General features: G+C 37.2%; 2 protein-coding genes across 2 annotated transcripts; both read right to left on the reverse strand.

The window, feature by feature from the left end:
• Positions 1 to 12,363: 12,363 nt before the first annotated feature.
• Positions 12,364 to 12,936, reverse strand: LOC145613939 (uncharacterized). The gene has a single exon (XM_081668972.1). The coding sequence runs from the start codon at positions 12,934 to 12,936 to the stop codon at positions 12,364 to 12,366; it is 573 nt and encodes a 190-aa protein (XP_081525098.1).
• Positions 12,937 to 19,770: 6,834 nt separating this feature from the next.
• LOC145613940 (uncharacterized) lies at positions 19,771 to 28,318 on the reverse strand. The gene is made up of 10 exons (XM_081668973.1): positions 28,049 to 28,318; positions 27,203 to 27,413; positions 21,701 to 26,548; positions 21,186 to 21,246; positions 20,972 to 21,058; positions 20,838 to 20,891; positions 20,339 to 20,396; positions 20,185 to 20,229; positions 20,012 to 20,074; positions 19,771 to 19,905 (listed from the first exon to the last, which is right to left on the reverse strand). The coding sequence occupies exons 1-10, from the start codon at positions 28,316 to 28,318 to the stop codon at positions 19,771 to 19,773; spliced, it is 5,832 nt and encodes a 1,943-aa protein (XP_081525099.1).
• Between the last annotated feature and the right edge of the window lie 43,771 nt (positions 28,319 to 72,089).

The raw sequence follows: 72,089 nt of genomic DNA on the forward strand, positions 1-72,089 counted from the left end.
ATGCAATAATAAAATAGCAAAGACCCACTAATATTTGATTGTTTTTCTATCTTAAACTATGGCCCACCTCTTTTAACTGTATTTGATAGAGGACATGTATAACTTGTTGAAGGATATTAATTGTTTAATAGAGGATACATGCAGTTTTGTTGTAGGATATGTATTGCTTGTTATAGGATATGTAATCTTTGATAGAGGATATGTACAATTTATCTTTTGTAGAGGATACTACAATTTGTTAGAGGATCATCATATAACCAATAGAGGATATCGCGTCGTCTAGCCTATAGATGATATCATAGGCACAATTATAAATGATATCATATAGCCAATAGATGATATCATCCAGCCTATAGATGATATTATAAAGGACATCATAGACACAATTATAAACGATACTCCCTCCGTTTTTTTTAATACATTACTTGAATTTACACGGAGTTTTAGGAAAGTTATTTGCTTTAATTTTATATTGTGCAAGTAGGGCAAGTGGGTGATTAATTTATTTTGATAAAAGTACAATGTGCATCATGAAATAGATAGTATGTGAGAGAGATTGATTTTTATAATTATTTAAATGGGGACCATGAAAGAGAGAGAAATGATAAAACATTTTAGATGGGGTATTATAGAAGAGAGAGAAATAATAAAATATATTTTAAAGTTATCAAAGATAAAAATGATGCATTTAAAAAAAACACCCCAAAATGGAAACTGATGTATATATATATATATATATATATATATATATATATATATATATATATATATATATATATATATATATATATATATATATATATACAATAGAGGATATCATAAATACAATTATAAATGACACTCCCTCCGTTTTTAAATACTTGCTCCATTTCTCCATGCGCGGAGTTTTAGGAGAAATTGGAGAAAGTAATTAAATATGGAGGTAGTGGGGTTGGTGGAAGAATAAAAAATTGTAAAAAGCAAAAGTAATGGAGGAATTGGGGGAGAGATAATATGAAATTAATTAAATATGAAATTTGTTGGGTCCACTAGGTGAGAGAAATGATTTAAATATTGTAAAGGCTTTCCAAATAAGGAAATGGAGCAAGTATTTAAAAATGGCCGAAAAAGGAAAGTGGAGCAAGTATTTAAAAACAGAGGGAGTATCATGTAGCCAATAATGGATATCATCCAGTCTATAGATGATACCGATCATATACACAATAGATGATATTATCTAACTTATATTATAGAACAAATAGAGGATATCATCCAACTTATAGAAGATATCATATATACAATAGAGGATATTATCAAAACAATAAAAGATATCATCCAACTCATAGAAGTTGCTCGTATCATAAAAACAATCGAGGATATAAAAAAAAAATAGAGGAGATATCATCCATCATATATATAATATTATAGACACAATACATGATATCATCCAACTTATTATAGATGATATAATCTACACAATGTAATCCATTTTATTAAAATAATCAAAAGGTCAACAATGGTGGAACCACCATTGAAGGTCTCGTACTAATCTCATGGGTATAACATAACATGCTCATTTCTCGTATCTGCATTTGTTATCAAAATGCTCACAATTTAACATACAATCACATTGGACAATCAATTAAACAATTATACATCACACAAGAAAGCCCCAAATTGATTTTTTTGGGCATTTTTCAAAAAATCCAAGATCTCAAGCAATTATCAAGTTAATTCTAGCATAAATCATGGACAAATATAATCAACAATCTTTATTTTCTCTCTCCTCGCCATCCTCTCCAATTCAAGCATAAATCATGGACAAATAAAATGGAGGAATTTAGCGTTAAGGAGAGAGATCTAAAATAGGGGTGGGTTAAAGGTGAGGGACTGCGGGAGGAGAGAGAAAGTGAAGTGGTACACTCACTATGTCCAAATGTAATAGATTTTACGTGCCTAATATAATTTCATACATCCACACAAATTATCGATGCACTAATAAAAACCATACAGTCTTAACAATTTCTGTATGCCTAAAGAAAATAACATCGCAACACTCATCCTTGTTGTAAGCAAATATTTCTTGCACCGCGCGCATCACACGCGGGAGGATCAATACTAGTATTTTAAGAAAAATATAGAGTAGGATTGTAGGCTTCATTTGTAATACCCCGTATTTGTATACGTATTTTAATTTAAATAAGTATTTTGTAAAGTATTTTAATAATTCGAAATGAATTATTTATGGTATTTTACTTATTTATTTAATAATTTAAAAATACTTTATTTTATAATTTTAAAATATATTTTGGGGCATGTGATTTTATAAAAGGCAACTTTTAAAGTCAAAATCAAATTTTAGTTGGAATAGGAAAGAGACCATTAAGGGTAGGAAAGGAATTGTAAGAAGGAGGGTTTTGAGAGAGGGTATAAATACCCACCATATGAGCAAAATCAAACTTTGCCCAAAGTGGAGAATACACAAAAGTAACTTTTTCTATCTCTTTCTCCTCTTATTTTCTCTTTCTCTCTTTTATTTTCCCCTTCCCCTTTTTTTTAAAAAAACACCACATACACACCACCACTGGTGGCCGGCTACCACCACCACCACCACCACAACCGGCCACCGCCACCCGCCAGCACCCTCCCCTTTCTTCTCCTTTTCGTGCATTAATAAATAAAAAAAATTATTCTTTTTAATCCTAAACCTAATTATTAATTTTGGGTATTGTGATGATTTTTAGGAAAATTTGATAATTACCACCATCTATTGTTGTCAAAATTGAAAATACCACCTCAAGTTTTTTTTTTTTTTTTTTTTTTTTTTTTTTTAAAAAAAAAAAAAAAATTTTACTACCTAGTTTTTTCCAAAAGTTTTGAAAATCCCACCACTTTGTGAGATGACGTCATCATTGTGGGACCCACAATTTCGTTTTCCTTCTCTTTCCCACGATTTTTCCTATTCTTCTACTCCCTTCTTTCAATTTCATCTCTCAAATTTGATTTCAATTACACAAATTAAATTTCGCAAATTAGGTTATAATTTATACAATCTAACCTACAACGAACTAAATTGATTAGTTTAATTAGGGTTTGGGTAATCAATTTGAGAGTTTTGCTAAATTCGACAAATTAGAGTAATCAATTTGGGGTTTTGCTAAATTCGACAAAGGGTATGTTTGGCCAAGCTTTTGGAAAACAACTTCTGTTTCTTAGAAGTAGTTTTCCAGAAACTATTTCTAGAGAAACACTTGTTAGAAACAGAATTGTTTGGCCTAATAAATTTAGAAGTGATTCTTAGAAATAGAAACTATTTTTCCCTATTTGGCATGTACTAGTTTTTTTTATAATTTTGAAACAAAGTAAGCTAGTTGTTTATTTTTTAATTGAGGGATATACAATTAGTTTCTTATACATTATTGTTTATAAAAATTCAATTTAAAATTTTGAACAGTTCGTAAGTGTAATTTTTTTTTTTTTTTTTTGTAAGAATGTGGTCGGGCTTTTATTAAATCAAGTCAATTTGCGCCAAAGTGGAAATGCTTTGGGGAAAAGAACCGATACAAACATATTCATCACAATTGTACGTATTCCATCTAGCAATACAATGCGCAACCGTATTACAAGCTAGCCCTTCTCACATGAGATAAAATACAAGAATTGAAAAACATGCTATTTTTCCTAATGCCATCATAGATATGAAAGATCAGAGAGAAACCCACATTCCTTTGCTTTACTCCATTGATTACCAACTCTGCATCAGTCTCCAAATGTATGGTATTATATCCCAATCATCGCAATCAATATTTGAATTAATCATCTATAAATAGCACTATTGAATTCAACAAAGGAACCCTACAAGGCTACAATTTCAAACATATGCAAATCAAATTGAATCTTTAGAAAGACAAAGAGATGTTACTTGGACTGGATCAATGGAGAAGAGCTAGACAAAGAAAAGATTTAACGTAGCAGAGGAGGAAACACAAACCATGGTGGAGGACGCAACGACGAAGAGTGACGATGGTGGCGGTGATGATGACGTTGGATGAAGCATTGCTGATGAGTTTGGTTGGGTGGACAAAAAGCTGGCTTTGTTGGTCTTGGAGGACCAGATTGCGTATCGCCGGTGACGTTTCGCCGGTGGGGTTGGGTTTCTTGAGATGAGAGAGAGAGCTCAGACATGTTCATGAGAGAGGAGATGAGAGAGAAAATGGGTTTTTTCTTATTAGATAGGATATTGGAAGTCTTTTTGTAAAATATTGGGGGTGTTTTTGTCCAAATGAAAATTTCATTAAATGAGGAAAATGGCTCCCCGAGAAATAGCTAAGAGAAGCTCCAATTTGGTGCTTCTCATTCTACCCATCCTAGAAGCTATTTTGGGCTTCTTATAAAAGTGTTTCTATTTCTTAGATTTCCCTTGTTTGGCACAATTTCTGTTTCTTAGATTGAGAAACAGTTTCAGAAACTAGGCCAAACAGCTCCAAATTAGGGGTTTAGTCGTGGTATTTATTTGTTTAATTGTCCACTTATTCATTCAATTTTAACTTCATAAACCCTAAATTGTCCATTTTAGTAAAACCCCCCAATTAATTACCCAAACCTTAATTAATCTAATCAATTCACTTCGTTTTAGGTTAGATTGTAGAAATTATAACCTAATTTGCAAAATTTTTGTAAATGACATCAAATTTCAGAGAAGAAATTGAAAGAGGGGAGTAGAAGAAGGGGAAATCGAGGGAAGAATGAGGGAAAACGAAATTGTGGGTCCCACAATGACATCATCTCACAAAGTGGTGGGATTTTCAAAACTTTTGGAAAAAAGTAGGTGGTAAAATTCAAAAAAAAAAAAAAAAAAAAACTTGAGGTGGTATTTTCAATTTTGGCAACAATAGATGGTGGTAATTATCAAAATTTCCTGATTTTTATGATGTTTGATTATGAGTATAATGTAAATAAATTTTCAGATTTGGGTTTGAATTAAAAAGCCCCAAATTGAAAACGATAGGTTTCTAAATAATTGTATATTGATGGAATTTGTTATGGGTGGTTTAAATTATTGAAGTATGTGTTTTAAAACATATTTACAGCAAGTTTTGATAGTTTAATAAAGCTGAAAATTTTTTTAGTAAGCCATAATTGAGTTTCTTGAAGGGATTTTTGACTACCCATTAATTGGGAGTAATGTAAGGGGTTTTAAATTAAATTTCAGCTTGTTTTAAATAATTTATAAGTGAATTAAGGAGTGTGTATATTGCTGGAAATTTGTGTAGGGTAGATATTAATGTCTCTTTATAATTTTGGATTGTAGGAGATTTCCAAGTGAGTGATTTCGTGTAGTCGTGGCGATTTCGAGATCGTATTCAAGGTACGTTCACGTAATTGGTATTTATTTGATGATGTAGGTACATGCTAAGCTTTGAATAATTAATACCAAATAGTATATATCATGATAAATTTTGATTAGAATTTGTTATTTGGTTGATGTTGGTGATTGAATTATAAAGCATTGAATTATTTGTGATGAATTAGTGATTGGAAATAATTAATTTGGCATGTTGTATATGAACCACACTTTTATTATTGGCATGATAGTGATCATGTTTGATTAAACTGAATAATTAATTTGGTTTGACATATTGAAAAGAAATTTTTATTATGGTTCATATAATTTTTATTGATGCTATAAGCATGAGAAGGGAGCTATTTAAGTGTCTTTATACACGAGGAATAAATTATATTTTGGTTCCTTAGTGCACTTAAGGTGTATCTAACACCAACGGATAAGAATTGTGGCGCATTATGCGTTTAAGGTGTCTTTGACACCGAGATAGATTAAAAAGGGTTCAACATTAAATATTATGTGATCACTAATTATTCAAGAATTAAATTGGTATGTTTGATTGTTTGAATAATTATAATGATTGATTATGTTATGGCTTGAGAGTCATCAGCAACCCTAATAATATGTAAACAACGTAAAGTGAAAGAGATTATGCACCAAAACTTTTGGAACCTATATACCTTGTGTATGAACACATTGGGGGAGTTATGGGGTTTTATATTTAACCACAAGTTCTACTGGGAGTACATGACGCTTTATATTCCTTTTTATTATGCGCAGGAATTCCACCACTTACGAGTGGTTCTTTTATACTGGCATAGTTAACTCCCGTGTTAGTACCCTTTTATTAGGGCAGGTTAGGGGGGAAACCCGTTTGATGCATAATCAAGTTAAATAAATAAATTAGTTATTTATTTGAGGGTCATGTTGTATGTTGTATGCTTGTAAACAGGTGCAACAAGGTAAGTTGTGTGATGATAGGGGGAAAGCATGTTAGTGTGTTTGTTTACGCTTATGTACTCAGCATAACTGATTGTGTGTTTATATGTTTGTTTGGCCTTATCTTTACTTTGGCCCTACGACGACCCATTTCTAATGGGGAGTAGTGAGGAAAAGTAGAGAGGAGATTTTCAGGTGATGAAGCATATTCATGATGAGCATGAGTGAAGAGCAAAGCATGCTTAGTTTCCATAAGACATGATGTGGTTTATTGCTTTAATTATTATATTATATTATGCTTGTGAGACTAACGCAAAGGTTTATAAGTATTGTTCTGCTTTTATAAGGGACTACAATGGTTCCAAGTTGTAGGTTGACTTCGTTTCACTTTGGTTTGACTTAACTGCTCTTTTATAACTTTCGTTTGGTTGACTTTTTAAGTTGACTTGTTTTGAATGGTTTTAAAGATAGTCTTCCGCTATGTGTCTTTGATAATTGTGTTAGCCGTTTTCACGGTGTCGGTAATGTCTTAGATTGTCCTATTTTGAGTTTTAAAAAGAGCAAAACATGTATTTTTAAGGAAAGAAATTTCTAGAGTGTTACATCATTAAAATAAAACAAGTCAACAAATTTTTTAGGATATATAGTATAGTTGGTACAAGAGAAAAATAATAATAAAAAAAAAAAGTAGTGTAAGTGGGGATGGTAGGAATGAAATAATAAAATATTTGTAAAAGTGAGTTTGTAAAAGTGGGGTTAGTAGCAAAGATAATTAATAAAATAAATAATAGTGGGTAATTACCAAATAAGAAAATCTTGTAATTATTATGAAACAGTCATAAAAGGAAAGTGTTGCGACTATTATGAAATGGAGGGATGTAGTACCAAAAACATAGATCCTTCGGTTTTTATTAGATACATCATTTTTAAAATTGCGGACTCGTATTCAATTATTGGAGTAGAGAGTGATCAATAGAAAAAATAAAGAAGACCCATGTGATATGAGAGGGATAAAGAGAGGGATTGACTACAAGAGAGGGATGCATATTGGAGATTGCGCAAATGTAGAGTGAATTGAATTTTCAGAAATGAAGAGAGTAAGTTGTTATATAGATCAGATATTAATATAAGGTTTCATAATATCAATTTTTTTAATATTTTTTATCAACATTTAATCATACTCCCTATGTTTCAAAATAATCGTAACGTTTTGACCGACACACATGTCGATACACAACTTTGAACATTAATATATGTAATAATAAAAACTTAGTCTAATGAAATTATACATAAAGACTAATCAAAAAATATACTTCCTCCATTTTCTTTTAGATGCAACACACCATTTAGCGCAGTAATTAAAAAAAGTGGGGTTTACATGATATAATAAACTTTAAAATAGGATGAGTGGTTGTTAGGAGTGTAATTTAGTGGGCCATGTGCTTTAAATAAGGGAAATAGTATAATTTTTCCCTAAAGTAACTTTCCTTTTATAGTGTGTTGCAAGTATTGTGACTTTTCCTTTTTAGGGAAGTGTTGCAAGTTAAAGAAAACGGAGGAAGTGTTACATGGCAATACATGCATTTTATATATTAAATTTTTGATAGTGCAAAATTTAGAGTGCATTGACATATGTGCTAAATTTAAGTATGTCAACTAGTTTTTGCCCCTTGCAAATGCACGGATTCCTAATAATAAGACTTAAAATAATAAAAGTCAACTAAAATGGAGTTAGGGCCTGTTCACATTTACTGAACTGAGCTGAACTGAACTAATAAACTGAACTGAATTCTTTATGAGAGAAGAAAATTAGGAAGTGAACTGGACTAAATTGAGCTGAACTGAACTGAAATTAAGCCGAAGTGAACAGGTCGTTAGTTTAAATGAACTAACTTATATATAACATTTTGTTTCAAAATTTTAATTCATTTAATGTCTACCCTTAAAACTCTCTTCTTAGGTATATTTTTGTATAAATTATTGTAAGTTTTTTTAGTTGTAGGGAATAGTTCAAGCATCATAACCCTAAGCTTGAACCCCACTGTGATCATACACTTAAGTGTGGTGGTGTCCAAAAGGAAAGAATAGAGAGCAAAAGAGTCGCCAACAAGTTTTAGGAACTTGTAAACCATTCACGAGGTGAAGGTTACACCCCTTAACGATCCATGAGATCGTCAACGCCATAAGGTCTTGAACTAAATAGGGTTCGGGGATGAGGGTACGAATCCAATCTACAAAAGAAAGGACTCACCTTATAAAGTAGGCCTCTACTTTATTCTACTCGTATTCATGTGCGCTTTTTGACTAACATGCAATCAATAGGTTTAGCCCTAAACCTGTTTATCCATGTTGGTTGAATATTAATGCACAAATAAATCTATTATTGGCGATCACTTGAATTAAAATCATATTAGCCTAAACCAAATTATTAATTATCTTATTAAGCATGATTTCAAGTACAAATTCCCTTTAAACATGCATAAAAGGCGTGATCAAGCAATAACAACAATAAATAATATATCAAACAACATAATAATAATCATAATAACAACATTCAAAATCATGTTAATAATAAAGCTTAAATATAATAGCAAGATCCTAGGCATGATACTAACAATATTAATAACAAGGAAAAATTGCCCAAAATAATCCCACCTTCAGGCCATCCGCTGAAAATAATCCCATATTTGGATTATTTTTTAATAATCCGACCTTTATACTCAATTCACTCAGAATGGTCCCAAGTGACCTGTAACCGTTTGAATAGGTAATTTTTTTTTATTAAGTTTAATTTACACTTATCACTATGTGAATGGTCAAAAAAAAGTTTTAATTTTAATTTTGCTTTTAGAAATGATAATTAGTAATTAACAATAAGTTTTTTTCTTTAAAAAAAATTTAAAATAAAAAAAAAACTTAAACCAGATCTCAGCCCCACCGCAACCCCATCCACCTCCCTGCCACTAGTCCACTACCATCAACCCAGACGAGGCCCAGAGTCGGTATCCCCACCGCAACCAGACCCCAGCTCCTTCGCGTTGTTTGCCGACCCACCCCTACCCCTTTCCGTCGCCACTAAACCACCACAACCATCACCGAAATCAAGATGTGGGATGGGGATAGCGGCTGAAATCGACACATGGGAAGGGAATTGGGGTCGAAATCGGGGCATGGGGAAGGGGAAGTGGCCGGAAAAAAGGACGAGGGAGGTTGGGGTTAGGACGGAAAAGGGGATTTTAGGGTGGTTGGGGGTTTCAGGGTGAGGGGACCACGAGTCAGCGGTTCAGGGGGAGGGAGAGGGTGGACAGAGTTGTTGGTGGCCGACGGCGCTGACGCTAGAGTTGGGGTTGGTGGCTGGTGCTTTCGCGACGGAGGTTGGTGCTGTGACTGCTGTCGTAAGGGAAGGAGACAGTGGTTTTGTGATGGAGGGAGGTGGGGTGTTCAGGGGAGAGGATTCAGGGAACCGCCGGCGCCAGGGTTGGTGGTCTGGGTGACCGGAGCCACGGGGATGAGGTGTTAGGGGTGGCGGGGAAGGCTTGGGTTGGTGGTGGTTTTTAATTTTTTTTTTATTTAGTTTTTCTTAAAAAAAACATTTAACTTTTTTTAAAATTTATTTTATTTTAATTTTATTTTTTTGACAAATAACATGGCGACACGTGTCAAGTAACTTGTTATAACAGGTTACATGATCGGTTGGGACCATTTATAGCGAAGTGGGTATAAAGGTGGGATTATTTAAAAATAATCCTTAAGTGGATTATTTTCAGCGGACGGCCAAAAGGTCGGATTATTGCGGGCAATTTTTCCTAATAGCAAATCCTAGCATGTCACTAAACATTAAAGATCAAAGCTTTTAACCTAACATGGTACTAACATGATATTAGAAAGCATAAAAGGCACCCTATTCATGATTCTAGAAAGCAATAAGAACATCCTAACATGATACTAGGAATAAATCAAATCTAAACATGCTTTCTACATTGAAATAAAATAGGGAGTAAGTTAATTTACTTACTTTGAAGCCTCGTACCTCTTTCTAAAAACAAAATATACGCGTTAGTAAACTTCAATAAAATATTAAATCAAAGAATTAAATTAAATAATTAAAAGAAAGAGTTATAGAGTTTAGACTGGATTTGGGACCAAACCCTCAGAATACTATAAACCTTTCACGTCTAGGGCGCAGGCAACTTCGAACTTGGTTGTGAGTGCGGAATTGTGTTTGTAAAAAGCTAGTTTAGAAAAAAAGAGAAAGAAAGAAAGCATGGATTGCTCAAGAGAGAATAGAGAGATTAGGTGATTGTGAATGAATAAACACGGAGTTTCGGGACCCTATTTATAATAAAAATAGTCCGGAAAAGCATAGAATTTGATAAGGAATAAAACTACAAGCTGTCGCCGCAAAACCACTCTGTCGCGTGGCGGCAGACCTGTCGTTTGGCGACAGCCTGGTTTTCACGCGCTTTTCACGTGGAATCCAATCTTTAACCAAATTTGATCTATGGAATCCGTATAGAAGCTAAAATCGTATTTTAATAAAATAATACTATTTTATTCCAAATAAAACTCATCATAATATAATTACTAATTATAACTCTATTAGCATTTAAAAGAACCTTCCAGAGAATTCTAGAAGACTATAATTAATCCTAACAATTTTAGGAATAACAATCAATATTGGGCCCTCCTTTAGATCATTGGGCCGCATGTAAAGAACAAACCGAGCCCAGTTTAGTATTTTGGCCATAACATTCTCATTATTCATCGGAATTGGGCTTATAATATATCGTTGGAAAGCCCTTTGCAAGCCTCATCCAACTACACTATTATTGGACCCTTGTCACGGACCAAACTAAACTGGATTGGCTATTAATATAAAATAGAGTTGTTTTCAAAAACAGAAAGAAAGAATTTTAAAAACCAACCGCAACACTTGACTTTTCACACTATCACTTCATTCGATTATGGTTTGACACAAAAGGTATTCATCACTGGGTTTGGTTTCGGGGAGACACAAATGGGTGTCTATTTTAGTTAATTTATTAGTGGAAAATTCTATACATAGCCCTTCGAGCTACGTATAAGCATTAAATATATACAAGAAAATCATATAAAATTAGAAAATCATAAAAAATATGAACACTAATTACACTGATTTACGCGTGTTTTTTGTCATGAATTTCTTATTTAATACAATTTTCAAGCGTGTATTTAATGGTTATATATAGCCCAGAGGGCTACATATGACATTACCCAATTTTTTTCATGTTATTCTTTTAAGAAGAGAAAAATAGATAAAGTAAAAAGCTTTGGACGAGAAAATTTTTGTTGTGAATGCAACACATGTAATTTAAGGATAACTCTGGTGATTACTTTATTATATAGTATAAACTAGATTTAAGCCTGTGATGCATGGATCCCTGTAATTTAACATTTAATATTCAATTGTAATAACAAAAATATTAATACATAATATTACTATTTATTTAAGCTTAAACAATTAAGGTTCACAGTTATATAAACACGGTATATTTTGTAAATTTTTTGTTTAAACAACAAAATAAACCAATTGTTGAAGAAAAATAGAAAGAAAATAAAATGTAAAGCTAAATGTATTTGTTTAACCAACTTTTTTTTCAAATTATGTACACGGTGAAACATATGATCCCAGGTGATAAGTTGCATAATTAAATAAGCCCCCTTAATTAGTTTATTAACATCCTTGCAAAATTAACACGTATGACTGACCTCTTAATTAATATCACCGTTCATTGCATTCAAGAATTTCATGGTATTTGAATTCTAGGTGGACTGAAAAAATACTGAATTAAAGTGGTGATAAATTTAATTATTAGATATGATCAATTTTGTTAACGTACTTAATCTTTTAGTCCAACAAATGATAAAAAAAAAAAGAGAAAGGATGTATTTTAGTTTCAAAGATTTTTTTTCTTATTATTTGTATCTAATCCAAAACTGATTTTTTTAACAACTGATATTATTTTTAATCAAACGTGTTTTCATAATTTTTTATTGTATATTTTATTATAATCACTTTCCGTATTTCATTTTTTTTTTGAAGCAAAGCCCGAAGGCAAATCTCATTCATTCATAGGGAACTCATGCTCTAAAATAGGAACAATACAACTAGGAAAATTCGAAAACCAAATACGATAACTAGAGTCCCGTGGCAAGCAATGAGCAAGCTCATGAGCCACTTTATTTCCCTCCTTACGAACGAAACTCCATGACACATACTCCAATAAACTACTCACATGATATATATCATCCAAAATAAGGTGTAGGCTACTTCCCCCATGTTCTTGTGATTTAATTGCATTAATAAGGCACAGGCAATCGCTCTCCACAATCAGCCTACTCTGACCGAACTCCACCGCAACCTGCAGCCCCAATAGAACGGCTTTGGCCTCGGAAATTGCAGGTTCCCAACGATCCTCCACATTCCAAGCAGCAGCAAGCTTCACCCTACCACTCGCATCCCTCACCACTGCCCCAACAGAAGCACTAGACCCCTCCATCGAACCACCATCAACATTGAGCTTACACACATTCCCTCTAGGAGGTTGCCACTTCTGCTTAGCAATGCTGCCCCTACACACCTTCCCCTCCTCATCTTTACTCAGATCCTTCATTAGCTTCGTGACATATTCCATTGAAAGTATCGGGTTGCAAGCTTCCCTCTCGAAAATCCACCTATTTCTAGCCGTCCACACGGCCCAACAGGTTGTCATTAGCAGACCATGTAGCGAGCTCTATAGATTCTCCAATAATACCACAGCCCAATTCGCAAACGCACAACATCTCTCCCCAATTTCCAAGTTCATCTCACATTTATCCCAAATCATTCTTGCTATAGCACAATCACGAATACAATGCAATTCAGTCTCTTCCATAACACCACACACACTACACGTAGGGTCGCAGCTCTGAATGCGCCTATTGAGCTCTTTCGAGGTGGGCAAAGCACCTCTACAAGCACGCCAAAACAATATTTTGACCCTAGGCGTAGTAGTAGCATTCCAAATTTTATTCCAAAGAGACGAAGGACCTGACGTAGCAGCTACATTCTCAACCTCACACTCACCAAAAGCCGCTCGATATGTCGACCAGACCGAGTACTCTCCGTTCTTCTCCAAGTCCCAACAAAGAGTGTCCTCCGGCAACCTAATGCTCAGGGGAATGCTAAGAATTCTATCCCACTCAAAAGCAAGAAAGAGCTCCTTAATGAGTGGGATATTCCACGAACAAGGTAAAATAATCTTCCTAGATTGGGTATTCGGAATCCAAGGAGTGTCCCAAATCTGAATATTCAAGCCATCACCTACTCTCCATCTAATACCCCTATTTAACACCCACTTAACACCCCAAATTCCACGCCATGTATAACTTGGGTTATTTCCAAGCTCCGAAGATAAATAATCACCTCCTTCATAATACCGAGCCTTCAAAATTCGAGAAATCAAACTGTTCGAGTACTTCACCAACCTCCAAGCCTGCTTCTCGAGAAGAGCAGCATTAAGGTACTTATAATCTCAAAACCCCAATCCCCCCGCTGCCTTAGGAGCACACAATTTCTTCCGAGCAAGTCAATGTATCTTCCTCTCTCCCTTCTTTTGCCCCCACCAAAAATTAGAAACCAATGATCGCAACTCATCACATAACGAAGACGGGAATTTGAACACACTCATCGCGTAGGTCGGAATAGATTGGGCAACCGCCTTAATCAGGACCTCCCGACCCGCCTTAGATAGCATTCCCCCCTTCAACCCTTGTAGCCTCTTCCACAACTTTTCCCGAACCCCCCTAGTAATGACCCTTTTCGATCTTCCCACAACCGTTGGAAGACCAAGGTACTTATCATGAATGTCCACCATATTCACACCTAATAAATTTGCCAACTCCTCCCTTTTCTCCACCAAAACTCCTGTACTAAAAGACACCGTCGTCTTCCCCAAATTCACCATTTGTCCCGACGCCATCTCATAAGTATGTAGAATCTCTCGAATTTTGTTCACTTCCTCCACATTTGCTTTTGAAAAAAATAATACTATCATCTGCAAACAACAAATGTGAAATTCTCGGAGCAGTTGACGCCACCTTAATACCATGTAAACTTCCATCCTCCATCGCCTTATTCAGTAAGCCAGATAAAGCCTCCGCACACAAAATGAAAAGATAGGGGGATAGAGGATCACCTTGTCGTAAACCCCTACTAGGAGTAAACTCCCCCGAAGGTGCCCCATTTATGAGAACTGAGAACGAGACTGAAGAAACACAATGCATAATACGATCCACCCAGAACTCTGCAAACCCCATCTTTAACATTACCGCCTCTAAAAAACCCTACTCAACTCTGTCATAATCTTTAGCCATATCTAGCTTCAAGGCTAAAGACCCTCCAGAACCCGCAGAATTTTTCATGTGATGAAACACTTCAAAAGCAACTAAAATGTTATCTGTAATTAATCTCCCTGGAGTAAAGACGGTTAGCTAACACTTTAGTAATTAACTTGTACACCACATTACACAAACTTATCGGACGAAACTCAGACATTTTATCCGATGCCTTCTTTTTCGGAATCAAAACAATAAATGTTTTATTTATCTCTCTATGAATAACATCACCACGAAGCACACCTAACACAAGAGACAACACAACAGGACCAACAATATGCCAATAAGTTTGGAAAAATAAACGACACATACCATCCGGGCCCGGGGCTTTCAAAGGTTGCATTTGTATAAGTGCCTTAAGAACCTCCTCCTCCTTGAAATCTACACAAAGCACCTCATTCATATCATCGGTTACCCTTCTGTCAATACCCACTAGAGCTTCATCATAGTTCACCGTTGGAGCAGCCGAGAATAATTGTTGAAAATAGTTTACCGCAACACCAAAAACCCCTTCCGCATCATCATGCCGCACCCCTTCTTCAGTGTCTAGGTGAGAAATCGAATTTTTCTAGTGCCTTTGATTCGCTTTTCGGTGAAAGAAGCTGGTGTTACGGTCCCCAGCCACTAGCCAGAGAGCACGGGAGCGTTGATGCCAATAAATCTCCTCAACGTGAAGGAGCTCAGAGATCTCCTTAACCACCTTGCGTCTTTCTTTCACTTGGGCAGCAGACCAACCTCCCTATTTAGCTTGCTAAGTTTCTTGCGCTTCTTTTGAATTTCTCTAAACACCTTCCCAAATTCCTTATCACTCCAAGACTTCAAAAATTCAGCACATATAGCCAATCTTCCTCCACCGAATTACCACCCACGAGCCACGCCTCCTCGATCACCCCTTCACATTTATCACTCCCCGTTCAAACCTGCTCTAGGCGAAATAATTTTTCTTGCCTACGAGTTCCATTATTCCCTTCATCCAAGACAAGTCTCAAAGGAGCATGGTCCGACCACTCACGGTCTAAATTGTACAGCTTAGCTTCGGAGAAAATATCCTTCCAACTCTAAGTCACTAAGGCTCTATCTAAGCGACATTGCACATTATCCTCACCAACCGGCCCATTATCATAGGTAAACTTGTAGCCTTCTGCAACAACGTCACAGAAATTGCAAGCATCAATAGCGTCTCTGAAATTATTCATTTGCCACAAAGCTCTATCCCTCTTTCCTTTCTTCTCTGAGTCATAAAGAATTTCATTAAAATCCCCTATGCATACCCAAGCTTCATCTCTTTGTGTAGCCAGCTCACACAAAAGTTTCCAACAAAGGTATCGATTCTGCACTTCCGGCCACCCATAGAAACCAGTAAGTCTCCACCTAATCCCATTCGTGCTAAAATCAAGAAGAACATCAATATGGTGTGTCGACATCGATTGGAGCTCCACCTTAATCTCTCTCAGCCACAACAAAGCAACACCACCCGACCTCCCACTACTATCAACAGAAACACCATCATACCCAGGCAATTTAGCACGAATTTTTGTCATCTCCCCACTACTCAACTTCGTCTCCATCAGAAAAATAAGAGACGGGGCCTCCCTCCGTACTAAGTTCCGGAGGTTATCAACTACATAGGTGTTGCCCAGAACACTACAGTTGATGCTTAATATATCAAATCTAATTTTTTACTATTAATTGAACGTAAAATTAATTTTGAAGTTTGATAGCATTTTTTTAATATATACAAACTAAAATAATTTGTTTTTTTTTCCTCATATTAAGATAAAATTTCAAATATAAAAAGATAATATTTTATTTTTATAATTTATTTAAACTTTTAATTGTAATCCTACTTGGTGCTTTACAAAAAATAATCCCACGTGGCATAATCCTACACGCAACGCTCTTAAAACACTAAACCTACCTGGCGCTCTAAGATTATATTTTTAAAAAATCAAAATCCTACGTGACTCCAAAAACTCGAAAAAAACTCCCTTTTATATATACTAGTTTTGTGCCTGGGCAATGCCTAGATAGTTAAAAGTTTAGAATAAACTTTTTGAATTGAAAATTAGACACGGTCATATAATCCCTTTTAATAATGCAAGATATTTAGACATATTGAACTAAAATTATATTTTATTGAACTGAAATTGTTTTCATTGAACCGAAATATATTTTACCAAAACTAAAATTAATTATGTTTTCCTGATTAAAACTTATTTTCACAGAATCTCTATTATTTTTGTAAATAAATTAAATATATTATAAATAAATCTTATTTTAAATACTTTTTAAAAAGATATTTGTGATGGAAATCGTACAAGATATTTATTAAAAGTTATGTTTAATTTTGTATATATTAAATATTAAAAGTATATTGATAATAAAACTTTATACAACATTTTTATCTTACAAAATCTATCCAAAATTTGTTTACTTAACATCATATGTGTCATAATAATACTTATTAGTCGTTTACGTGGCGCGACACTTAGTGAAAAACTGGAATGATAATTGTCGTTGTTTCGTGGCCTGGCTGCGAGATCGGCAATTTTTAGCTTGAATGTTAAATTCGATCATATAACCCCTTTTGATAATGTAAAATTTTTAAACATACTATATCATATCGCTTACATTTATATAATAGTGTACTTTTTTAGTTTTATTTGTAAATAGATATAATGTTGTTATTAACTTGATATTTTTTAATTGCACTTAAATTATTTCTAATGAACTTAAAGTATTTTTACTTAACTAAAATTATTTTTTCTTATTAAAACTTAATTTTACCGATTTTTTAATTTTTTTTTATTAATATATATATTATAAATGAATCTTATTTTAAAGAATCTTATAAAATGAATTTTATGATGGAAATAGCACTGAGTTTTAAGATATTTATTAAAAGTTATGATTAATTTTGAATATATGAAATATTAGAAGTATATCAATAATAAAACATTATACAACATTTTTATCTTTAAAAAATTTATCATTCTATGTGTCACAATGATACTTATTTGTCGCATAATGGCTCAACACTTGGCGAAAAACTGAAATGTCAACTGTCGCTACCTCGTAATCTAGCTACGAAACTGGCTTTATATATTAGTGATATGATATGATATATTAGATTTTTCTTGAACAGATAAAGTACTTCGTTATTGGCAAAGGATGCAGATTTTTTTTTTTTTTTTTTTTTTTTTTTTTTTTTTGGTGGTGTTAAACTATATACTATAAGCATATTAAACAAAACCTTTGTTTTTTTTGATGTTTTTTCAATATATACATAGCTTTCCTCCAAATCATACGATGTTTCGCAAGTTGTTTTAGCTTCAAAGTTAATGTCATCATCAATGGTCTTAGATCATGTTGTTTAAGGGTATGATCTCATATCAAAAGAAAACTCTACCAATTAATGTAAAGTAACTCCAAGCAGAAAAAGTTCCCAACTATAGAATTTAGAAAAAGTTCCCAACTATAGAATTTACATTAATACAAAATACTCAAATGAACTATAATTACTAGATACATACATTAATCCAAAACATACTCTAGTCATTTGCCAACTACATTTCATCCTAGATACATACATCATGGTAATTTTTTTACATCCTCTAATACGTTAATACACCAAAATACTCCAATCAAACAGAAACCGAAAAGGTGCATTGATCTCTTAAAGCTCAAAAGCAAACTGTAAATGCTCCGTTTTCAGTTTTCTACAAGTCATTAAAACTACTTCAAAAGTGTTAAGCATGTACATTGGCACCTACAAAAAAATGTTGATGAAAGATTAGAGTACAGCCTGTATACAACTTTAACAACATTACAATTTCGTTAAAATAAAATAAACATTAAAAATCTGGAGTTGGGATGGAAGAGTATATAAACCAAAGGATCTGAGTACGTTTCAAAGAGTTGATGATATTATCAATCTTTACCGTGCTTAAGAATTTAAGTTGTGGTTTCTAGATAGGGAGTACATAGAACTAGAGTTCTGAAACGAGCAATAACAAGTTTCTAGTAGTCATTTTCCTAGTCTTAATACCACCCCATGAAAAATGGAATGAGTTATTGTTTTGTCATAATAGAATTTTTATACTTTATTTTTGAGGGAATTGTTAAAAATGAAAGAATTTACTTTACATTCCAAATCCAAATTTCCTACAAGTCTATTTTAATGACAAACTTCCTAACATCAATTTAGAATGGACTAAAAATCTAAAGTGATTACAAAGAACGAACTTCCTACCATTATTGTGAAACTGTGGAATTGAACTAACATTTTTCAAAAAGTTATACAAACTGAAAGAATTTATAATCTATTTTTCTTCAAAAATATCAGATGACCTTCTCTATGATGATGTAGATGATCAATAACCTTCAAAATCTTTATCAAGTATTATTAACATAACTAGTATGTGGTCCAAGGCTCCAAACAATGCCTCACATAGTCACATTAGTGTTTTGAATGTTATAATGTATTAATTGCATTCCAAAATTTAAACTACGACAGCTACTTAGTGAAAACAGCAAAACAGGGATACATATGAATTGAGTGAAATCATAATTAAAAGATTGGTAAAATGGAAAGGCTTCTAACTCATTTCTAGTAGGTCTTGAATTCAAACTCTATAATAACGGCTGTTTATTATGGAGTAACATAAATAAATGTTCATAATTGAATGAATGACATGATATATATTTCTAGTGCTTGAGAGGGGTGCCACGTGACATGTATATTTACTTTCATACCTTGCTCTAATGGAGGTCATCACACACTCCCCAAAAAAGGATGACCTTTGAAATCCATTTCAGCCTTCAAAAGTGAATCTAGTACGGAGATTTCTGGATGAAATAAGAGTGATCGCACATAGTGAGTTCCAGGGAAATCTGAGCTTTCTTTATATATAAAAGAATTGATGCAGAAATTGGTATATACTAGTGACTCATGACAAAAAAATCATAGCATTCTCCTTTAATCACATAGTTTAAATTCTAGTATCTTTTCCATAAATCAGAAATTAAGCAGAGAATACATGACTGATCTCAATTGTAACTTACCTTCAAACATGTGATCAGGAGAGGTTAAGCTACTCCCTTATCCTCACTGTTTCCCCATCCACACTATGATCGGTGGGTGACTCCTCCTCATCCACACTACGATCAGTAGGTGACTCCTTCACATCCACACTACGATTACATTGTGATTCCTTCATATGTGTCTCCTAATATTCATCCTTTCAATTAAGAAACTGTTTGACAATGTAATAATATAAATTGTAAATAATAAGTGAGCTACTAAAAGGGTATTACTGTTATCCTGTAGTATACTTGCACAGCTTTTTCATATTCAGCCTTTTTCTTCTCTGTGGCTATGATGTAGGGAGCCTTTTCCTGGATCAAAGTTCATAAAAGTTTTCAGAATTATATTTGGGCAAGTTATACATATATATCACATTCCATATATCAAATAAATTCGTGTAAAGTCTTATCCTTCAACTCACAAGATCAGACATGGTTTTCCACTTCTCTGAAGCGGCTTTGGGGACCTTACAACAAAACCAAACATAGAATAACAGATTAAAAGTAATTAAGAACTTAGAAAAACAGGATAGCATAGAGTTCCACGAAGATATAGATTCTATGAGAAATGCTTACATCACCAAATGACTTATTATTAGGGTGCTCCAGTTTGTATTGCTTCCTAAACTCCTCCCTTTGTGCAACAAAGAGAACACAATATGTTTAATCATTTATGTAGAACAACCCCGAAAAAGATAAAGAAACGAAGTAAGCAAACACTGAAGTTTAAGCTATACATGGGAAATATTATTTCTTTTGTGATACGATACACCAATTTGTTGAATGTAGACATCTTTTTTCAATCATTTCCAACAGTCCAACACAAAGTAACTACAAACATTGTGACAATTTGATGTTTAATAAGTATCACTTCTATCTCCTAAGCTCATATTCTTTATCACATATTAAGTACAGTTCTCAAATTTTTTTTACAGTTCTCAAAGAAAATCCACATACATCAACATAAATTGTTATTTGAACTCTAAGTTCATGCTCCTCATGATTTGGTGCAACTGTGCAACTTCCATGAGTAAAATTTTAATCAAATTCATAAAAGCTACTAAGTATATGATACCAAAAGGAATCCACATCAACACAAGCAATTTTAATGTTATTCTGAATATCTATACTGCAGATCAGAAATTATATAGACAGATAGATATAAAGATACATTTTTTTTTTTTGAGGGAAATATATAATGATACATACATGAATGTGAAAAAGGACGACGTAACAGGCCTCTTTGGCTTGATGGGAATAGGATCACGAGCTTCCTCTTCTATTCCAAATGACAACCTGTACAGCCAACAGGCCAGGCAGCAGAGTTACATGTCAGTGAAAGCAAAAAATAAAAGAATGAGAGACATAACATAGCACAATTTTATTATTTTTTTTTTTAATTTTTTTTTTTACAACCACTTACAATCTTTTTCCATCTGCTTTTGTGAAATTGGATTCTGGTGATCCTTCATTTTCAGCTGCCACTGCAGATAGACTCATATGTTAAAAATATGAAATGCAGGAATGACTTCCATCTCAGCAGTTGGGAAAAATACTTTTCTTCTCTACAAGTAGTAACAGCTATGCGATAACCTTACTTGTAGAACAACTAAAAAAAAAATACTACATATTCACTTCAATTACTGAAAATGCCCTTATGAGAGTTTATACTTTCCAGTATGTTAAATTGTCAATGCTCCTTGAAAGTAGAGGGGAGGAAAAGTAGCAGAGCAATGAACCATAGTGAATATGTGCACCCGAGTACTATAGTACTAAGGCCCTGTTCTGATTGATATATTTTATGAGAGAAGGAAATTAAGAACTGAACTGAAATGAAATGAAAATAATCTGAAGAGAACACACCCTTAGATTCACTTATTTACTATATGCTTTCTCACAACCAAAAACAAAAGAGCTAGCAATAGAGATGTCAAATACCTATGTCATTCAACTTTCTTCTCTTTACACTTTGAGGGACACTTGGGGTCACAGGAGCCAATAGCTCCTGCTGAGTTAAGGCCCGTTTCCCATGATCTGCAGCATACAAGCCTCCCACTAAAGGAAAAATTGTAGCAAGAAACTCTCCGTCTTCCGCTACAATCTCAATATTCTCTTTGGCAAGCAAATACTGAATTGAGTGCTCCTGAAACTCAAACAGAAAACCCATCTGGATAAGATTCCGCAGGTCATTTACAATGACAGCTCTCTCTTCCGGAAGCAATCCTTCTGCAATTTCTGTAGCAAAGGAACTCACGAACTCTGCAGTAGTCTTCTGGAATTCAGTAAATGTGCCATCGATGAATAACCGCTTGGATTTTTTATCCCAATGGACTAACTTAACAACTTCTCTCTCAAGGCATTTTTCAGCTGTCAGAAGCAATTTATAAGAGACTTGTACGTTATCATTGCTTCCAAAAACAGAGAGAGTAAGCAAAGAATTTACTGCTTCATGTCTACTCTTGGTGGATAAGTGAATCTTACAGGCAAGGAAGCCCAATATTATTTCAATCAGGCCTTTAACAATCACCTTCTTCTTCAGCTCTACTTCAGTACATAGAGCTGAAGATGGCATAATCTTAACACTGCATTTCACGCACTCAGAGATTTTTCTCACCCCAATCACATTGTAGACTGCACATAATTTAGGTGGGGAAACAGAAGAGAGCACATTTCCCCTAGGTAGCCACACATATAAAGGCGAGCCTTCGGAGCCAATGAACATCTTCTTAAGCAACAAATTATCTGGAATAACCACAAGTTCTCTGTTAACTAAGACGATGTTCCCATCTAGCAACGATGCAGGTACCTTGGCCAATTTCTTCTTAAGAGTATCCTCCATTTCCTGATTCCAGTTCTTGAGAATATAACTCCAAAAGAAGCAACATTCAGTTTCTAAGAGTGCAAGGGTCTCCCTAGCCTCCCAAAGGCTCCATAATTGCAAGTAGTGATTTGTTGAAGGACATTCCAAGACTCGAAAAGCAGAGTTGAAGAAGGGAAGCAACTCTTTTTCATAAAATCTATCCAAAGAATACAGAATAGGTGCAAAATGATGGGCTTTGTCATGAAGCACACACAGCTTAGAATCCACCCACATTCCCTCTGTAGATGATTCATTTGAAGGAATCCAAATCTGCAAACTTGCTGATTCCGGTGAAACAGGTTTCCAATTAAATTCCTTGAGAAAACGATATATCCGTTTGATGGGAGGAGTTTCGGAGAATAATGGAAGAGAGAGTGATAGAGCTAAGCAGACCTCTTCAAGATCGACCTTAACCCCAATTTTTTTAAGTGGATCAATATAAGCAGACATATCAGTTCCATAGTATTTATTATTTATGAAAGGAGCATCTGTCAGCTCAAGCAACTCATTCCAAGCAAACTGGAAAAGGAGAGTATCCTTTGGCAATTTATATCCACAGCTTGTCATTAGGAGCTCACTTTTCATCATGTTGTCAATGAAACTGTTAAGAAAAGAGGGACCATTTTCATCGGCCATCAAAATTTTCAAGCATTGTAGCAATGAAAGTGTGCCTTCAGCTGTCAAAAGTCCTTGTTCAATCGGCCTTTTCAGCCCTTTAGCAACAAATATAGCCCCTTCTTCTAAGCTACTCAATACACCCAGCATCTTCAGCTCTTCTTTAAAACCATATATTTCAATTCCGTAGAAAGAATCATCAATGAGAGGAAGATCCACAAAGAATGAAATAGATGCCCACTTTGAATTAAAAAGAATAGATTCTCCAGGCTTCTGGTGTCCATGTCGAGTTTTTAAAAACTCCTCCTTAATTAAGCATTCACACAAATCTGCTAAAATACAAGACTTAGTTTTCCTCAACTCTTTGATGCAATGCAACAGCTTAATGAAAAGATCGGGCGCAACAGATGATGACAAAAGGGACTTCAATTTACTAAGGACTATCTTCAATACATCTCCAAGATCAACGGCAACTCCAATGGCTTTAAGTTCATCCACATAAAATTGGATTCCTTCCCCATAGAAAGTTTCATCTATTATTGGAACTTTGACAATTTTCAGCAAACAGGCCCAGTCTGATTTATCAAGAATTGTGGCTGAAGGGCATCTAAAACCAAAGCTTGTTTTCAACCAAGGAGTACTGCTGACTTTCTGCCTAAATGGTGCAGCTGCAGACTTCATGTTTTTTAGGCATTTAAGTACAAAGTAACCACAGTCAGAAGTCTTGGATAAAGGGTTTTCTGGAAAAGAAAGATTCTCTGCAGCCAAGGAATACACCCCCAATCCAAATTCAAGACCTAGAAGCTTAAGTTCATCAAGATAAGAATGAAGTTTGCGCCCATAAAACTTCCCATCGACTACTTGTAAACTTGTTACCAAATGTGCAGCAGCTGCCTCTGAATCTGATTCAAATAACACAGAACCCCTAGGAGAGGCGTAGCATTTATAAGTTTTCAGCCATCTGGCATTACTCATAGTGTTTATCCATTGCTCATCTAGCATTTTTCTTTCCTTCAAGAAGCCAATGAATAGAAGAAGTGAGAACGCTTCCTCTCTTTTCATGGTAGTAGAAGACAAAAGCTTGAAACGATCCATGATAATCTTCTGCACCCCATTTATCCCACACTGAACACCAAGAAACATCAACTCATCTATATATAACCTGATCTGATCACCATAAAAATTTTCTTCCACGATGGAGAAACCACTTAGAACGTTTTTCATTAGTTCTAGTATTGCCTTTCCGCTTTCAGTAGGAATTGTGCAACTACTTGGACAGTCGACTCCAGTTTTTGTCTTCATCCACTTGCCAGAACGAATGCTTTCAATAAACTTTTCTGGCATGTTTTCACCTCTGGTTCGGTGAAATCTAATCCAGTCCAACAGCAAGAAAGCCTGCTCACTAGTCATTAGCGAAGATGCTACTTGAAGAGGCAAATTCGGAAGAGATATCTCAGGCAAGTCTCGGGCTGCAGCATGGAGTGTCAGAAATCTGAGAAGCATTTTATCAGGAGTATTCTCAGCAGCAAACTGACCATTTGCAGCATAAGTTTCCGATAAATCAATATAGTTTTCTTGTCTGAACAGATTATTTGGTCCAAATAGCTGAGCCCATTTACTCCCTGATGCAGTCACAAGAGTCTCGGTTCTTTGGACCCTTACACAGCCAGAGCCATCTATGACAGGTAGCGATCGTGCAATTGAAGAAATATCAGTGTCTGTCAAGAACTTCTTTTCCTTACAGTGATAGAGAAAGTGAGCCAACATAACCACGCCATTTGAGTCCCCTTTATGCGCTACGTAATCACAAAGCATGGAGCTATATTCCAATGCTGAGCAAGTTTTTACTCCAGCACACGACAACAACCAATTGGAAACCTTTTTACCCTTTGGGTGCCTTGTCAGAGCAACCTGGGTAGAATTAGGTAAGAAGAAAATTGGGCAGCCAAACTGAATATTGCATTTTTGCAGCCAGACGTGAAGTTCCTTCTGTACGCAGTATTGAATCTTGAATTTCTTATTTTTTTTCAAAACAATACTGCACCAATCAATCTCACTCTTCTCATTGATCATCTTTAATATAGGACAACTCATTATATACTGAGTTATGTACCGGCTAATAAAATACAAGAGATCAATATAAATATCATCATTTGAAGCTTGGGACATAAGATTGCAAGCAGTAATGCATTTTTCATACCACGTATGTTGATTGCGGATACCAAGAAAGTCTAGACTTGGCCTATACTTATCTTGATCAAGAGAAGAATGCACAGGACACATTTCCAAGGAAGAAAGGCCAGCTAAAGAGGTCCCTGATTTGTTCATCTTATTCAAAATATTCTGAAATCTAGGGTAAATGGTAACTGCTGAACTAGGCTTGCAAAATGTTTTCTGATTATTGAACGTTTTACAAGGAACAATTACAGCATCACAAAGCTTCATTCTGATTGTTTCTCTGATATTATTGAATTCTTTAAATGGTGAAGCATGAGATGGCAAGAACATAAAGGCCTCGGCGACACCAAACAAAGGTGATCCTTGTTTGACACAAGACATAAAAGCATTGACAAATGCCACAGGTACACATTCAAGAATTCCCTGATTCCATTTACTGTCAAAGACAATAGATTCCCGTGAGGAAGCAAGGATGAAATCAGCTTGAACCACAAAGGGAAATTTTGTCACCATAGAAGTAGGGAGGAATGCAAAAACACCAACCAAAGAAGTGCCCCTTCTCAGCCTCCTGCCAAATGGAAAGGCAAGTGACAAAACCCATTCTTTTACATCCGTTCTTCCACTGACTTTGGCTTGATCTGTCACAGGAAACGATTGTCTCCACAAGTAATATTTGCACTTCTCTTCAGGAGCATCTGCCTTCTCCTTCACTGAGAGATGAATAACTCGTGAGTCTGCATCTTTATCTCTTGAAACCTCATGATTGGTTTCACTGACTATTGATATTGCAGTCACACTGTCAGTTTTCTTCGGACCACTGCAGTTCTCATGGACATAAAGCCTTCTCAATTTCGACAAAAACAAAAGTAGCTCAGGGTGAAGAGATGACAGTTCCTTTTTTACTGGATTCACCTTGTCAGGCTTTAATGGCAGGATAATTGTCGTCATTGGCAAGATCTCTGACCCATACACAGTTTGTATTTTGGAAACAATAGATTCATCAGAAATCCACTGAGGCACTATGTATCCAATACCACACTCCTTGTCTGGCTCTTCAGAAAATTTTACCTTGTAACCATTGCTAATGATATGAGGGAATTTACTTACTAAGAAAACACTTTTAAATCCAATACCTGCAGTAAGCAATAATCAAATTAATACTACTATAATATATTGAGAACATTTAGGTTTTATTTGTGGTAAAAATAAGCAGAATTTGCACATACTATATAATTATGCAAGAAGTAACATCTAATCCTGGAAATATATATAGGTTAAGTGCTTAAGCAATGATAAGGACAAGAGTAAGCATAGACTGCATGGTCATTTAACCAAGACAAACAAGTATTTATTGACCTATATAATATTCGGAAATTTATCTAGTCATTAAGACTTGACAATCGGCCATTTCTCAAGGTAATAAGGGGGACAGAATGCCCTGCCAAAGCTCCCCTTTTTCCTGAAAAATAAAACCTCAAGACTCCGAGAACTCAACTAATTGTGTGTGCTATGGCTTCTTAGTTGGATTAACATTTCCAATTCTAGTAACATTTATATATTTAGCATGCATCCGCAAACAGTTCTTAAGATACATTGGAAGGCATTTTTAAGGTGGAGAGCGGGGCCACTACTCCACCATCTCAACCTCATAGATTATACGAAGTATTATAATTTGGAACAGTAAAAAATTTGCCCAGACTCTAATACACTATAACACTGCATAATTAGAATTTAGAAGTCTTGTATTAAAAAGGAGTGATTAAAAAATTTGTAGTCATTATTGTTACCTTTTTCACCAATGAAGCCTTTACTTCTCTTGCCTTTCTTAGTGGATCGACCCACACTACATATGGACTCCATGTTTTGCTTCGAAAAGCCAACTTCATTGTTGAAAATTAAAAGGGTCTGTTTGGCTCCACTACTAGTGATATCTTGAGTTGTCAACGCAAACTCAAGAGTTGGTTCAACATTGTCTTCATACTGATTATCCTCTGCATTCTGTTTTTTTTTTTTTTTTTTTAACATCAAAAAGTCATTGATTAAAATCCCATCATCTTTGAAAATCATAAACAAAACTTGCCAACATTAAAATCATTATTACAAAACACAAAATTTACCACTCTTTAAACAGCAAAAGATCACTATATTTAGCATATTATATACTTCCTATGTCCTATTTTTAGATGACTCACTTGAGACATTACACTACTCTGTATTTATCTTAGGCTCGTAAGATAATATATAATCACATAAATTATCTTATCCATCAAGGCACACGCACCGATCGACGTGTAATTTTGACATGCATTCTTAAATTAATACCTACTTTTTTAAATGCTTATCAAACACCCAGGCACTCGTTTACAAGATCCATAATTTGACAATTCAAACCAAACATATTTATCGATCGGTGTATAATTAATATAAATATTTCAACTTACTCCGTAATATATCTACATCTAATTATCTTAATAGATAAAATAAAATAGAAAAACATAGATTAAGACAATCTTGCACTTAATTGGAAACTGAAAACCCTAGTTAAATTAAATAATTGAACATCTTCAAATAATAAAAATAAATAAATAAATAAATAAAAGTGCATGTTACAAATACACAAAGTATGAATAAACCTGGATAAGTTCCATGAGAAAATGAATGTCCTTGGTGTAAAGTTCAGCAGAAAGGCAAGTAACAGCATGATGCAAGTCTTGAGTAAGTGGGTTTGGCTTTTCGGAACCAATTGAGAATTTATTCTTCCGCAATTCATTTATGTGATCTCTTGCTGCGACGGAGGCGAAAGCAGATGCAATGCCGGAGGTAATGGCGGTGGCGATGGCGGTGGCAACGATGTCATCATCAACAAGGTTACTACGTTTTTGGCCCGTATTAGTTGTTTGCATGGTAGTTGTTCAAGTATAGAGTTTAAGGGTTTGTGTTTATTATTACAGTAATTTGGAGAAGAGACTAAAAATGGTGAAATTGATCATGAGTTACGGAGTATTGTTTACTGCAAGTAGGATTTGTTAGGATTGATTTGACAAGTCAGGAAGAGTGTTGGAAAAAAAAGATGTGCTGATTTTCTTTTGTAGTACACTCTACCATCTACAACTCACTAGCAGAACAGCGGAGAAGTAAGGAGTCACCCTTGGCTCGCTTATCAAAGTTTGAAAGTGTAATGATGACAATAAAAAAAAAAGCTATATTGCACCCTCCGATCATTTGCTTATTTAATTAACAAATCACTATTTGCTCATTTGTATACTTTCTCTGTTATTTTTCACTTGACTTGTTTTTCATAATTTTTAACAATCTATAACTTCAATTTTTCATAAGTAAAAATCATAAAAGTTATATATTGTGACAGTACTTATTGAGACAAATTCAAAAAGATCCTACACGAATATATTTTCCTTACATATTATTCATAAAAGACGGTCAAAAAAGGGGTGGTGAATAGTGTAAAAGTCAAAGCGGGTCAAGTTATAAAGAATGGAGGAAGTATTAAATAAATAAATCACCTCGGATATACTATACAATTGAGTATACAGAACATGTATTGGTCGTTACAATAGTAATGTTATATTTATAAAAGTAAATTTAAGGAAAATTGTAAACAAAAAAGAGTTTTATTATGAAACATTTTATCAATACCTATTTAATAACATATTTTATGATAAGATATGTTGTTATTATTGTGTCATAAAAAATTATAGTCAAAGTTGATGTAAGGGTAGTAAACAAAAGTCCAATGTCTCAGTGATTCTAGTTGTAATTTATAAGGAAAAATTATATTAAGTGTGATCTAGTTATATTCGTAATAAGGTGTATTTCATTGATATGTAATTTTCATAATATTTTCTTTACGAAATTAAAGATATTTAGCAATAAAAATTCACATACAAAACAAATGTTCATATCTTATTAAGTCTGAAATAAGTAATAACGTCTTGAAATAAGGTGAAATAAACATGACCTCACACGTACATGATTATTTGATTTGATTTACTTCCTCCGTGTTATTAGATACATTACTTTTAAATTCGCAAACTCCTACGAATTTTTCAAATAGATAGAGGTAGTAATAAATAATAAAGAGAGCTCATGTGATATATACAGAGTTAAAACAGAATTTATCCCTACCTTATAAAAAGTGGGAGAATAATCTTATGAATAGTGTTATGACATATATACCCTTCAAAATGTTTATTTACCTTCATATCCCCATTAATGATCGTCTATATCTCTCTATATGCATTTTCCCTCATGTAATTAGTACTGTTTTTCCTCTTTCTTACTCATAAACTCATAAGCGCCACTTTCTCTCCTTCCTCCTCTACCTTTGTATACTCTTCTCGGCTGAAGCAAACTGTTAGTTCTCCATTGAATCGCATACCGAGCTCTTTACCAAGCATTTATTTCAACTTCTCCTCATTTTCCCACCTCTGTTCACTGTGTCCATTAAATAGAAAATTCCTCATCTCTGTTCACTATCTTTCCACAATTTCAAATATAAATCAATGACAAGGAAGGACCTTTTTGCAATCGACGAGCTGGAAATGGCAACGCTGAGGGATGGGCGGAGGAGGCGGTGGAAGAGGGCGGCTGAATTGTTGGGTGAAAATAAAGTTACTGATACTTGTATATCTACATCTATCTTTCAAATAACCTCACTATGTGGTAACTATCACTGATCAATGAATTGACACTATGTCATACACTAAACACATGATTCGGTGCATGATTTGCTATTGTTCACTTATGAAATGATACAGAGGTAGATGCAGTGGTGTATATAGGATTTACGTATAGGATATGCACAAAAAAACCAAACCCATTTTCCATTAGGCTAATTAAGCTATATCTTATTTGGTTACTTGCTATAAAGAAATTTTTTTTAAAAAAAAAACTAAGCTATGTCTTTTATTCATTGACTACTAAATATTAATTAATCTAAATAGATGGGAAAATAATATATTAAAGAAAATAACATTGACTAGGAAATATGACTCATAAAGGTGAAAAATTATCAAGAAGGAAAAAAAAAAAAATTGGAAAAAAAAGGTTAAATAGTGGGAATAGCAAGATTCGAACCATAGACTAATTAATTAACAAGCCATAACTCCTAGGAAGTGTCAAAAACCAGCTAAACTAATCTTATTACTTTGCATAAATTTTGCTTCATATAATTATAAATAATTACTTAGGGCTATGCACTTGCATACCCTTAATGTAAGCTGTATCCGCCCCTACGTAGATACTAATGGGTTTTATTTCAGCGAGTTCAGAGAGTTCGGTGAAGAGGTTTTCCGATAATGGGCCAAATGGGGAGCCAACGTACACTAATCGTTCTTAAAATTTAAAATGGTTGCTACTCTACAATGCTTACTGTTTAGTTGACTTAATCTTGAAATTGTCATGTGCTCTTTTGTTATAGCATGATCAAGATGTATGGGGTATAGAATGGACCTCAAATATGAACAAAATCATGACTATCACTCATGATCAAAATTAATTAGATGGATGAATTTGAAAGATTTACTCAATTAATAAGAAATTATATATAAAATGGAATAATGAAGTTTAACATGTTTGTTATTTAATGGAGGTTATAGTTTAATTGCATGAAAACTTTATCAACTGGACAACTAAAAGGTTGTTTGTTTGTGTGTTATAACATTGATAACAATGTCCTTAATAACAATGTCCTTCACAACAATCCATCATAGTCCATTTATTTAACAAATTATTTTACCCACAAAAACCAATTTCATGAAGACTTTAAACACAAACCAATATAAACATCAAGCAAGGGCAAGCCACTCCACGCACATAGCGCGTGTTGGCTGCCCTAGTTATGCATCTAAAAAAATGGAGAAGTAATAAAGTTTGGTTTGATTTGAGTTGGTCAACAATATTCTAGTCTAATCTTATTTGATGCATTAATTTTTCTAATTTCACCATATTTTTACACTAATTTATATCTAAAAAATCATCAAATTACATAATTCATCTCATTGTGTAATTTTCAAAAAAAAGAATTATATAATACTATGCATATATAAAGTATTCCCTCCGTACTATAAATACTTAAAGTTCTAATCTAGTGTGACCGTGTTTGAATTTGTCAATACATAATACTCCCTCTATACCTCAATATGTGTATCACTAAGGGCCTGTTCATATTTACTTAATTTCAGTTCAGTTCAGTTCAGTTCAGCTCCAATCAGTTCAGTTCAGTTCAGTTCCAATCAGTTCAGTTCAGTTCAGCTCTTAATTTCCCTCTCACATAAAATATTCATTTCAGCTTAATTCAGTTCAGTTCAGTTCCAATCAGTTCAGTTCAGTTCAGTTCAGCTCCAATCAGTTCAGTTCAGCTCAGTTCAGTAAATATGAACAGGCCCTAATATAACATTATGCATATACTTCACATTATCGACGTGAAATTTTACTTGTATATTAAAGCCAAATGTTAGTATCAAATGTATGTAAACTAAACTTTTGTTGGATTTTTAGTCTAAATGTATACTTGTATTTTTCATCATATTAAACCTATATCTATCTATACTTATATCTATACTTATATATTAAAAAGTGTTCCTAATACATAATATGCTCCACGTGGCACCTTTTTAAAGTTCGACATGTCAGCAATATGTACGTGCCACATGTCACTATAAACATGACATGTCACCTTCACAACATGTATTAGGTTTGCGTCTAAAAAATTCTTATAACAAGACTTGAACTCAAGACCAACAACTCTTATGTTACAAGTCTTACCATCTTAGCCATTTAATAATTGTGTTTTTTATCCAACAAAATTAAAGTTAACTTAGATATGTTAATTGGTGTTTTATTATACTATTTGTTTCTATTATGTAATGATTGAGTTTGGCAACTAAAAAATGTTTACATCAAGACTTAAACTCGAAACAGCAAGTACAAACTAGCAACGCAGGGCATCGCTCGGGCCACACACTAGTTCTATATTAAAATGCGTTCCTAATACAAGATATATGTGTCACGTGATACCCTTCACATGTAAAAGCAAGCCACATCATCTATTATACTGTAGATGTGTTTCAAAGGCAACAAAAATGTTTAAAATAAGGTTTGAACTCAATACCAATAACAAATGAAGTAATGTTCTTACCACCTTTGCTATCTTTTAATTATGTTTCAATACACAATTATAATACACAAAAGGAAACTTGGCTTAAAATAATACCAACTATTAACCGTGTGTGCAAAATAATACAACATCAACTATTTGCTATCAACAGTACAACCTTTTGTACTATATGTGCAAAATGACACGTGACCACCAGAGAAGACATTTTAAGGAATAATCCGTTCATATTCATTATTATATTATTTTTATATTTTTTTTAATATTAAAGTATTTGTTTTCAAAATACATTTTATGTTAATAATTTCAATTTACCCAAATTAATAATGCTCCGTCCCTTTGTTAGGCTAGTAAATTAATTTCTGTAGAGAATTTTTATTTTTACTATCAAACCACTACAAGAAAGGTGTCTTTTCGTAGCGATTATTTTGTAGCGATTGTACATTCGCTACAATATGCAAATATGTTTGTGAAATAATTAAGGAAGTCGTATCATTTTACAATCGCCATGGTTTTCCCATATAAAATCGATATGGAAAACATAATAATACATATCCACACTATTTTTACACATTTATAAAATTTTGAGAAATCGTATCACTTACAATCGCCACTAAATCCCAAAAATCGATACGAAAAGCCTTTTCTACACTAGATATATAAATATTGTTTGACAAAGAATACATAAAATATGTCATAGCTTATTGGTGAAACATTTAATATAAGAGTTTGAGGTTGCATGTTCGAATCTTGTAAAGATCATATGCATGCTTTTTTTTTTTTTTAAGAAAATGAGTTCAACATTTATAGCGATTGTAATCGCTACAATAATCACCACGATTGGATGTAGTTTTTCGTATCGATTATTGAGGCCAACCCCAGCGATATTGAAAACCACTACTAAAGGCTAAGGCAACGAGGGATATTGTATCGAATGACCATTCGTTGGGAAAACTTTTTGTTGCAATTACAATCGATACTAAAAGTTAAACTAATCACTACGAAAAGGTTATTTTCTTGTAGTGAACAAAAGTTAATAGGGTATTCAAATGCATATTATATTGATATAATTAGTTTCAATAAATGTAATAAAAACCAAAATTAACATAATATTTCCTTTGCTTTTTATACTTTCAAAGTTACAACACACCTTTTGATGACATGCTAAGCTATTGAAAAAATTATTAGACTATGTAATCGGACAACTTATGCTACAAGTGTTAATCGTAGCAACTTAACACTTTCCTCTTATTGGTGGTACTATTTTGTTGATTAATTTGTCCGTTTATCTAGTCTAATATCTCTCTTAAAGTGTGTGTCATGTCAAAATAGCATATTATTGTAAATAAAATATAGTAAAAAAAATTAATAATTAATAATATAAAAATAATCTAGTAACTATTACTAAACCAAAACATGCTGACATCAATAGAGGACACATGTCAATCTCTTATTAAAAAAAATTTCCGCCTAAACTATTTTTGACATCATCCTTTTTTTTTCTCTAATTTTTTCCTCACCTATTCCAAAACCAAATAAAAACAATGCTTCTTTCAAAATAATTAATGGATTATGATTACACTTTTTTTCGAATATAAAATTGACAACTTTTAAACAAATAATAGCTTCCTAATCCAGGCAACGCACGGGGACTAAACTAGTATAATAATAAATATGGACGAAATATTCCTCGAGATACCTTCTCCGATAGTTCAGCGCATCATCACCAACAATTCGAGCAGCTAACTTTTGATTGATCTTTAAATCATGGCCATTCAAATTCCTCTAACCCTCCCTTATTACCCACACCACCAATCAAACCTTTAACCCTTCCTGCCTCAAACACTAAACCACCTTTTTCTAAACCCAAATATGTTCCTACTATTATAAGGGCTGAGAAAATTTCAAAGGGATTGTGTTACTATTGTGATGCACCATATGATAGAAATCATAAGTGCCAGTTTAAAGAGCCGCAGCTATTTACTGTTGAAATTCCAGGTTTGGAGGAATCTAATGCTTCTATTGTTCAGCTGGAGGAACTGGAAGATGAAAGTCTTCAGGATCTTCAAATTTCTTTGAGTGCCTTGACTGCTAGTCAAAACTTTCATACTATGAGGGTAAAGGCTACTGCTCTGGTATAACTCTACATACCTTGATTGATTCAGGGAGTACTCACAACTTCCTGGATATACACCTAGCAAAGAAGTTAGGTTGTGTGACTGAGAGTATCCAGGGACAATCCATACTGGTTATAGATGGGAATCAATTGTTTTGTCAATTTGTTTGTAGAAATTTTTCATGGATTTTAAGTGGGAAGGAATTCATAACTGATGTTAATTTCTTTAGGCAGTTGTGGTATGGTGCTGGGAATTTAGTGGCTCAATCACTACAAAAATTTGGCCTTATAGCAACAGGTAAAATCCGTTGCTAATTGCTAATAATCCGTCGTTGGACATAGCTAGCTACGGATATATCGACAGAATCACTCCATTGGTAAAAACCTTGTCGCTAAATGAATTTAGAGACGGAAAAAAATCCGCCGCTGGATTTAGCAACGGAAAAAATAAATCCGCCGCTGGATTTAGCAACGGAAAAAATAAATCCGTTGCTGGATTTAGCAACGGAAAAAATAAATCCGTCGCTGGATTTAGCAACGGATTAAAAAAATCAGTTGCGAGATTCAGCAACGGAAAAAAAAAATCCGTTGCTAGATTCAGCAATAGAAAAAAACATTTTGAATCTAAAAAGAGCTGCTATTTGGGTCAAACCCGTGACCTCAGTGTCACATAGTGAAACTCTTACCAACTATACCAAATATTATTTGTAAACTTTTACACACATAATTGATAATAAATGAAAGAAATTTTATAGACGAAATTTAAAATCCGTCTCTAATTTATAAACGGATTTTCAAATCCGTCTCTAATTTAGAGACGGATTTGAAAATCCGTATCTAGTTTAAAGACGGATTTGAAAATCTGTTTCTAGTTAAGAGATGAATTTAACTTACATAATTCGTCTCTAATGTAATGTTTTACATAATTAGTTTCAAAAATTATTTAGAGACGGAATCAAAAATCCGTCGCTCATATTAGCAACGGAAAAAAAAAATTCGTCTCTAACTTAGCAACGGAAAAATAGATTTGTTTCTAACTTAGCAACGGAAAAAAAAATCCGTCTCTAAATTTAGCAACGGAAAATAAATCCATTGCTAGATTCAGCAATGGAAAAAAAATCCGTTGCTAATTTAGTAACGGAAAAATAATCCGTTTCTAATCTAGAGACGGATTTTCAATTCCGTTGCTAATAAAGCGACGTAATTTTTGATTCCGTCTCTAATTTAGAGACGGATTTTTAATTCCGTCTCTAAATTAATTTAGAGACGAATTTTTTGATTCCATCTCTAATTTAGAAACGGATAAAATTCCGTCGCTAGAATTCCGTTTCTATATGGACATTTTTTTGTAGTGAATACACTGGGAACTATAGCTTGGGATTTCAGGCAGTTGACTATGAAGTTTTGTATTCAAAACAAATTGATGGAGCTCAAGGGCATTCCAGTTCAGAAAATTAAGGTCATTGAAGAGGGACCTTTAGTTAGGTGCTTGTCTACTGCAGCTCACATTTGTTTGCTGCAAGTGACTGACCTGATCACTAGCAGTAGTACATCTTGTCTTATGCAAGTTTTTGATGCTGATTCTGTACCTCAAGCACTCCAAGCTTTAAAACATGAATTTGCTATGGTGTTTGAAGAACCTACAGGCTTGCCACCTAGTAGGGAAGTGTTGGTCACAAGATGATCCCTTTGGAACTTGGTAGTGGTGCTGTCAATATTAGACCTTACATGTACCCTCATAAGGTAAAAGATATCATAGAACAACTAGTTCATAAAATGCTGGAGAGAGGTGTTATTCAAAACAGTTCAAGCCCATTTGCTTCTCCTGTGGTTTTGGTGGGAAAGAAGGATGGGAGTTGGAGATTGTGTGTGGATTACAGGAAGTTGAACAAGAGAACAATTAAGAACAAATTCCCGGCCTTTTCTTGTTTTGGAAGAATTGGAGGATGAGTTGGCTGGTTTCGTTGTCTTTAGCAAGTTGGATCTAAGGGTTGGCTATCATCAGTTAAGGATTCATCCAGATGATGTCTTTAAAACTGCTTTTAAGGCCCATGAAGGTCATTATTAGTTCTTGGTTATGCTATTTGGCTTAACTAATGGTCCTTCTTCTTTTCAAAGTTTGATGTATTTAGTTTTCAAACCTCTTTTACAGAAGCGTGTTTTGGTTTTCTTTGATGATATATTGGTATACATCTAGAGTTTGGATTAACACTGTCAACACTTGGCTAGTGTATTTGGTTTAATGGCTAAGCACTCTCTTTAGGCTAAACTGAGTAAATGCTCTTTAGTGACCAAAAAGGTTGAGTATTTAGGGCATTTTATCCCTGAGAATGGGGTTGAAATTGATTGCAGCAGGATCAGTGCCATTAACTCTTGGCCTAGTCCATCTTTTGTGAAGGAACTAAGAAGTTTCTTAGGGCTGGCTGGTTATTAGAGGAGGTTTATGAGAGGTTATGCAGTTATTAGTAAATTAAACCACTGATTGAATTACTTAAAAAGGGTGCTTTTGAGTAGTGGACTTAGCTCAAGATGCCTTTTTAAAGTTGAAGACAGCTTTGTGTAGTGCACCTGTTTTGGCTCTACAAGATTTTTCCAAGCCAGTTGTGCCGGAGACAGATGCTTCTAAGTGTGGTAATGGTGATGTTTTGATGCAAGACAACTACCCCATTGCTTTTATAAGTAGATCTTTGGGACCTAAGTGGCACAAATATATGAGAAAGAGTTGTTAGCTATGGTTTTTGCTCTTCAAAAATGGGAGCAGTACTTGATAAGTGCTCATTTCAGTATCAAGACTGATCACAAGAGCCTTAGATGGCTGTTACAACACAATATTTCTATTCTCTTTAAACAATTCTAGCTCTTAAAGTTGCTAGGATTTTATTATGAAATCGAATACGGGGCAGGGAAAGAGAATGTTGTGGCTGATGCCCTTTCAAGGGTTCATGATGCTGAAATATTGTTTTTAGCCATCTCAGTGGTAGATTCTAATTTGGAACAGAGGTAGGGTATTCAATCTAGTTATACCCTAGACGATAATACTATGGCTATCTTGTAGAAACTAGGTCAGAACCAGGTTGTCCCACCTTTTTCCTTGAAAGATGGGTTGTTAAGAAGACATGGCAAGATAGTTGTGGGGCCATATGAAAACTTAAGAAAGAAACTCTTACAATGGCATCATGCTTCTCTGGAGGATGGCCACTCAGGCAGGGAGCAGACCTTGAGAAGGATGCGAGCTGTTTTCTGGTCGAGGGGCATGACTAGGGATGTCAGCCATTTTGTGAGAAAATGCACAGTTTGTCAAAGTATGACACTACAGCTAAATCAAGCACAGTTTGTGAGAAGGATTTATGTCTTCGTCGTGTGCAATTACTAGATATATAAATGGATCAAATTATGGAGATAATTAAGTTCGTACTGTTGGGTCGTCGTTTTATCATAGCTAGAGGTACTAACGATCTTTGGACTAGTAAAATAGGCCAAAGCCCAATTGGTCGGATCCTATAAAATCACACAAAGGGGCTGGATCGAGTATTAGAGGACGAGGCCCATCATGGGCCTCATCTCTCTAGGTGGCCCGCCATGTAGGGGAATTAAGAGAGTTTTGGGCTTCGTGCCCTAGTCTAATTATAATGGGATTATAAGTAGACTAGGTGCCTAGGGTTTGGATGCAAGAAATTCACTGATAATTTGATCAAACCCTAATTAGCAAACGCGAAGCCTAACCCTCTCATACTCATCTCTTTCTTACGGCTCTTTCCTTCTCCTCGGCGCCGATGGTGATTCGTGCGGTGGTCGGTTGTCCATAAAGGTGGTGATCACGGTTTTCCTCAATCATTCGACCAATCTAGTGTTGGTGGACGGCTTGTTCGAATCTCGTGAAATAAGTAGACGAGCAACACTTGGGGCTCTATTCTCTCCCTGATTTGCCTGTCGAATAACTTCGTGGAATTCACGCATCAAAGGTATGATTATGTGTCTTGTGTGTTATGCATGCAATTCTTGGGATTAGGTGCTTTATGAATATGATTCATGTTATTCCGCATTATAGTACCTATAAACTCCTATAGTGGCATCAGTTAGCCTCTTGCATGAATGCGCTAGATCATAATAATACGATTATTTGATGTCCATGTAATTTTATAATCAATTAAGAGGGAGAAATTAATTTAATTATGGTTCAATTGTCATATTTAATGTGATTAAACTTTTAGAATCGATTAATTGTGATTTAATTATGCTCAAAATAGCCATGAAGAGGACCGATTTTAGCCCTAATATGTTCGAAATTTTCAAACCCCCTAACTCTAATTTCGAATTTTTCGAAAATTTCTAGCCCTAAAATATGATTTTGTGCTTGATTTTGTTTTAATTCGATTTTTTTATGTTTCATAATTTTAATTGGATTGATTTATGCTTAAATATGTTTATGTATGATCATCGATTTAATTTTAAGAGTTAGAATTAAGTTGGGATTAATTTTATGATAAACCTAATTTTAATATTGAATGTGATTTAATTTTAATCTTATGGACAGATTTAATTTAATTATGATGAATGTTATTTTAATTAAATTAAAACACAAGAAAAAAAATATATTATTTAAGGTCGGCAACCGCGGCTGGGTGGCGTAGCCACGGCGGCTGCCGACCAGGTGGTCAGTCTAGAGGGAGGAAGGGCAGGAGGTCCGAGGTGGCTGTGGGCAGCAGCGTGCAAGCGTTGCACGACTGCTGCCGCGACTGCCAGTGTTGTTATTGCTGCTACTTATGCGGCAGTGGCTGCCATAAGGTAGCCAGCCACCGTGGCTAGCCTTGGCTAGCCACGCACGGTGGCCTGCAGCCACAGCAATGCTGTTGCCACGGTGCTGCCCTTACGATAGTGGTTGCTGTTGGCAGCCAGCCACTGTGGCTAGCTTCGGCTAGCCAACCACGGTGGCCGCTGTGGTGGAACACATATTTCAAAAAAAAAAAAATCTGTTTTTGAAAAATTATTTCCAGATAATTACAAATTATTTTGGGATAAAATCAGTTTTATTTTGGATAAAATCAAATTTTCAAAAGTTGTTATATTTGATATTACCCATATTTAAAGTTGTTAAATTGATATTTTTCCATAATTAAAGTGGTTAATTTTGAATAAGATTGATTAGGATATTCTGAGCATATTCCAAAAAGGATAATAATTGATTTAAATAATGTGATTATCCCATAATTAGATTAGGATATTATTGATTTTAAAATTATTTGATTGGCTAGTCATTAGGATAGAATCTCCTATAAGTTTGTTAGGATAATCATGGAAGATTAAATATGATTTATCTTTCAAGATTAAAATATGATTTGATTCTATCTCATGATTAAATTAAATATATGATATTTTATTAACGGACCTGAATAATATATGATATTATCTAATTATGATTAAAATATAAGATATTTTAGTAAATGCGTTGACTTTATTATGAACATTCGATGTTGCAGTTTAGACAAGCATGTTGAGTGATTTATTATATGACACTTTTATAATATATGATATTATGTTGCTATATATAGACTAGTATGGCCCATAGATTCTAAAAAACGATCTGCGCATCGTGATGAATTTTTGTAATCTAAATACGGTCTGCGTACCGTTGAGTATTTTTGTAACTTTTATTTAAGGTAAATAGATTAGTTATTTAAATAGTGTTAGTTCAAAGAAGCCCATGAAGTGAAGGCCTAAAGGAGCCAGGTGGATGAAGATCCATGATGATTCAAGTGGGAGTTTTTCATTTCTTGTTTTCTTAGGACTAAGGGGCCATAATATGTCATGCTTTATTTATTGCATTAGTAGATTATGCATGTTAGATTTTATTTATGTTGATTGATGATGCGCTAGAGTTCACTAAATAATCACAACACAATAAATAATCTAGGTCCTAGTAATATTGAGAATGCTTTTCCAATTAGGTACCCAACAAATCTTTGATCGTGAGTGATGGGTCGGCCTCAGCAGAGTGTCACTTGTTATCTTAGGTGAGTTGGGGTAGATCACGTTCTACATATTTAATTGGTTATGCTCAACAAGGTTACCTAAAGAGTTTAGAACCTTAAAGCAAAGAGTAATAATTAAACATGTGATGGTTAATTATTCAACAAAGAATTACAAGAGTTGTAATCAGTAAAGAGTTTACTCACCTTGAAAATTTAATGGTTGATGGTAAGGCCTCAGTCCGGTCAATTATTGCACAAATAAATAAGGATCTTAGAATCACTTAAAATTCAATTGGGATTAATTAATATTCAATAAGGTGCTTTAAAGTTACCAAATCAATTCGTTTATGGTATTTTAAATTTTAAATAAAACATTATTATTGAACTTTGCCTTATTTTGACATAGATGGGTAGCCGTAATCACAATGGTGACATTAATTCTTTACCACCAACAATGAAAACAAGGCTTAATTTTCTCAACTTCAACGATTGGGAAAGCGAACTTAGAAGTGTTCTAAGGAACGAAAATCTCGAATTTCGTTTAGACTTACCAATCGCGAGTAGATTTAGTCCAGGCATGACTCCTGAGAAGCATTTGAGAAATGTTTCAAATTCTAAGAGAGTCGCGTATGTGATGTTTTCTTCTATTCCAGAGGATTGGGCTAGAAGATTCATAGACTATGAACCTTAGCTCTTATTCAAGTGCTTACGTGATGTTTGCAATGGCATACTGAATTCCCATATTGATGGGAAATTGGATGGAAACGTCGAGGAAATCATTAACATGGTTCCCAAAAATGACGACTTCTGGACTGGAAGTATTAGGTTTGAAACCTACAAGAGCAATGGCGAGATAATTTCAAGAAAACTTATGTCAAGCCAGTCAGTACATATTCATATGAATATGAAGGTTTAACTATTTAACCGCATGAGTATGTTAGGGAGACCTTACAAAGATCATCATGTTCATGATATAATTTTGCATTCTTGACAAGGGAATAAACGCGTCGTCAATTGTCTATCCCCAGATCAAATACAATTTATACAACCTAAACAAACCTAATACGAGTATGAGGCAAGCATAGGGGTCGAACCACAGAGAACGGATAAACACCACCAAATGTTATCGACAATTAAGCTAGTCCGGAATAGGAGATAAATAAACTAAAGTCTAAATATGATAAAACAAGAAATAAAACATTAAGGGAAATGGTTTAGGAATAGCATTCACTTGAACATAAACAAAGGCATAGAAATTGAATTGATTATGAACTAAACATGCTCAAATATCGAAATAAAGGATCCAATCTAGCCGCCTTCCGGGGTCAATTGGCTTCTCCTAACATAGCCTCTATGTTTCCACATTAGAACCATATACTAGGAGGTAGTATTAAATAACAATCGATTATAATGAACCTTAACTAAGTCAACTTCCGTTCCTTGTTAGCAAAGATTCACCTTTAATCAACCAACAATGTGCACTTGCAAGAAGATTAAAGAATATCAACCATATAAAGACTTTAATCACAAATAAATCAACTCTAAACCTAGAACATGCTCAAGATCCAACTACACCACAACCAACCCCTTAATGGGGGAATTACTCACTAATCATGATAACACCAAGATTAATCAACAAATAATCAAGAATCAACATGATTAACAAGAAATACCAACAACAAAAACAATAATCAAAAGAAAGCAAATAAAAATAGAGGAGAGAGAGTTAGAGATTCTCATTGATTGAAGATGAAAGTCTACAAACAAGATGATCAATCTTCTTCTTCAAAATCCAAGCTCAACAATGGTGAAACCCTCACTTTCTCTCTCTAAAATACTCTAATCCTAAGCTAAACCTAGAGAGAGAAGCTCTCCTAAAACTAGGGAAAAAGATCTAAAAGAATGAAGTTCTTTTTTACAAAACAAGCCCCGCAATATATAAAGAATCGCGCAAAAACGCTAAACAGGACCCGCTGTGCGCCCGCGCAAGGATCTCTGTGCGCCCGCGCATGGTAGCTGTGCACCCTCGCAGCGATCTGTGCGCCCTCGCAGCGGCCTGCGCTCCCTCGCAGCAGCCTGCGCGCCCGCGCAAAGTAGCTGCGCGCCTGCGCATTTGTGGGTTGCGCGGCTTGTGCTTTGGTGTGTGCGCCCGTGCTGCTGGCTGCACGCCCGCGCGGTGTTGGTGTGCGCCCGCGCACAGGCCGCGCAAAACTTTCTGCCTCGATTCTGCAATTTCGCCAATTTTGCGCGGGTTCTCACAGGGCTGCGCGCCCGCACATTATTCGCGCCCTTGCACCTTGCTTTCTTTGATTCTTCTCTCATGATTCATTGGCTTCTTCTTTGCAATCCAAGACTTCAAATACCTAAGCACAAACACCAAGGGAAGCAATAAGGTATAGGGAATGGTGCAAACACGCAATGAAGGCAAGCATACAACAATATACGCGATTTCATTAAAATCACATCGAGACATGTATGCACGCATTATTTGAACAAAACAACTACAAAACACCGTAAGACAAGCTAAAACAAGGCATAAACACTATCCTAGGAGTGACATAAATGTCACTCATCAAATTCCCCAAAGCTAAACCTTTGCTCGTCCTCGAGCAAAGCTAGAGCAAAAGAGAACAAGAGGAAATTATTGAAAGCAAAAGAAACAAAATAGAAACAAGGAGAAAGAATGTACACTAACTCACTGTCGTAGGAATCACGGTTGTTTTTAGCTACAACAAGCCCTTAAAACCCCAAAGTCGCCTATGAGGACGAGTGAGGTCTCGTGAGGGTTTCCTAAGAGGTTAACCCACAACTCTTGAGAAAAACCAAGGCAAGGCAACAAAAGGAAAAGGAAGAGAAACACGAAGAGAAAAAGCAAACACAAGCTCATATATGGACAAGAGATAGGGACAAGTACTAATGAATGCAAACCTTTCTAAATGGACAAATGTATGCACGTTCCAAGATGTCGATGGTTGATTGAAACATAACACATGCTAAGCATAGAGAACTACTTAGGACTCAATCCACCCTAGCCCCAACCAATCGGGCCACGTTCTCTCCACTAGCTTCAAATCAACCCTTAAGCTAGCTGCTCAAGATTCCACGAAGGAACCGGAAAAAGATAAAGAAATGAAAAAACTTTGAGAAGGTAATCCCGACGTCTCAACTATGCATACTCTTTCCATAGGTTTGAAGTCTATCTCCCTCCACCGTTATTTTGACCTAACCCACTAGAGTCTAAGGGTCTTTTTATTGGTTATAACGTAAGGCTAAGGGTTAAGGCGGGGTAAAAATTTAAAATTTGGTGATATTTCCTAAGTGAAGCAAAAAGTGCGGCCGACACTAAAAAACACTCAAGAATTCACTCAATATCAAGCAAAAATACCACTAATACCATTCCCCCAAGCTTATTCAACACAAACACACAATATTCCCCCTCAAGCTTGAACAAAGCATTGTCCTCAATGCTTAAACTAAGGAAGAAAATGAAACCAACTAATTTTTTTTTTTTGTTTGAGACTTTATTCATTGTCCTTGCCTTTTTAACTTTGGACGGCTTTTTCTTGAAACTTCATTTGATTTCCATAAATTTGCATTTTTCTTTACAAGCTCAACTCTAACTAAATCTCAAAGTGCTTCTTGTTTATGATCAACAACTCTAAACTTCAAACCTCACATGCCAATGCTTCACTAACTAAAGGGTTGGTAAACATAGGTCATTAGGTTTGTAACTTGGTTTAAACAAGAGCGGGAAACATAAGGCTCAAATTGGTTAGCAAGTAAGTTTATGCAAAATAGAAAATTAAATTTGTAACAAAACAAAAAGAAAATAAAGAAAAATGAGAAAGGGTGCCCTTTTCCTCCCCTAGAGTGCTTTGGTCACGATCTTGGGAGCTATAAGTTAAAACAAGGATCAAGATATGCATAGCTAAGGATCCAAATGCGCCACACAACAAAGTGATGAAGGCTAGAACAATGTTACCTCACACGGGATTATAACTAAGCAAATACCAACTAAGGGTGCCAAATCCACTATAGAGAGCAACACCATCTTACCACATACCACGTGAACTAGGGCTTCATGGATTCCTAAAAGTTCTTAACCCGGCTACCTTAGCATGTAATATCCTAGAGTCAACCAATGAAACTCTCAAACTGTGCACACATTGACCACTTAGGAAAAAAGGCATTCAAGAGTAAACAAATCCAAAAGATATAATGTCCAATTAAGAACAAACAAAACACAATTTTGCTAAACTTGCCTTGAAGTAAACAAAAATATTTTTGGATTTTCCAAAAGCATGAAAAACATGGAAATGCATATACTCAAGTGCATGACATATATGAATCAACATCCCACCAAACATGATAGAATACCCTCCCCCAAGCTTGAATGAAACCAAGCTCTCAAATCATAAATGATGAAACCAAGGAGGGGAAAACAAGGAAAAATTAATCCAACATTACCAACACATGATCTTCAAGTCACAATAAGTAAGAGAGAAGGGAAAAGAAGGATATTACTGGATATGGGATAAATGCAAAATCACACAAAAAACCCGAAATAACCTCATGTGAGCCACAATCTCTACAAATAAGGCTTGAATTCCACATGATAGGTAAGTTGAGGCACATTTCCTTGATTCTTGATCATCACCAATGCGCAAGAGTATATCAAGTTGTGTACCTAGCAAGGAACACAAACACGTCCATGAGAGAAAATCTAATCTAAAAAGAAAAGAAAATGAAAGCAATAAAACACGGGTTACTTCCCGCAAAGGCTTGCTTAACGTCCAAGCATGACCAATCTAGTAAATAACCCGACAAAGAACGCAAAATCTTGTCATATGCACCGGCAAACATATCAAGAAATAGAGCATACGCGATGCTCATATGACAAGCAAATATAAAGTACAAGGAGACTTTATGCTTGAGAGAAGGGGGAAAAGAAAAAGTAAAAGAATCAAAAGAAAAATCAATAAAATAAGACTTAGAAAATTCAAAACTAGAACTAGGAAGAGAAAAGGGAGGAACAAACTCATTTTGTTGCTCTTTGGAAGGTAAAACTCCATCATTGAGTCCAAAAGAAGGGTAATGGGGAGCTAAAGAGATTAGAGGCCCCTCAATCGGTGGAACTTTGAGGATATATGGAAGTGAGATAGGGCAAGAAGGAAGGTTGGTAAGCTTTCTTAAAAAGGGGGTGGGGATTGAAAGAATTGGAATGGGTACCTCACTCACAACTTCAATCACACCACCTTGCATTGAAACACAAGCCTTTTCCTCCAAAGAATTCCCTTCTAACACATCTTCACTACCCTCAAAGAGTTTGGAAATGTCCTCAACTACCAATTTGGATTCTTCACTCTCAACAAGAGCATGGTTTTCATTCTCAACATTCCCCAACTTTACATGATCAAACATGAGTATCTCATCATCACCACAACCCATCTTTTCTCTTAACAACCTCAAATTAGTTTCTAGGTCTACCAAAATGGGATCTTCAATGGGTTGCAAAGAGTGTTGAGGTTCAAGTTGGATAAAGGGGGTGGTTTTCAAAATTTCATAATCTTCCTCAACCATGCACTCAAAAGCCCAATTAGGTTCAACCATATGGGAGGGGGGAGAAGAAGGAAGGACATTTGTTTGGGATTGAGCTAGGTGGGAAATTTGGCTCTCAAGTGCCTCTAGCCTAGCTTTCATCTCCTTGTTATATTCTTCTTTCTTTTCCGTCATCTCATTAACCTTCTCCATCATCTCGTTGAGCTTCTCCATCAACTCTCCTTCCTCTCTATGTCCCATTGAATCACCCTCACGAAAATGTTCACTAGATACATGGGAAAACTCATTTGGAATCATGTTGGAAAAAGAAGAGGTAAAGGGAAGATCATGCAAGTGAGGATTAGGGGTATGGGGAGCATCATCAACATCCATGCACGCATTTAAAGAACATTGAGAAAGAGCATGAACATTATCAACATTAGGATGCATCTCATCATAAATAGCACACAAGGGGGAGGGATTTGCATCATGGGGAGCATAGGATTCATCATTAGAGTGCATGCAAGAGCTAGAAAAATCACAAGAATTAGCATTATTATCTTGCTCATAACCATCCTTGGCAAACCACATATAGAAATCCCAAGCCTCATCCAAAGATTTGGCTCGAAATTGACCATTACACATGTTTTCAATCACCCCTCGAGTATACTCATTCAAACCCCAATAAATAACTTCACAAGCCTCCCATAAGGAACAACCATGGAAATTAGAGAAGTCTTCAAACCTATTAAAGTAGACCCAAATTGTTCATATTCAAATTGAGGCAAAGAGGAACAAGACATCTCATTTTGGACAAATTGATCCATGACTCAATGAAGACAAACAACAAGCAACCAAACAAGAAATCTCAAGAATTATACACAAACAAAAACAAAAGCAAGAAGAAAAACAAACCAAAAGAAAATTATTCACAATGGACTAGTCTCAATAAGATAACACAACGGTAATGGAAGCCGTTCCCCGGCAACGGCGCCAATTTGATGAGGGAATAAACACGTCGTCAATTGTCTATCCCTAGATCAAATACAATTTATACAACCTAAACAAACCTAATACGAGTATAAGGCAAGCATAGGGGTCGAACAACAGAGAACGGATAAACACCACCAAATGTTATCGACAATTAAGCTAGTCCGGAATAGGAGATAAATAAACTAAAGTCTAAATATGCTAAAACAAGAAATAAAACATTAAGGGAAATGGTCTAGGAGTAGCATTCACTTGAACATAAACAAAGACATAGGTGTTGAATTAATTATGAACTAAACATGCTCAAATATCGAAATAAAGGATCCAATCTAGCCGCCTTCCGGGGTCAATTGGCTTCTCCTAACATTGCCTCTATGTTTCCACATTAGAACCATATACTAGGAGGTACTATTAAATAACAATCGATAATAATGAACCTTAACTAAGTCAACTTCCGTTCCTTGTTAGCAAAGATTCACTCTCAATCAACTAACAACATGCATTTTGCAAGTAGATTAAAGAATATCGAACATATAAAGACTTTAATCACAAATAAATCAACTCTAAACCTAGAACATGCTCAAGATCCAACTACACCACAACCATCCCCTTAATGGGGGAATTACTCACTAATCATGATAACAACAAGATTAATCAACAAATAATCAAGAATCAACATGATTAACAAGCAATACCAACAACAAAAACGATAATCAAAAGAAATCAAATAAAAATAGAGGAGAGAGAGTTAGAGATTCTCATTGATTGAAGATGAAAGTCTACAAACAAGATGATCAATCTTCTTCTTCAAAATCCAAGCTCAACAATGGTGAAACCCTCACTTTCTCTCTCTAAATTACTCTAATCCTAAGCTAAACCTAGAGAGAGAAGCTCTCCTAAAACCAGGGAAAAAGATCTAAAAGAATGAAGTTCCTTTTTTTACAAAACAAGCCCCGCAATATATAAAGAATCGCGCAAAAACGCTTAACAGGACCCGCTGTGCGCCCGCGCATGGTAGCTGTGCGCCCGCACGTGCGCCCTCGCAGCGGTCTGTGCGCCCTCGCAGCGGCCTGCGCTCCCTCGCAACAGCCTGCGCGCCCGCGCAAAGTAGCTGCGCGCCCGCGCATTTGTGGGTTGCGCGGCTTGTGCTTGGGTGTGTGCGCCTGTGCTGCTAGATGCGCGCCCGCGCACCGTAGCTGTGCGCCCGCGCGGTGTGGTTGTGCGCCCGCGCACATGTCGCGCACAGGCCGCGCAAAACTTTCTGCCTCGATTATGCAATTTCGCCAATTTTGCGCGGGTTCTCACAGGGCTGCGCGCCCGCACATTATTCACGCCCTTGCACCTTGCTTTCTTCGATTCTTCTCTCATGCTTCCTTGGATTCTTCTTTGCAATCCAAGACTTCAAATACCTAAGCACAAACACCAAGGGAAGCAATAAGGTATAGGGAACGGTGCAAACACGCAATGAAGGCAAGCATTCAACAATATACGCGATTTCATTAAAAATACATCGAGACATGTATGCACGCATTATTTGAACAAAACAACTACAAAACACCCTAAGACAAGCTAAAACAAGGCATAAACACTATCCTAGGAGTGACATAAATGTCACTCATCAATTCTCTACATGATGGTTTTGAACTCGAGAAACTTTGTCAAGATGATGAAGATTCTGCAGTCAAACTAGTTGATTTACTCAAGAATCATGTAGAGGATTACCTGAAAGGAGAATAAGCCAGTGCTTGAACAAGGATGTCCCCACTATGATGAGGTGACAGGTAAGAATTACCTAATACTCTTGTTATAAACATTTTAACTTTCACTTAGGTATGTGATACCAAGTTGCAGTGCTTAACATTAATAATGTGGCGCAGGAACTGCAAACAAGTGAGGCTAGCATGGAGATGAAGCTTGAAGGTGCACTAGAAGTTTTTGAGTGACCAGAGATAGCTTCATAGTTTTATCTTCTGATCAGTTTATCATGATTTTAGAACAATTTCCAGTTTTTGATGAGACAATATTTTAGTTTCTTATTTTGAATACTGATTGTTTTTTTTGCTTGGCTTAGACAAGTGTTGATCCATGACCAAGGTAATAAATTGTTTTCAATTTGCTAGATATAAGTTAATTTGGTTTTATGACATTGATATAAGTAGATCACAAAAGTAAAATTAGATGATTCAAAGTAAACTTACTTATAATAAAGTAAGATCAATTCAACTAAACCATTTGCACATCCAAAGTACAAATGGATGGACTCTTATTCTTATATGATTATGAATCACTTGAGAATTAGAAGTCATGCTTGATAAGTTAAGATGACCAAGTTACCTTTTAGTTGAAAGGGTAAAAGAGATAAAATGACCTTATGGAACTCATACATATGATGTGTGTGAGCCAATAAGTTCAAGAATTAGTAAAGAAATTTAACTATTTCATTGCTTTTATTAACGATTTAAGTAATTAAATATATTGATAATTACTTAATGAAGTAAAAGCCGAAATCATTGAAATGTTCAAAATTCCAAAATGAAATGTAAAATTAGTTTGAGATTAATAATTTACACTACAGTATGATTGTTATGATAAAGATTTAACTCAAAAAGAATGATCATCTAAAAGAATTGTTAAATAGATTAACAGTCCAAAAACACTACATGAAAATGTGTGTTGAAGCAGGAATCAAACTTTGCTTACCATGGTTCGATCCAAGATTTGAATGATTTACAAATATCGTTTTGAGGAAATGCATTAGAAAAACAACAATCACAAATATACTAAACAAAAACTTAACCAAAGCAGTTGAAAAGATGTCATAAGAGTTATGGACTGGAAATGTTCCAAAGTTATCTTTTCTAACAGGATTGAGGGATTATGAAATCTGTGTAAATTGTTTACAAAGATGACATAATAGACCCTAAATCAGAGGTATTATTCCTACAATCGCGTAGAAACAAAATGTTTGTTGCTCGCGATAATGTCTTTATAGAAAGAAATCTCTTCCTACAAAGTAGGGATGGCAACGGGTCGGATTTGGATCGGATAGACCTTCACCCGCATCCATCCGCACCCGCCATCCGCTCTATCCGCTCCACCCACCACCCGCTTACCCCATCATCCATATCCAATCCATCCATCATCCGCGGGTGAAACGGGTGGATCGGATGCTAAACGGATGAAAGTTATTAAACTTGCAATGAAATTATAATTTTCCGAAATCATAATTTATTGTCGAAAAGCAAAAGCACTACAACCTTCAATAAATGTATAATATTATAGTATTACACCAACTAGGTGTCAAATTACTCAAATATGTCAATAACAAAAAAATGAACTAATGACTAGAACACAATTACAGTAGCAAATTAGCAATGAACTTGCAATGAGCCAAAGAGGTGAGATTTGTCATCAAGTCCCTTTTTTTCTTCAAATATCCATGAAATCGTCATCATCCTACAAGAGTACAAAAAATGTAATTAAGACCATATAATGAATATTAACACACAATTTTTTTTAATAAGTTTTGATTATTACCGAATCCAAGTCAACGACCTCGCTACCACTAAGTCCACCACCGCCACTGCTCATATCTAAAGAATCTTCATCTTCTAAAATGGTAGCACAAGCTTGAGCATTTTCCAAAGCAAGACCTTCATCATAAGTTCATAATCGCAAATATACAATTTATTACATACTACTTTAATGGGAGTAAAATATTATTAATAATAAAAAATAAGAAAAACAATTAAACATCTTGTTACCTGAATACTCTCATTGAATCCAATTTTGCAAGCACATCAAAGCCTCTACGGTGTTCGCATGAAGTCTTGAACGATGAGGACTAATTACTCTACCACCCATACTAAATGCGCTCTCAGATGCAACGGTAGATGCAGGTATGGCTAGAATATCTTTGGCAATTTTTTGTAATGTCGGATATTTGAGTTCAATATGCTAAAATTTCAAAATATCAAAACCCTCACTCTCCGAATAAGCATCCTCCTCTAAATAATGGTCTAACTCAGACCTCACATTTACTTTCCTTGTTTTGGTTTTCTTAGCCTTACTCCTCTTATCTCCACCATCATCATCATTAGAGCTAATTGAAGAAATAGGTCGTTTTCCGTTCACATTACTCAGATTAGAAGCTGCCACACTCCTAGCTTCCTTCTCTTGGTACTTATACAACAAGTCATACAACAAGTTTTTTACCCTATCAATTTCATCTACAGCCTTATCATAATATATGTCATTGAAATAAAACTCTACACACTCTAATTTGTTCCTAGGGTCTAAAATGGCAGCAATGGCTAATATCCCATTAATATTAGACCAATACTTTTCAAATTTCTCATTCATATTTTTAGTCATATCCCTGATAAGTTGACTATCACTTAACAACCAAGACCTCAATGCAAGTTTAATTTCACAAACTTGGCGAAAGAACAAATTAGAAGTAGGATATTTTCGGCCAGAAAAAATTTCAGTCATTTTGTGAAACATTTTTAACTTTTCACAAACCTTTTCAGCAAATTCCCAATCCATTTCAGTAGGAAGTATAAACTTTAAACGAGGATTTTGACGCTTGATATTACTAAACACATCCTTATAAGGTAAAGCACTAGTAAGCATTAAAAAAGTTGAGTTCCATCTTGTTTTGCAATCTAAAACCAACTTTCTACCCTCTTCTCCTTTAAAAGATTTCACCTTATCCTCAAACATTTCAACTCGTTTTGGAGTTGCTGCCCAAAAGGAAACACAATCACGTATCCTCTTAATTCCATCACCAATTACATCTAACCATCTTGTACAATTAGATTTAATATATGTGCACTACACCTTAAATGCAAAAATATACCCTTCAACATAAGAGATTGTTCATTAAAACGAGGGCTCAAAACATCAAGCATAGCATCATTTGTAGTACAATTATCAACCACAATAGATGAAACTTTTTCAGCAATATTGTACATGTTCAAAGTGTCCAACAAGACTTGAGCAAGAGTGTCTTTTGTATGTGGACAAGGCACATAAGCAAACCTAAATAATCCATATAAAACACAATAAATCAGCCCAAAACAAGCTTAAATTAGCCTTATAAAACAGTAAAAACAGCACCAAACTAAGCATGATAAAAACACAAGCTATTCATATTAATCACAATAATCAGCATTAAAAAAAACACACAAATTAGCATCTTATCAAAAGTAAGAGTGGATTACCTCAATGTTTTGTTGCGCAATACCCAAAAGTCATCAATATAGTGACATGTTACAACCATGTAACCTTTTCTTTGATTTGAAGCTGTCCACATGTCAGTAGTGATAGCTATTCTTGACCCATTGCTCTCTAATGCTTTCTTTAGACTCGCCTTTTCACTCATAAACATCTTCATAATATCAGCCCGTAATGTATTACGCGATATTATCTTGAAATGGGCATTCAAACTAGTCACAAACCTCCTAAAACCAATGTGATCCACTATAGACAACGGATACTCATGCATAATTACCATGTTAGCTAATTCCCTCCTTGAAACTTCTTGGCTGAAGTTATCATTTTCAACTCTAGCTGACCCATCAGATTTGCGGTTGACACTCAAAAGCTTTTGTCGAATATCGACCTTTGAATTCTTTCTAGTACACTTTAAATTTATGTGGTCCTTAAGGTGTGATGTTCCATTTTTGGTTATTGCCGACAAGATATGATCACAATGGAGACACTTTGCTTTTGGCATACCATTTATTGTAATCTTTTGAAAATGTTCCCAAACCATTGAAGTCTGTTTTCTTGCTTTTCATGTGGATGTCTCACTTTCATCGGGTTGAGAAGACATGTGTACAGATTGTGAGGGATTAGTATTTGGTTGACGAGGTGGAGGAGGTGGTATTGTAGGTGGTGGAGTAGGTGATGCAGTAGGTACAGTAGAAGGATTTGATGAGGGGCATGAAGAATCATAGTTATCATACCCATAATCAAGATCATTATTATCACCCATCATCCTATAACAAAAGTATAAAAAATAGGATTAATATCAAGTTCAAACTAGCAGCTTTAGCAAGAGTACAACATGCATAATCTCACCAACTTTTTTTAATTATCTTTTGTTATTTACAATGCTATACAAATTTAAAATTAGGCATAAAAGTTGATGTTTTTAAATCTAAAGTTGAAAACATCAGAAACGTTAATACAGAAGAAAAAATAAAACAAATTTCAGAGCTACTACTTATTTGAAAATTTTGAATGCAACTATGTACAAATTTACATATAAAAAAACTAACAATCTTTAATAAAAAAATGGTTAAATCGAAACACACAAATATAGAATCGATTCTTGGATTATAGATTTAAAGATGGTGTGTCAAAAGAACAAATTAAAGTAGGGAAATTAAAAAAAAAGGTATAAAATTATACCTTAATCGCTGGACGTCGTAGGTGACTAAGGTGAAATGGAGTCGCAGGTGGAGGTGGAGTCGCCGGTGAGGGTAGAGTCGCTGCCGGTGAGGGTGGAGTCGTCGGTGAGGGTGGAGCCTAAAGAATGAAAGGTAGAGACTAGAGAGAGAGTAGACTGTAGAGAGAGATTGAAAATGAAAGAAGGTGGCTGCTTGAAATTTAGATTAGGGTTTATTTTTATTTCAGGGCATATTTTTTTTTGTTATAAAAATTAAACGGGTGGATGATAAACGGGTGACGGATGACTAAAAGTTCCACCCGAATCCGACCCGATCCGTCATCCGTTTCATCCACCACCCGCCTTTCATCCGTATAAGTCGGGTTTTCATCCATTTAATTAGAGCGGGTGGAGCGGATTACTGGATATCCATATAAAATTGCCATCCTTACTACAAAGCCATGTGGGAGTAAATTTAGATCTCGATGAGATTCGAGATGAGCAACAAATGGATGTGGATAACACTACATCAGAGACGAAGGCACATGAAATTGGCTAATTTGATAAAACATATGTCGAAGCAAGCTAATTCAACTAGCAAGGCTTCTATCGTCCCACTAGAATGAAAAGCTTCAAAGAGTTGAAGAGAATAATTCTATTGTCGCTCATACCTATCGTAGGTTACTTAGGATCAAAACAAACAGTTTGTTGAAATTATGGTAAAAGGTGGTTTCTAAAATTTTCCTATTGGAATAATTGGAACCCATACCTACAAGAAAGCTTTAAATAAGTGCCAACTCAGGAAATGGCTTAAACATAAAATCCAGAATGGACTCCATGTCTGTAAAGATGTGTTAGTCCATAATAGTCTTACAAATGGGGTCAAATCTGTTAGTTGCGTAAGCCTATTTGGATTATTTCTAGTTGTGGGAATCAAAATCAACTTCATGAAATGTTCTTGATGGATGGCATGTATATGATACAACCTAACAGTTTTGAAATCCAGAAATTCCTAGAAAGTTTTGCAAACTTTAGAAATTCATTTATGGATTGAAGTAAGCATCAGGGAGTTGGAACATTCGTTTTGATTAGGCAATCAAACAGTTTGATTTCCTTGGAAGAACGAAAGGGAATCTTGTAGAGACAAGAAGTTTAGTGGGAGCAATTGATCTTTTCAGTCTTGTATGTAGTTGACATACGGTTCATATGAAATGACATATCAATGCTTGAATTAGTCAAGAAGTGGTTAAGAAGTTATTTCTATATGAAGTACTTAGGTGATGTTGAATACATATTGGGAATCAAAATCCACAAAGTTAATCTTGAAGAATGATTGGACCAAATCAATAGACTTATGGTGATAAGGTTCTTGACAAGTTCAATATGTAAGACTCTAAGAGAGGATACCTTCCCATATCTCATGGTATTACACTCAGTAAAACTCAGTGTCTTCAAAAGCTAGTAGAGTTGATTTGTATGGATAGTGTACCTTATGCTTATGCAAAAGGGTCCATTATGTGTTCCATGATATGTATAAGTAAGATTTGCATATGATTTATGCATATGTAGCAAGTTTCAAGCAAATTCAGAATAAGCATAAGAACAAATCCTTGAATACTTGAGAAGCACTAAAGGAATTCTTCTAGCTATGGTGTTAAAAGTAAACAAGTTTTGAAAGGTTATACGGATGCAAGTTTTCCAAATAGGCAAGATAATTCTAGATGTTGATCTAGATGCATATTTATGTCTGGATGGAGAAGGACACTGAGCTTGAAGAGTTCAAAGCAGAGCGCTGTTGCATACTCAATGTCAGAATATGTGTGTTTAGCTACAGTAAAAGTGGTTAAAGATGAAGCATGGAACAAATTGTCATGTGACTATAAGGGTGCCTTTGCCAAAAAAAAAAAACAAAGGAACTAGGGTCACATCACAAATCCAAACAAATGGATATGAGACATCACCTCTATTTTTGAGATCATTGACAGTGAGAGGTCATGTTCTGCAAAGTTTTATTATCAGTGAGAAATCACTAAACCCCTTCCATAGACTAAGGTATGAGAGTCATGTTAAAGTCTTAGATTAAAGTAAATTATGTAATTTAAGTTGTGTATGTTTTGAGAAATCATATTACATGAGAAATGCATCAATTTGTAGAATTATGTTTAAAACAGAAACTATTATTTATCTTATTTAAATATGGTTTTGGAAATTGAATAAAATCTCCAAAATAATTATGGATTGATGGGCTCATCAGGTTGATGACCTGGTGAATTGAAACCCCACAGGTGAACAAAATTCATATATTATTTGAGTTCCTAGTTTGAGATCATAAAAGTGGACATAAATGATTTCAATAAATGGACTAGCATGTGAGATTGATTAAATAGCGCAGTTTCATGGCTATAGGGGCATAGTGATGCTCGGTCAATGACTTGGATATGCATGAATGATGCATGATCGAACTAATGACCTACTTTTAAGTTCAAGTATAGAGCTTCCGGATATATTAGTGGATTCCTTTGACATGAGTGGAACATTGATTTCATTCAATGGATGTTGTGACTGTGGAACAATCAAACGTCTTGTCGTAACTGGAGATTATAAAGGGTGTTTCCTGGTTATTTTAAAAGTTAAGTGTGAGCCTTGTTGCCACAAGATTGAATAGAGTCTACCTATTAAATTAGGAAATGTGTCATGGCCCCTTGAAGAGGAAGAATTCAAAAATTACGTGGCCGCATTAAATGCATTACTCAGTAATCATTTGGTTTTGTAATTCTAACTCATATTTCAAGAAAAGATTGGAAGATTAATATGATCTCGACATGAGATGCAATCATATTATCAAATCGACACATATTGACTTAAGGAATTTGAATATTGCACATTTGTCTCAGATAAGTGGGAGATTGAAGGATTTATGTCTTCGTCGTGTGCAATTACTAGATGTATAAATGGATCAAATTATAAAGATAATTAAGTTCGTACTTTTGGTTCGTCGTTTTATCATAGCTAGAGGTACTAACGATATTTGGACTAGTAAAATAGGCCAAAGCCCAATTGGATGGATCCTATAAGGTCACACAAAGAGGCTTGATCGAGCATTAGAGGACGAGGCCATCATGGGCCTCATCTCTCTAGGTGGCCTGCCATGTAGGGGAATTAAGGCCTTGTTTAGTTCACTTGATTTAAGCTGATCTGGTCTGATCTGATCTTATCTTATCTGATTTGATCTGAACTTATATTTTTTGTTCTGATCTGAACTTATTTTTTCTGATCTGATCTGATCTGAACTTATCTTTTCTGATGTGAACTTATTTTTTTCTGATCTGATCTTATTATAATTATTTCAATATTCTATTTTTAATTTTAATCAATATTAATGTTTTATTATTATTTTTTACGATTATTATTATTATTATTGTTATTATTATTATTATTATTATGATTATTATTATCATTGTTAGGAAAATTATTATTATAATTATAAAATGTTGTAGATCCCTTACAAAGTAATGTGTTGCTATTATTATTGATCTTGTAATGTAGTACACAGCTACGTACATAGTAAATCCCACCAAATAGACCAACAAGTGAGTAATGTACACTTCCTTCATAGTAATTTTGGTCAATGCCCACCATCTCTCCATTTGATCTACCCACTTTATATTAAATTGATTTATGTTATTTATATAATCAACTAATTAGTAATTAATCATTATGTGTAATACCTAAAGAACAAATTGATTTATGTTATTTTTAATCAACCAATTTGTGTATACGTGAAGAACAAATTGCTCAACAAGATCAAGATGAGATAAGTGATAAATTGATAATAAGACACACTTTTATAATATGAAAGACTCCTTGAGTGCAATTGTAATTATTTGTATATGTGCACACCCGAATTATTATGTGTAATCCCATTTGCTTTTTATCTTCGTCTACTTTTTTGAATATCCAATGTAAATATATCTTTCCAATGTATTTTTACTACTTATTTATGCTTATTAATTCCCGTGAAAATTGCCCATACATGGCTATTAATAGGAGACGGAGAGAGTATGTTGTTATATGAATTGGCAATACTTTTTTTATTCACGTCAATAATAAATTGTTTTAGGAAATGATAATATAACACTACCCTAGGAAAAAATATTGTCCTAAGCTGTCCACATGCAATATTGTTTTAGCCAAATCATAAAGGTGGTTGAAAAATACAAGCACTCTAACATATTTTCTAATTAAAAAATACATTATGGTTATAGGAAATGAATCAGTGACAAATTTTTAGGAAAGGAATTCACTTTATACTAGGAATTGACTACTGAGTAATTGTGGGGGGGGGGGGGGGGAGGGGGAGGGCATTGCCCTTGGAGGAAAATTGGATCCCTTGACACTAATGTAAATGATCAGTATTTATAGTCCATTGGGACATGTACGTGCCTTTTAGGTTATTTAACCTAAGTAGATTGGCTTCCCACCGTTTTACCGTTTCTATAGGGTTATGGGCTTGGAGCACAATTTCACCCTTCTATCATTGAATGACACATGTCATGCTCTAATTGGCTCATTGTGCGCTGAGCTTGCGGACACGTGTTGCTGTGGCATTGGTCACACTCGGTACTTTTCCCATGCCATTTCATGCCGCTTGTATTGAACAATCATTGATGAGCTTAGCAACTCTTAGCCGTTTAGAAAGATGGAGTCCAGTGTACTCTTGAGGGTGAGCATTAGAATGTCACTCAGCACTCACTTCGTCTCAATTTCTGCTTTCAACTTGTCGTTGCTTGGCAATGAGGAGTCTAACATTTAAATCCATTTGGCTGATTATGCACTAACAAGCTCGAAATGTCTGAAACTAATAGACGACCATGGGATGCCGAATAACCGAGTTCAAGAAATGTATTTGCTTTCGAATTACATAGACGGCTGGACTCATGCGGTACTTGTGAGCTTATTGATATGAACAACACTCATGCGGTCATGCTTACATGAGGCTCTTGTTGTTAGTGCCTAGCAGCTTCCGCATGAACCCATTTGGCTCCGCAATAATACCGCATGACCGATATACTCCCAAAGAGTCGATCACATATATACATGCGGCGAGGCTTCTTTAAATGCCTCACGAGTATATGCAAGCACAGCCGAATTTTGAGGAGTTTAAAAAGCTTATTAATCAGAGCCGTAGGTATTACAAACTCTTTGCTGTGGTGCCACATGGCTTTTAATCATCACTAGAGAACAAAGCAGCCCCTACTAACGGCTATGGGTGCTTAGCAGTTCCTGACATTAGAGCCGCTTGAACGCAGCCTGCTTCAATGCCGTCTGACCCTTATTTAGCTTGATTGCCGCTTGACCAAGCTTACAATTGAGCTCTCTTGACTTCACAGTCGGCTCTCTTTTCTTTTTCTTTCTCTTTTTTTTTAAAAAAAATCTTAATAATGATTAACCACGTGGTCGTGGGTTCGATCCCCACAGACGTGCAAATTGTTTTGTGGTTTTTTATACGTACCCGAGTGGAGGGCGTGTACGTCCCACAGGAGACAAATCTGCAATGCAACACTCGAACAGCTTCGTCACTTGCAAAACAACGGACCCCTAGTGTGCCGGTGGTCCGCTTATGACGATCAAGTTAGTGACCGGAAGAATGTATTTTGGAGAGAGAAAGTAGAGATAAGGGAGAGTATTGTGGGGGGGGGGGGCATTTCCCTTGGAGGAAAATTGGATCCCCTGACAATGATGTAAATGATCAGTGTTTTAGGTGTTTTTGTCCCTTAGGAGAGTTACAGGTCGAAGACTGGTCCGACTGGATCTGTACCTGCAAAAATAACGAAGACTCCGGATGGGTGGAGCTCCGCCTCCAATGATCAAGTTAGAAACTTGAAGAAAGGTAAAATGTGCGGAAATTTAGGTGGGGATTTGCTTGGATTCCAAGCTCAGATATTCTGTGATGTGAGAGAAATGGGGTGCAATAAATGATTGTGAAAAAATGTTCCCAAAAGAGGGGAATATCTCCCTATTTATAGGGTCATTGGAAAAAGTGCCCTCTCCTAGGTCATTCTGACCTAAGACAGATGGACTGCGCCGCAAAAGAGCGCATTTGGGGAATTAGGCCCTTGAAGGCCGCAATTCTAAGGAAATATCTAGGATTGCCACGTGTCAGCTGGGGATTTGTCAGAGGTGACTTGCCAGCCTTTGACACGTGGCATGCGCTCATTAGTCCAAGTGTCAGGGGTAAAAATACCATAAACATTTGCCCCTCACATGTGTCACGTGGCAGGCCACGTGGCGCCTGGGACACGTGTGCGCTCATGAGAGGTGAACAGTAAAAATGGTTAGGTTTTACGGAGGAGTGACGGGGATGCCCCCGTTTCACCCTTCTATAAATAGGGATTTACCCCCCTTCTCTTCTCTCACTATTTTCAATTCCTTGACTTTCTAGAGAGAGAAAGAGATTTTTTAGAGAGAGGTGCTCTGATCCTGGTTGCGTACTTCCGTTCTCCTGATTTTCGTGTGCGCTTTTCAACGTCACCCGGTCATTAGTTGTTGCTGTTTTTAGATTTTCAGAACTCAAAGTAAGGTAACCGCCTGTTCCCTTCTTTCAGGTTTTTCCTCATTTTAGCTTGTATACATTCTTTTCCGGCTGTATACATTAGTTTTCAAAGTATAAAATGGACTCTCCATCCGCACACACGGCACTGCCTAGGACATTTAGCCGTTCTCCTGGTACGGCTGAGTCCAGAACCGGGGGTGCCTTGTCTGGAGAATCGAAACTGCTTTGCTCATCTCCGGCTTCCTCCCTCTTTGTATCTGTGCTGGACAGAATGGCTAGATTGAAACAAACTGCTACTCGACCCAGACGGCGGCACGCTAGGGAAGTGCCTGCTGACGAGGTAATAAGAGATGAGGACTATGAGGGTCCGGATGAGCAGAGCAATTCTCAAGAGGATGCCCCCTCAACTTCAAGCAGTATTGAGAGGGAAGAGGGAGACAATGAGGAAGCCGCCTCCTCTCCCGAGCGGGAAAATAACTCAGGCGAAGAAGCCGCTGAGAGGTCAGAAGCCGAGGCATCCGGCGCTAACCACGAAGATCTTACCAAGGCGTATCGTTGTCCGGCTAAAGTTGTTGATCACCCCGATCCTAAAAGGACGAGGATGCGGCCGGGTGATATCTCACTGTTGAAGAGTGGCTTCAAAGCCTTTAAACAACAACATCCCTTTGGAGAGCGATGGGAAATCATCGTCGCGCCTACTGACGCAGTGATGGCTTGGGACGATACTATTTACTACGCAGACAACTACTTTGTCTGCTTCGAGGAGGTAATAGAAGCTGGCCTCCGGTTCCCCCTTCATAGAGAAATAAGAAAAATATTGAAGGGGTATGACTTGGGAGTTTGGCAATTGACCCCAAACTCTGGGGTCAACATCTTGAGCTATATCGCTGCCCGTAAACTTCAAGATATTGAGCCCAGCTTCACCGCCTTCACCCATATGCACTATTTGAAGAGTGCCCCAGGCGGATACGGGGCGTGGTATACTTTATCCACGCTCCTAGAATATTTGATGAGCTTGGACAAAGTGTCCAAGTGGGGAGGATGGAAGGAGAAGTTTTACTTAATCTCCTCCCCCTCCTTAAGGCAGAACAAGATACTCCAGCAATACAACCAGGAGCCAGCACTGGTGGGCCGGAAATGTGAATGCCCTGCGCTGTCTACTAAAGCCAGGGAGCAAATCATGGAGCCGGAGTTCTTCAAAACCACAACTAAGCCCTTGGGGGATTGGTCTCATATAGTTGTTCCAAAAAACTAGATCCCCCATCCGGATTTTTTCAAGGACGAAAGATTCTTGTCCGCATGTGGGTTAAGCACCATGTTTCCCAAGGGTAGACTTACTCATCCATCCGGCGATTGCCGTCTGCATTTTATACTTCAATGTTTTCAATTATTCTATTCTAACTTTCATTTTACCTTTTGTAGAAGAAGCAAGGTTTATGGTGGACCCTGCGAAGACCCTGGCCAAGTCTGCCGCCCAACACCGCAAGGAGGCAGTCTTCGCCAAGAAGGCATCCGTTGAGGCTAAAGATGCCAAGAAAGGCGGGGTAAGACCGTCTGTTTTTCTTTTTCAATTTTCTTTAAGTTTTCTCAACGCCGGATGACTTACTTTTCATTTTCTTTGCAGACTTCTGCCACCATCCTTCCCTGCTCCCTTACAAAGATCTTGAAGAGGCCTGGAGATGAGCAACTCAAAACCTTGGCTGCCAAAGCCGCAAAGAAGAGCTCTTCTGTCTCCAGATCCTCTACTAAGGAGCACCCCACCACCGGAGGAAAAACCACCTCCGGTCTGAAGGCTTTGAGTGAAAGCTCAGAGTTAAGTGGGAAGAAAAAACCGGATGCCTTTGAGGCATCGAAGAGTGGCGAGCCACTCAAAGCTGCAGGTGGTGCTGCAGCGGGTGGGGAGGAGACGGCGAAACCATACGCCAAAGGTAAGATTGAGATTCCTTGGCCGCTTCACTTCATGAGAGTCAAGACAATGGTCGACCCTCCCGGGGGGTCAGTCAGCAGCTGGCAAAGAATGAATGCCAAATATGCTGCTAGTCTCTCACCAAGTACTTCTTTTGGTGCAGATGCTACTTCTGGGCCCCTGACATGGCGGGTTTTACCAAACGGATGGTGAGAACTCTCACCCAGACGGAGAAGAATTCCGTCCCCGGTCGTCACGAGGTGGATTTTGACCAAATCCTGGGTCAGCTGGCGGAGGTGAGTTGAACTTAACTTGTCACTTAGTTTCTTTTCTTTGATTTTTGCTAAGTGTTTGACTTTTCCGGCTGACCATATACAGGTTATGGTGCGGGTGGATGGGCTCCGAGTGCCCTTCAGAATGAAGTAGGATGAGGTAAATGATACCAAGAAGAGGGCCCAACAAAACCTCAACTCTACTGAATATGCATATTATTCGTCTAATCTTGCAATTAAAGCAGTAAAGTTGAAACAGAAGGAGCTGATAAAGAATCTGACGACTGCCAACGACGCTGCTAACAACCGGGTTAACAACCTTGAGCTGCAATTGAAAAATGCTGAGTGATCTCAAGGCCTTTGAGGGAGCCGATATGGAGAATACAGGTCTCCTGGTTGAGAATTCCCGGCTGGTAGCTGAACTGGCCACTCTAAAGGCTAAGCATAAGGAAGAGATCGATGTAGAGCAGAGCCGGTTGATCAATGAGAATGAACGGGACAACGAAGCCCGCCTAAGGATAGCCTGGAGACTCCTCTACCCGGAAGTTGACTTCGAGGTATACAAGCTTAGGCATGATTACGCCACTGCGGTGTATGATGCCCAAGTCCTTGGGGACCCAGCTCCGCCTCGCTTCAAGGCCTGGGCAGCTGAGCAAGGGTGCAAGGTCTCTGATGATGATGAGGAGGCGGAAGAGCAGGAGGGGGAACAGGGAAACAAGGATAGCCAGCCTTCAGTGGTTGTTGATCCGGAGGGAGTTCCCCTAAAAGGCTAAGCCCAGCCGGAGTAGCCCACTCAGTAGCTTTCAACTTTCTTTCTTCCATTCAGCGGCAGTATGCCAAGTTACCTTTCTTTCCGGCCTGTGTGCCGAGTTATCATTGTAATTTGACCGACTGTGGAGTCGGGTAACTCTAGTTTTTGTAGATCCAGCTGTCCTTGCCCCTAGACAGCTGTGTGGTTGGTTTCATCTGAAACTGATTGATTGGCTTGAAAACTTCTTATACTTTAAAGAGTATGAGATGTTTGTAAGACAATCAATCACAATAGTGATTTCCCCAAACCATGTGTACAGCAGGCCAAAAAACGGGTGTACCAACCTTTGCCCCAGGCGGTAAATTACCGTTTGGGTAACGAACAAAGCCATTACCCGAATTGTTTTTCCCCAATAGGGGAGTACGTAATTTAAGAGTGAAAAAAGCCTAAGTAAGAACTGTGATGGTACTCCGACTGATGTCTTGGGACATCCGGAGTTTCGCAATCTTGATCGTTCTTAAGGGCTGTTCAAGTCAGACGGCTATGAGTTGGCCAATTTGGTCGTTCAATCTTTGCCGTCTGCATGGGTACGTAGAGCAAGCAGGTAGGCTACCCTCTGCGACGATTGCACCCGGAGGGGTGTCGCCGGACGCCTTTATTCATGTTGGGATAGGCGAATTTGTGGGAAAGACAACCATCCAGCCATACGCCACTGGTCTAGTTGGAGACCGGCTGCGTAGCCACTAAGCGGTTTTGTGCCTAGCTAGCTTTAAGATCCGGCCATAAGCCGCATGTCGGTATGGACATTTGAATTTCATACTAAGTATCAAACTTAGTTTGTTATCCGGCCATTGGCCTCACGTCACTCAAACGTTAAGTTAGCTACTAAAACTTAGACTTGGTGTCTTTTAGCAAATTACCCGTATGGGGAGAACCCAGACAAAATTAAGAAAAAACATAATTGAAAACAAAAAGCACTTCTTATTAATACTCTTTGTTACAAAAAATTTACAATACTCAGAAGTAGTACTTTTTCAAGTTGTCTACATTCCAAGTTCTAGGCAAGCGTCTACCATCTAGGGTTTCCAAGCGGTATGTGCCATCCCTAACTTCTTCATAGATCCGGTAGGGGCCTTCCCAATTTGGAGTTAGCTTCCCAAGCTCATTGGCCCTACCAGTTACCTCCATTTTTCGTAACACAAAAATCGTCCACTTTCAAAGGGCGCTTGTGTACTTTCTTGTTGTAGGCTCTGGTCATTCTCAGACGGTATATCTCATGACGCAAGGCAGCATTCCCCCTGCGTTCCGGGAGGGAGTCCAATGCCAGCCGCATGGCCTCCCAATTTGCCTTTTCATCATAGAGCATCACTCTAAGCGTTGGCTCATAGTCTTCAATGGGTAAGACGGCTTCAGCGCCATATTCCATGAGAAATGGAGTTTCTCCGGTTGACCCTTTAGCAGTTGTCTGGACGGCCCACAGGACATGAATAAATTCTTCTGCCCATAAGCCACCAGCTCTTTCAATTTTCTTTTTGATGCCGTCTAAGATGAGTTTGTTGAAAACTTCTACTTGGGACCCAAAATGTCCATGCCCCAATTAGCAAATGGGACTGGGCTGTGGATGGCCGTCAGATTAGTAGCCGGGCGGTGGATAAGTCCTTGGCTTCTGCCTCGAGAGTGGGCCAAAAATAATGCCGCCTGGCTCTTGTTTGGGGTATTTTTACTCCTTACATTTGGACCAATGAGGGCATGCCACGTGTCAGAGGCTGGCATGTCACCTATGACCAATCTCCAGGTGATACGTGGCAATCCCAGATATTTCCTCAGAATTGAGGCCTTCTAGGGCCCAATTCCCCAAATCCGCTCTTTTACGGCGCAGCCCATCTGTCCTAGGTCAGAATGACCTAGGGGAGGGCACTTTTCCCAATGACCCTATAAATGGGAGATATTCCCCCAATTTGGGGACATTCAGAAATTGACAATCATTTATTTCATCCATTTTCTCTCTCATCAGAGAACTCCTGAGCTTGGAATCCAAGTAGATCCCCACCTTAAAATCCACACTTTTTATCCTTCTTCAAGTTACTAACTTGAGCGTTGGAGGCGGAGCACCACCCAACCGGTGTCTCCGTTAATTTTGCAGGTACAGAGCCAGCAAGACCAGTCTTCGAGTTGTAACTCTCCCAAGGGACAAAAACACCCAAAACATTTGGCGCCGTCTGTGGGGAGAGTATCTCAAGATGGTTCAAGATTCTGTACCAATTTCTAACTCTATTTCTCTGCAACCGGTTACTCAGGCAGGTAACCCGGAAAATATACAACCGGTTATTCAACCGGTAGGCTTTGAAATTCCTCAGCCTCAGCCTCAGCCAGAAGTATTTACTGAGGAGGAAGATGAAGAGGACAATGATGTGGAGACCTGTATAACCAAAACCGGCTCCCTCATCTCTAAGTCCATACGTTCCAGGGATCAACTGGAGCGTAATCAAGACCAGGTGGGTCCAAGCAGGCGGCCCCCTGGAAGGTCAGACGGGGAAACCCGAAACACCAGAGGAGAAGCTCCAGTCACCCGGAATGAGCTCATGAAATTCATGAACTCCTTCAAGGGTGAAATCAAGGAGATGATCAACAACAACAAGGCTAGCTCTAGCAAGAGTCCGCCGGCTAAAAAGACTCCCAATGATGGGAAGAAGAAGAGGCCGGTCAAGGACAGGCAGCCAACTCCTCATCCCATGAAGAAGGCAGCCGCAAAACTTGACTGGACTAAAATTCTGATGCCCTAAAGGCAGCCCCGGAAACCCCAGCCGGAGGCCAACAAGAGGTCTACCTTCGATGCTCAACATGTCATCAATCGAAGGAGACAGCAACAGTCTGAGTCAGCTTCTACTTCAAGCTTTCCAGACAGCTTCAAAGAAGCTTCTGCAAGGAACTCCATGTCCTTGCGTGAGAGTCAGACAGGCGGTAAAACCGTCAAAACCGAACCTCAACTCATGATAGGGTCTATGCCATACGCACCCCAGGCGCAGTATGGGCAATATGGCCTCCAGTTTATGCAGCCACCCCCATTCGGAGGTTAGGTGACATATAACAATGTCCAGCCACTAGACTGGCAGCTACGGCTGATGAGGCTTGGAGAACAGCCGTCTGCCTTGCCACAAATATAACTAAGGCGGCCCAACCGGCCAAGGTTAAGAATGTGTTGGTTGGTGCTTATGATGGTACCACCAACCCGGAAGACCACCTGATGGCATATACCAACCTAATGTGCTTAAAAGGTTGGGACGATGCCACCTGGTGTCGTTGTTTCCCTGCTACATTGAAGGGCATTGCCCAGCAATGGTTTGGCAACTTGCTAGCTAGATCTATTGATTGCTTCAAGAAGCTAGCCTTCTTTTTTGCCACCAACTTCTCAATGAACATCCCTGCTAAGAAAACAAGTTTAGACTTGAGCACCATTAAGCAAGGAGTGAGAGAAGGGCTACGCTCATATGTTAGGCGGTTCAACCTGGTCAGGTTTCAGATCCAGGGACTGTCTGACGAGGTAGCATTTACAGACTTCTTTAAGGGTCTGAGAGACGGGTCGACCTTTAAGTTCGACCTTGTCGGAAAAGGGGCATTTACGCTACAGGCGGCCCTGAGGGAGGCGGAAAGCTATATCCAAGCAACCGACCTCTGCACGCCTGGTAGCCAATCGGACTCCAAAAAGTCTGACTAGCAACAAGAGAGCCGGTCTGCTCAGCCGGCAAAGAAAAAAGAAGAGAGCAAGAAAAGAAAAGAAGTCTGGGCAGTCAGTGATTTTGAGCAGTCGACCCAGAAGAAGAAAAAATAATTTAATCCGTACGTTTCCCGGTACGAGTTTAACAAAGACTGCAACTCCATCCTCATGGAGGTAAACGACCGACTGTCTATTGAGAAGCCGAATCCAATGAAAAGTTCCGTCCAGTCATGGAACAAGAACAAGTACTGCCAGTAGTATGAGGAAGTTGGCCATGACACCAACGACTGCTTCAGCCTTCAGCGGGCGTTGGACCATCTGGCTGACAAAGGGATGTTGAAGTCCTACATTTCTAAGTCCCCAGCTGGGGCAAAGTAGAAAAATAAGGGTCAGTCCTCCAAGACTACCCACCAGCCTACTAGTAGCTCGGATACCGACAAGGATCCGGTCTACACCATAGCAGGCGGATTCTCTTGTGGTGGCCCTACCATCCGGGGCACCAAAAGCCATCTTCTAAAGATGGATAAGGATGATGATGAGCAGGCGTCTGCCGGCTCCACCTTCCCAGATGTCCTCATTACTGAGAAGGACAGGGGTAGCGTCCGCCGTCCGCATGATGACCCGGTTTTCATTGAATGTAAGGTCGCTAACCAATTGGTTGGACGCATCCTTATCGACACCGGCAGCTCGTCGGACATCATCAGCTGGTGGAGGTGAAAAAAGAAAAGAAATAGCAATCACTGACCGGTGAACGGTCAGAAGAGCTCTGTCCCCAACTGGCTGGTGAAAGTATTGATCTTGTTCTGGACGACAGTCGTCCAGAGCGAACTTTTAAGGTTGGGACGGTTGCTAATGCTGTTCTGGGTGCAGACTTGCACCTTCTGCTGAAGGAATTCAAAGACGTTTTTGCCTTTGAAGTGGAAGAGATGCCAGGCATCAGCCCGGATCTCGCTGTCCACAAACTCGCCGTGGATCCAAAAATGAAGCCCATCCGGCAAAAGAAAAGAAATCACGGCGAGGAAAGAAGTCAGGCGGCAGCTGCCGAAGTAAAAAAAGCTGCTAGATGCCAGGTTCATTCGGCCATGTAATTTCCCCGACTAGGTGGCAAATGTTGTGCTAGTAAAGAAGCCGAATGGTACCTGGCGGATGTGTGTAGATTACACAGACCTCAACAAGGCATGCCCAAAGGATAGTTATCCACTTCCAAAAATTGACAGTTTAGTCGATTCAACAGCCGGTCATGCCTTGATGAGTTTCATGGATGCCTATTCCGGCTTCTATCAGATACCCCTGTGGAAAAAAGATTAAGAAAAGACGGCCTTCGTCACTGATCAGGGGTTATTCTGTTATACTGTAATGTCGTTTGGCTTGAAGAATGCGCCGGCTATGTTCCAACGGATGATTAATACAGTCTTCATTAATCAAATTGGAAGGAACGTGGAGGCATATATTGATGACATGATAGTCAAATCCAAGAAGCAGGCGGATCACCTTGCTGATCTCCGAGAAACCTTCACCACACTCAGGCGGCATAAGGTTATGTTAAATCCTAAGAAATGCGTCTTTGGTGTTGAGTCTGGGAAGTTTCTCGGATTCCTGATTGATCAAAGGGGGATAGAGGCTAACCCTGAGAAGATACAGGCGGTAATTGACATGAAGTCACCTCGCACTGTTAAGGAAGTACAAAGACTCACCGGTTGCCTGGCCGCCTTAGGGAGGTTCCTCAGCCGGTCAGGTGACAAATGCCTTTACTTCTTCCAAGCAATCAGGAAGAAGACTACATTTGAATGGGGGGATAATGCTGAGGCGGCCTTCCAGAAATTGAAAGAACACTTGCACTCTTTACCAAGACTTGTCAGTGCTTTGCCTAGGGAAAAGTTGTATATGTACCTAGCCGTCTTAGACCATGCCCTCAGTGCTGTTCTCCTTGCTGAGCGAGATGGTACTCAGCTCCCGGTATATTTCATTAGCCATGTGTTAAAAAATGCTGAGCTCCGGTACCCCATGGTGGAAAAATTTGGTCTTGCTTTATATATGGCCTTCAAAAAGCTAAAGCCATACTTTCTGGCACATCCGGTTGTAATTTACACCGACCAGCCCCTCAAGCGGCCAATGTCTACTCTGAAGTCATTCGGAAGAATGTTAAAATGGGCTATTGAAATGCAAAGTCTTGAAATCACCTACGAACCAAGGACGGCAGTGAAAGGTCAGGCGTTTGCCGACTTCATTGTTGAAATGACTCGTCCGGTTCAACCGGATAATATTGATTAGGTTTGGAAGGTGTATGTAGATGGGAGTTCTACAAAGAACGGCTGTGGTGCAGGCATTGTATGTGAATCTCCAGAAGGTGTATACACTACGGTTCAAGTTTCAGGCCTCAAATAATGAGGCAGAGTATGAAGCCCTGCTAGCTGGAATCCGCATGTGTAAGGCAGCAGGGGCAACCAAGATTGACGCCCATTCTGATTCTCAGTTGGTTGTTAGCCAGTATGAGGGCACTTATGAAGCAACTCATCCGGCTATGATCAAATATCTTCAGGCTGTCAAAGATGAGGCTGGGACACTTGAGGAATTCTGATTGAATCAAGTGCCCCGGTCAGATAATCACCCGGCGGATGCATTGTCAAAATTGGCATCTTTCGCCTGCCATGATACGCCTCGGTCAGTCTTTTGGGAAGTTCTTGAAAAAAGAAGTATTTATGAAGAACACATTGGAATTCTGGATCGAAGTTCTACTTGGATGGATGGCATCCGGGCGTATCTTGCAGACGGTACGCTCCCTGATTCACCTCAGGAGGCGGCTGTCATGAAAAAGAGAGCAGCTAACTTCGAGTTGAGAAACGAAGAACTCTTCAAGGCTGGATTTCTCAAGTCCTTGTTAAAGTCTGTTACCCCAGAAAGGGGAAAGAAGTTCTCGAAGAGCTGCATGCGCGATACTACGCCTCCCATATAGGCGGCAAGTCCCTAGCCGTCAGAGCCAGGCAACACTATTTTTGGCCTACCCTTGAGGCAGACGCCAAAGAGTTTGTGAAGAGATATGATAAATGCCAAAGGTTTGGCAAGCTAATACATCGCCCGACTACTGATCTGACGGCAATCCACAGCCCAGTCCCATTTGCTAAATGGGGTATGGACATTTTGGGACCTTATACGCCTGCCCCAGGCGGAAAGCGCTATATCTTGGTGGCTGTGGACTATTTCTCCAAGTGGGTGGAGACGGAGGCAGAGGCGGTTAAGAATATCAAGACAAAGGATGTCATCTCTTTCATTTGGAAGAACATCATCACTCGGTTTGAGGTACCTATGTCTATGGTATTTAACAACGGCCCTCAGTTTGAAACGCCCCAACTCAAGACTTGGTTGGGAAATCAAGGTATCTCAAGTTACGTTGCCTCAATCGGCCGTCCTCAAGCGAACGGTCAGGTTGAGGCATTCAGCAAACTCATCTCAGACGGCATCAAAAAGAAAATTGAAAGAGCCGGTGGTTTATGGGCTGAAGAGTTAATTCATGTCCTATGGGCCATCCGGACAACTGCCAAGGGGTCAACCGGAGAAACCCCATTTCTCATGGTATACGGTGCTGAAGCCGTTTTGCCCATTGAACACTATGAGCCTACGCTCAGAGTGATGCTCTATGATGAAGAGGCAAATTGGGAGGCCATGCGGATGGCATTAGACTCCTTCCCGGAACGCAGGGGCAATGCTGCCCTGCGACATGAGATATACCGTCTGAAAATGACAAGAGCCTACAACAAAAGAGTACACAAACGTCCTTTGAAAGTTGACGATTTTGTGCTACGAAAATTGGAGGCAACCGGTAGGGCCAATGAGCTTGGAAAGCTAACTCCTAATTGGGAAGGCCCCTACCGGATCTATGAAGAAGTTAGGGATGGCACATACCGCCTGGAAACCCCAGACGGTAGACGCCTGCCTAGAACTTGGAATGTAGACAACTTGAAAAAGTACTACTTCTAAGTATTGTAAAGTTTTTTGTAACAAAGAGTATTAATGAAAAATGCTTTTGTTTCAATTATTGTCTTTCTATTTCCGTCTGGGTTTACCCATACAAGTATTGTAAAGTTTAGTAGCAAATTTAATATGTGAATAACTTGAGGCTAATGGCCGGAAAACAAACTAAGTTTGATACTTAGAATTTAAAAACAAATGTCCATAGTGACACGAGGCCAATGGCCAGATCCTTAAGCTAGGCACAAAACCGCCTAGTGGCTATGTAGCCGGTCTCCAACTAGACCAGAGGTCAATGACCAGATGATTGTCCTTTTTACAAATTCGTCTACCCCAACAAGGATACCGGCGTCCGGCAACACCCCTCCGGATGCAATCGTCGCAGAGAATAGCCTACCTGCTTGTTCTACGTACCTATGCAGGCGACAAAAATGGAACTGCTAGATTGGCCAACTCATAGCCGTCTGACCCGAACTTTTCCTAAGAATATTCTGGGACTAAGGAACTCCGGATGTCCTCAAACATCAGCCGGAGTACTGTCACAAGTTTTACTTAGGATTGTTTAATTTCTAAATTGCGCACTCCCCCTATTGGGGCAAAACTCTTTCGCGTAATAGCTACAATGGAATACCCAGGCGGTCTGTTATCGTCTGGGGCAGAGGTTGTATGCCTGTTATTTGACCGGCTGTGTACTTGGTTTGGGGCAATCACCATTTTGATTGATTGTCTTACAAACATCTCATACTCTTTTAAGTATGAGAAGTTTCCAAGGTAATCAATCCTTTTCGGATGAAACCAACCACACAACCGTCCAGGGGCAAGGACAGCCGAATTTGTACCTGCCGCATGCTTTTCATACGATAGGCAAAATCACAAGTATATATTGAGTATATATGCAAAAGCGAAAAAATTGAAAAATTGTGCAAGTATAAGGAAAACCGACTAAGTCGGTATACTTCATTAAATTAACTGGCTCAAAGCCAGGAATCATTGTTAGCCAGATAGACATCCGGTATACAGAGAAGATAAAAAATTACATAAATACTCGGCACACTGGCCGGAAAAGCAAAGTGAATTGGCATACAACCGCTGAGGAAAAAGATAAAAAATGGTTGGCATACTGCCGCAGAAGTTGAGGAGAGCTACTCTGTGGGCTGGTTCGGCTGGGCCTGGCTTGTTGAAGGAACTTCCTCCGAAACAACAGCCTCTTCAGGCTGGATATCCTTGTCACCCTGTTCCTTCATCAACTCATCAAGGTCCGGCTCTTCCATGTCCGAAACCTCAGCACCCATCTCCGCTGCCCAAGGCTTGAACCGAGGCGGAGCTGGATCCCCAAGAACCTTGGCATCATACGCCGCAGTGGCGTAGT

This window comes from Chenopodium album, chromosome 25 (genome assembly GCF_948465745.1).
Source record: "Chenopodium album chromosome 25, dcCheAlbu1.1, whole genome shotgun sequence".
NCBI lineage: Eukaryota > Viridiplantae > Streptophyta > Magnoliopsida > Caryophyllales > Amaranthaceae > Chenopodium > Chenopodium album.

Bases quoted from the DNA above. Each gene is read 5' to 3' on its own strand.
- LOC145613940 (XM_081668973.1), bottom strand. From the start codon at position 28,318: ATGCAAACAACTAATACGGGCCAAAAACGTAGTAACCTTGTTGATGAT. The intron at 26,549-27,202 runs GTAACAATAATG...TGCTTACTGCAG, and splicing joins AGGCTTCATTGGTGAAAAAG to GTATTGGATTTAAAAGTGTT. The intron at 20,075-20,184 runs GTGAGTTGAAGG...ACTTTGATCCAG, and splicing joins GGAAAACCATGTCTGATCTT to GAAAAGGCTCCCTACATCAT.
- LOC145613939 (XM_081668972.1), bottom strand. From the start codon at position 12,936: ATGGAATATGTCACGAAGCTAATGAAGGATCTGAGTAAAGATGAGGAG.